General features: G+C 37.9%; 3 protein-coding genes across 9 annotated transcripts; all 3 read right to left on the reverse strand.

Moving 5' to 3' along the window:
- Nucleotides 1-2,508: 2,508 nt before the first annotated feature.
- On the reverse strand, nucleotides 2,509-6,743 carry en1a (engrailed homeobox 1a). The gene is made up of 2 exons (NM_131045.2): nucleotides 5,920-6,743; nucleotides 2,509-3,675 (listed from the first exon to the last, which is right to left on the reverse strand). The coding sequence occupies exons 1-2, from the start codon at nucleotides 6,293-6,295 to the stop codon at nucleotides 3,356-3,358; spliced, it is 696 nt and encodes a 231-aa protein (NP_571120.2). The 5' UTR covers nucleotides 6,296-6,743; the 3' UTR covers nucleotides 2,509-3,355.
- Nucleotides 6,744-17,128: 10,385 nt separating this feature from the next.
- marco (macrophage receptor with collagenous structure) lies at nucleotides 17,129-35,005 on the reverse strand. 7 transcript variants are annotated; one of them, XM_005169122.6, is made up of 21 exons: nucleotides 34,838-35,005; nucleotides 32,221-32,322; nucleotides 31,833-31,936; nucleotides 31,238-31,325; nucleotides 30,998-31,033; nucleotides 29,806-29,859; nucleotides 29,172-29,270; nucleotides 29,045-29,089; nucleotides 28,667-28,747; nucleotides 27,956-28,018; nucleotides 25,760-25,855; nucleotides 25,634-25,678; nucleotides 25,504-25,557; nucleotides 24,969-25,031; nucleotides 22,056-22,151; nucleotides 21,930-21,974; nucleotides 21,800-21,853; nucleotides 21,137-21,154; nucleotides 20,972-21,028; nucleotides 19,444-19,605; nucleotides 17,129-17,574 (listed from the first exon to the last, which is right to left on the reverse strand). In XM_005169122.6, the coding sequence occupies exons 1-21, from the start codon at nucleotides 34,953-34,955 to the stop codon at nucleotides 17,444-17,446; spliced, it is 1,611 nt and encodes a 536-aa protein (XP_005169179.1). In that variant the 5' UTR covers nucleotides 34,956-35,005; the 3' UTR covers nucleotides 17,129-17,443. The 7 variants fall into 7 exon arrangements, with proteins under 7 accessions (XP_005169179.1, XP_068079628.1, XP_009302679.1 ...); XM_068223527.2 differs by lacking the exon at nucleotides 21,137-21,154; XM_009304404.5 differs by lacking the exons at nucleotides 24,969-25,031; nucleotides 25,504-25,557; nucleotides 25,634-25,678; nucleotides 25,760-25,855.
- A 29,771-nt stretch (nucleotides 35,006-64,776) lies between these two features.
- On the reverse strand, nucleotides 64,777-70,690 carry c1ql2 (complement component 1, q subcomponent-like 2). The gene is made up of 2 exons (XM_001920670.8): nucleotides 69,838-70,690; nucleotides 64,777-65,735 (listed from the first exon to the last, which is right to left on the reverse strand). Exons 1-2 carry the CDS (start codon nucleotides 70,402-70,404, stop codon nucleotides 65,556-65,558), a joined length of 747 nt encoding a protein of 248 aa, XP_001920705.2. The 5' UTR covers nucleotides 70,405-70,690; the 3' UTR covers nucleotides 64,777-65,555.
- Nucleotides 70,691-72,089: the final 1,399 nt, after the last annotated feature.

Here is a 72,089-nt window from a genome sequence, read left to right on the forward strand (position 1 = left end):
ACCTTTGATAGCTTCAAAATGTTATGATTCAACATAATGTCTATAAAAACCTAATTTATTTCAACATTTTACATATATCAGTCACATAAAGCATGTAAAACATGAAAACCAATGACTGCTGAGAATCCAAATGTAAGTATTAGGCTATATATATATATATATATATATATATATATATATATATATATATATATATATATATATATATATATATACTTATAACAAGTTCATACATATTTTTCCAGAAACTGTTTATTTTTAAAAAAATATATACAAACTTTTATTGGTCGTTTGATTCAGATATTGTGAAAGCCTTTTCCCCCAGTAACTTCAATTGTTTCCACGTGTTCATTCTGTTTTACTAATAGAAATTTCTATGTGCTATACTTTCGTCCATTTACACTCTAAAAATGTTGGCGTGTTGGAACTCAAAGCTCGCTTAAATATGAACAAACGAGCCGGTTTAAAAGTGCAATTGTAATGCAATTGGGAAAAGAACTATCCAACCTCAGGTTTCTTCATATTTGGCCCAAAACTTGGTTGAAACAACCTGGTGTGATTTTAAAATACGGTTTTTGTGTTTGAATACAAACTTCTTTCCCCTCAATAACTCCTTATTTGACACTGATTTTATTTATCAGTATATCCGTATCCGTCAGTATATCTGAGATGCAGGTTTTGGATAGCCAAACCGAAAAGTTTGGTGGTTTCCTCAAATAAATGAGGCTATTTCAGGCATGCACTGGAATGGCACCCGCCGCATAAAACACATGCCAAAGTTATCGGCGGTTCGTTCCGCTGTGGCATCCTCTGAAAAATCAGGATAATGAATGAGAGAGTAAACATGCCAGGCACTAAAATATCCGTAAATTAGCAGTTTTCCGTATTGTGTTTTTATTCTTCACCGGATTATTTCTGCTTTTAAGTTGACACCTTGAAGTTTTACCCTTGAAAAGTTTGAAAAAAGTGACTTTAATTAGTATTTTTAATAGTTAGCAGTGCTATTCAAATAGGTTAGTGTTGTATATTACACTACAGAGACATTGTAATAAACTGGCAATACATTTTGTTAATTTACACACTTATTTTTATACTTTATTTCGTATATGTTATTTTTAACTACTAAAACGTCAATAAAAGTCACTTTGTTAAACTGTAGAGTTGTTATTCCAACATAAAAAGTGGACAGAGCAGAGATCAACATCCCCTAATGCAATTCACCACGGCAAATAACCACTTGTGCATTAACAGATGTGTTTTTACCGTGTGGAAATTTCCGCTGATAGCTACGGGAACCCGCTATTATACTTTTTCAATCACAATTTGAAGGCTCTATTTATGTGGTTTTAAGAAGTTGACAAAAACAGGCCAAGATCTCAATCAAGTGTAACTCGCTTTTGAACTTGACAGTCGCTAATTCCAGCAGTCAGTCAGCCGAGCCTGCCCGGACACATTCACAAGCGCGCGCGCGCACACACACACACACACACACACACACACACACACACACACACACACACACACACACACACACACACACACACACACACACACACACACACACACACACACACACGCCATACCGAGATGATAGTGAAGGTGTGAGAAAACCACGGATATATGCAGCCACACAATCATGCTGGATGTCCAATGCAGATCTGTTAAATGTTGCCCGGGGCAGAGAGCTTCAGAAAACAAACAGTGCCTGCCATCGGGATAATGTGTCCACGATTATCTGTCTTCTTTGGTTTGATTAATCGCTTACAAAAAGCTATGGCATGCTCACAACAGCCGACATTCACTAGACTACTGTTCTCAAACTCTCAGTGGAATGCTAAATATGATGTGGTTTTAAAAAAGCCGCATTCTCCCAAACAAATAACACAGTATTGTTAATTATTATTGCTATTAAAATTAAAAAAGTCTTGCAGATAATAAGGTATTTTCCATGCTTTAGCATTTCTACAACAACACGGTGTACATGCAGTTTAAATCATTCTGATTATTGATTGATCTGAAAGTCGTTTATGCGAATTAATCTACATTTAAAAGTGACGTTTGATGTTTGTTTAAACCGCTTATTTACAATGAGCCAAAACAACACACATATTGAGTTTTCGGGGGACAACTTAACTGTTTTATATTAATTATAATTAAATGTGTAAATAAGATAATTAAAAACAAATCGCTTGTTTCGAACCAAGCATTTTTACAGGTATTATGAGTCGCATTAAAGTTTTAAATGGGAAATTATCACACGGAGATGTTATATTTTGTTTTATCTTCATTACAAAGACAAAATAAGGCCGCAGTTTGTCGCGTAAAAAGCAAAAAATTATGTTAAAGTGGCTTTATTCTACGAAACATGAGTGAATATATTGGGGAAACATTTATTATTATCGTATTATTTTTTAACATTTTGGTTGGTTCACTTATTCCTGCCCCAGGATAAAATAAATAATAATCTACCTATACAGAAGACAACATAATAAGACAACACGCCTCGTATTTCATGTACAAAATGAGTTTATTTGAATAGAGTATTAAATATATTATGAAGAATACTATCTGAAATCACATCTTTATTTCCCATTATCCCAAGTATACCACCAGCAAAGGGAAAATATTATGGATATACAGTTTAAAACATTATAGCTGCTAATTTTATAAATTCAATCGAATAGCGTCTTTGGCATATACTGCAGTTAACAGCTTATATAAAACATCATAGTTGAAGTAAATTATAACTGAATAACAAACCATATTAAACTTTATTCGCATCTTTAAAATAAAGAGGCTGTCAGTTTAATTTCAGTTTTGTATACACTTTAAAATAATATTTTAATTAACAGCTCATTTTGTGATTTACAAGAGTTTTCCGTTTATTTGCGCTGGTGAATTGCATTAGGTGATGTTGATATCTGCTCTCTCTGTCGACTTTAAAAGTCACCTTATTTACATTTTACTAGTTTGAAATAATAGAATGTGTAAGGAATAATATAAAGAGAAACAAGTCTGTAAAATAACAGAATATGTGCTGCAGTTTATTACAACGTTTTTGTATCGTAATATAGGCTACAACACCAACTTAGACAATATAAAATATTAAAACTGTTAATAAAAGTCACTTTGCGAGCTTTTCAAGATTAAAAGTTGTTGGAAGAAAGATCAAGCTGCCATAATGCAATTCAAAAGCATTAATACAAGGGAAGAATACAAAATGAATCACAAAATGCAGAAAGCTGCTAATGTACAGATTTTGTTTACACTACAATACATCTCCCGCTCAGTAAACATAGGCTATAATATCTGTTTTAAAGTCTTGTGATTAATTTCACTCCAGGATTTGTCTCTGCTAGTTGTCCTCCTCTTCTTGGATGGTGGTGGTGGAATGGTTGTACAATCCCTGCGCCATTAGCTGCATTGCGAGCGCGTTTTTGAAGCCGCTGGACTTCTTGATTTTGGCGCGCTTATTCTGGAACCATATTTTGATCTGCGACTCGTTGAGGCCGAGTTCCCGCGCTAAAGCCTGCCGCCTCTGCTCCGTGATGTAGCGGCTAGTCTGAAACTCTGCCTTCAGTCTCTGGAGCTGCTCGGCTGTGAACGCCGTTCTGGGTCGCTTATCGTCGCTTTCGGTATTGTTATTCTTCTTTTTCAATTTCCGGGTCCTTGGGCCTTGTGTGGAGACAACAATGAAACGAATCCATGAATATCAAACCATTTCATGAAGTGTCCAAACCATTTTAGAATATACAAAGGGGTGCTAGTGTATTGATCTTTCTCGTCAGTGTTATGATAAATAAACAAATTCTTTGAACATCAATCAGTTAACAAATTAACGATTGATTTCAGCAATATATTCAATACTAATGGTTGCTTTAGAATACATTAGTAGCATTGATATTCATTCAACTATTAGTTGTTATGTTGCTATAGTATTGCTAATTAAAAAAAGAGGCATAACTGTTAAGCTACTTGTTGTTTAAATAATTTTGTTTATAACTGAATAGTTTTTAAGAAGCACATAAAATGGTGCTAATAATAAATTATTATATCCGCTTTGACGGTCGCTCTTGAACTTGCGGCAAAAGGCAAAAATCTTTATTAAAATTATTTTTTTATATAGGCTAAATCGTTAAAAATTTGTTTAGATTATTAAAATAATATATTTTAGATTTAAGGACTGATCATACGTTTTTTAGGGAGGTGGTTTTTATAACGGTTCTTTTATTGGATTGTCTGATTAGAACCTTTATTAACTGTAGGCTTATTTCGCCTTTTCAGCCATGAAAATAAATTTCCATTATCATTGAAACTTATAGGCCTAATTAAGGAAACAAAAAAAATCTGTTGGCCTATTTAAAAAAAAATCAATAAACAGTCGATCAAACTCAGCTAGAAATGCGGTTTTATCAAATGCAAAACTTTAAGCAAGAATTGAACACAAGTCAGACGTATGTAAAACATTATTATGTTCCTAAATTTATTTAGCAATTCTTTAATTTAGTTTTGTAAATTTTAATCAAAGTTTACATGTCGTTCAATATGAACTAGCCTTTAATTAACGTGTATTAGGCTACTGTTTTCTGGATTACTATTATTATTGTTAGCCTACTACTACTACTACTACTATTATTATTATCATTATTATTATTATTATTATTATCATTATCATTATCATTATTATTATTATTATTATTATTATTATTGTTCTCGTTATTATTAAGGTTTCCAAAGCTGTAGTCAATTGAAAATGTTTTAATCAAAATCACCAGAGAAATGCATAGGCTACATAAAAAATGCGTAATATAAAATAACGTTAAAAATATATTCCCTGCACATTAGGTCTAAATCATGCATGTATTAGAAAATTAAATATACGAAAAGAAACACACTATTATTGTTTTATTTCAATTGTATTTTTAGGGGGGGAAATCGGTAAGATTTTAGTAAGAGAAGTAATGCGTTATAATAATGTTTGGGTGCTTGTGTTCTCCTCGGTTCATGGCTGAGATCATTTTTCAAAATTAATGTAAATTTCCATCGATAGAAATGTACCGAAGTCTAAAGAAATGTAAAACAAACACTATAATTGTGTGTTTTTTGTTTTGTTTCAGCAAATTGCTAAATTATTTCCTAAATGAGATATTCCCCTCAACAAACACTGAAATAGTTTCTCCAGATTAATGTAAAATTGCATCGAAAGACTGAAATTTAATCTAAACTGAATTTAAACTAATTTAAACAAAACTTAAAATTAACTGATCGATTTAAAACAGACAACAAATATGTGCAAAAGCAGAAGTGATGTTATTTGTTGCCACACTATAAAAAACATCCAAAAAAAATTATTTTTCCGTATTCTTTGATTCTTGTTGTTATTTCCACAGTTTATTTATGCTTTTGAATTGCATTATGGAACCTTAATCTTTCTTCCAACAACTTTAAATCTAGTAAAGCCCTCAAATGTGACTTCTCTGCACATGTGTAAAAGTGTGCAGTGCTATATTGTCTGTGTTGGTGTTGTTTATTATACTACATAAACCTGGTAATAAACTGCAGCACATTTACTGTTATTTTACAGACTTATTTCTCTAGATATCATTCTTATATTATTTCAGACTACTATAATGTCAATAAAAGCTGTCAATGTTAAACTGTAGGGTTGCATTTTCAACATCAGAATTCTACAGAGCAGAGATCAACAATCCCATAATGCAACTCGCATCCGTAAATAAAATGAAAACTCTTCTGAATCACAAACTGTTCATTAACAGATTTTTTTTACAGTGTAAACAAACATAATCAGCTAGCAGAAAATGAACTATCCTCCCTTTAACGATCAAATGAACGCGTGTCCTGCGCAGAAATAAACAAGTAGGTTACAATATTCGGAGTGTTTGTTAGCAGCTGCCTTACCAGATGAAGGCCGATCAGAGTATCTCGTGCAATAAACCCAAGCGGGCCACAAAATCTGCTTCTGGCTGTCTTTACTGGGCGAGGAGGATTTACTGGATCCCTGCTCCACCTTATTAGACTGACTGCTGGAAACCGGAGATGAAACGGTGGACGAGGCCGAAGAAGAAACACCGTCGCTCCGGGAGTCCAGGACAGCAGTCGGTCGGACACCCGAATCCCGCGTTACTCTCTCTCGCTCTCTTTTACAACCGAAGTCCGGTCTGAGGATGTTATCGATGAAGAAATCAGTGTTTCTGTGCGCAGGGAGCAAAGGTGGAGAGGGCAGAGATCCGCTGTCATCCTCCTCCTCACCCTGACCCCGCCGCTGATCCTCCATAACAGCTCCCCTCCTGGATTTATCCCGTTGTTCTGTTCCAAATATAACTATTAAGACGTGAGAATGTTATCTAGGTTTCCATGACAACGCGCTAATTACTCGCGAGCTCATTATTTTGGTAAGTCAACTTGTTGGCATGCTGTGGAGATTCTGTTAATATAACTACGCGCGCGTCTTTGGAGAGAGCGCGATACAGAGCTCTCATGCGTAAAGCTTGACACCTCTTTCTTTTCTCTTTTTTTTCCCCCTTTCTTTCTGGAAGTCTACTCGTGCACAACCACTCTTAGTGGCCTCCAGCCGGAAACACATCAGATCACTCGGATGAGTTGGGAGCCTATCCATGACAAAGGAGCTCCGTGCCACGTGTGTCCGCGTCCAATTCCGTTCCGCGCCCGCAGTGCGCACTGACAGGCTATACATCAACCTGCACAGAGATCAGTCCAGCCCTGTCTAGAGCCGAGAGTTAATAAAATCACACCGAACACAGGCCTGCAGGTGTCTAAAGCGACGCTTTTGGGGAAAACAAACAGACAGACAAACAAACAAAAAAATGAGCATTCTGAGCATTTTCTGTAACAGCAGCATGACGTTGGTTAATAAAAGCTATTGGAAGTACTAAAGACTTAGACTTAGAAAACTTTATTGATCCCGCAGGAAATTGCTTACGTAATGACTGCCATAACACACAAACACAGAAACACAAAAACACAAGACAGAATAAATAAATTTAATAAGTGAAATAAGTCACATAAATCCAACCAATCTATAGAAGCAAACAGCCACAATACATAAATACACAAACTATTATATAAGATATTAAACTTAAAAGAATCAGTGGTAACTAATACTATTAAGTCATATATCAAGTAATGAAAATAATATTAACCAAAACCAATAACATTACACATAAAACAATTGCATATAAAATATTTCAAGTAATAAAGTGATACAACACTCATTTAAAAAAGCCACTCATTTAAAGGCATCTTTATAAGGGAATAAAATGTTCTGAACTGCAACAGTAAGCTGTCCTTTAGTTTCTACAATACATAGTTGTTGGCTGCGCTTCGGTGTGACTTCAGCTAATCAGTTTCGGCCAATGCTAACAAATATTTTCCATTAGTCCAACATCCAGCTGTGCAAGAAAACACTCAATCTGACGGAAGAGCGATCTTCTTTCGCTACTGTATATTGTTTTGAAACAGAGAAAACATTCATTCATTATCTTTTCGGCTTAGTCCCTTTATTAATCAGGGGTCGCCACAGCGGAATGAACCGCCAACTTATCCAGCATATGTTTTACGCAGCGGATACCCTTCCAGCTGCAACCCATACACACTCACTAAAGCATTTTTAAAGTGTTTACATCAGTTTATATGAAGGCCTTCTAAAAGAATATTGAAGTGTATACTCTTTTACTCAATTAATAATAAAAAGAATTAACCCAGCAAACTGGTCTGAAATAACCCAGCACTTTAGATTTTAGCCTAATTTATGTTTGGTGTGAATAGTAAACAATAATATAGTAATATAACGAATAGGCTAGAACAATAAGTACTACGTCACTGTATAAAATAAGGCCTTTCATTTAATTTAGATCTCATTCAGCACAACAGAAAATCGCAATATCGGGTGTGTGAAATCCTTATCCGCTTTCACTTAATTAATTTTTAATTACTGCAGGCTCATTAATTTTAAAGAGGCGTCGCTTAAGCAGTTATGTCTGAATAGTCCGCTATCTCTTTCGCTTTAAGAGTCCATATAAAGCATAATTAATAGGTTTTAATTATCGTGCATTCAGCGCGTTCATCATGAACAAAACCTGCCACAGCACACGCGAAAAGCGTTCAATCAAACTGCGTGAATAAATTAGAGACTCTGTATAAATGACTGAACGCCTGTGAATAATCCACCGCTCAGTGTTTCTGAAAATATGATAAATGTATTATGTTTTGTTATTAAACAACATGTAACGCCCGAGTTTAGTCACGTGATTAGACATGCGCTCAGTGTTTGATGTCAGTTTAATTATTTTAATATAGTCAATATTTTAACAGAGTATTTTTTATCTTAATATATCCTATTTGATAATATAATTGTAATATTTTTATTTTAATACATACAGTAGAAACGTCGACTTAATCCAAAGCCCACACGGAAATATGACCAAATATGAATATATAATAAAGCATATACAGTGTGTGTGTGTGTGTGTGTGTGTGTGTGTGTGTGTGTGTGTGTATACAGTTGAAGTCAGAATTATTAGCCCCCTTTGATTTTTTTCCTTTTTTTTAAATATTTACCAATCTATGTTGAACAGAGCAAAGAAATTTTCACAGTGTGTCTGATATTGTTTCTTCTTTTATTCTAGCTCAAATAAAACAAATAAGACTTTCTCCAGATTTTTTTCTAATTATTATTAGAATTAATATAATAATAATTCTGCCATCAACTGTATATATATATATATATATATATATATATATATATATATATATATATATATATATATATATTCAAATGTTACTCTGAATTGCACTAAAAATCAAAATGCCCAGGCCCAGATGAGTAAGCCTGTATCTTGAAGCGCAGACCTGTTGTAACCTGTAAAAGTGATGAGACAGTGACGAGGCACGACACTCATTCAATCTTTGCCACATGAGATTTTGCCTTCAAAGAGTTTTGCCAAGCACATTTGGGTCGAGCATGTAAAGGTGTGTAAATGTAGACAGCGAGTAACAGCTCTGAGGTCCCAGTGGATCCACAGGAGCACAGAGTTTAGTTTAGTCATGCGGGAAAAATGAAAACCATGTGGACCAGACAGAGCTGCCACAGACAACAGGGAACATCTCAAAACGTTCCTTAAAAGTTGTGTGAATGTTATTACAGAACATTATCAAAGTACTGCTTTTTGAGTGTCGTTATGGTCTCGTGACGTTGTTAGAAAACATTCTGATTTCGCAACATCTTTAGGACGTTATTTGTGCTTGATGAACGTTCTTATAATGTTGATAGAAAACGTTCTTAGAACTCATTTGATCTGTTGTGGTGATTCTACAGTTGCTATGGTAACACAACAACTACAGTAATTCATCTGTTGTGGCAATTCTACAGTTGCTACGGTAACACAACTACAGTAATTAATCTGTTGTGGTGATTCTACAGTTGCTATGGTAACAACAACTACAGTAATTAATCTGTTGTGGTGATTCTACAGTTGCTATGGTAACACAACAACTACAGTAATTAATCTGTTGTGGTGATTCTACAGTTACCATGGTAACACAACTACAGTGATTAATCTGTTGTGGCGATTCTACAGTTGCTATGGTAACAACAACTACAGTAATTAATCTGTTGTGGTGATTCTACAGTTACCATGGTAACAGAACTACAGTAATTAATCTGTTGTAGTGATTCTACAGTTACTATGGTAACACAACAACTACCGTAATTAATCTGTTGTGGTGATTCTACAGTTGCTATGGTAACACAACAACTACAGTAATTAATCTGTTGTGATGATTCTACAGTTGCTATAGTAACACAACATCTATCATACCTAATATATGTTGTGGTGATTTTACAGTTGTTATAGAAACACAACAACTACAGTAATATAAACAAATGACCCAATACTGTAGTTTGTGTATATTATACTACAACACTCCACAGTGAACTGTAATAAAAACTAAAGTATACTGCAGTGTATTACAGTTTATCAGTTCACTGTAGTGTTCATTAAGTGTTGTAAATACTATACAGTATAGCGCACTTGACTATAGGCTAGGGTTCAAAAACACTAGTATTCACTATAGATGTATACATTTGACATTATACCTATTTTAAAAGGTTTATTGAAAAATAAGTATTAGAGTATTGTGACTTCTGCCAGAAATACTACACTCATCTAAAAATCTGATCCATGCAAGTATATATAAATGACATATATGACACAATTTAATATTCGGATTGTACATTATCACATATATAACACATGTCATATACATGTGTGCAACATAACCTGTATGCAGTTTAAATATAGTTATTTAATTTATCTATGTCATACTTGTAGATATATTTACTTACAATATTCTGTGGCTAAACTATGTGGAGAAACATTACCTGCATAAACATCATTTTAACAGAACGTAGCTCATAAAATAAAATAAAAAATTAGTTAACAATATCACAAAAACAGTTGTTTTGCTACTGGATCTAAAGTGTTTAGCTGAATGAAACGCTTTCATATAATATATCTGAGTACATAGATAGTTAGATTGCAGCGCCCTCTCGTGGCCGATCACATGAGTGCAATCGGTTTCTTTGTACGTTCAGGCAATTCATTTACTTGTCTTGGATTTCACTGAAATAAAAAGATTCAAAGATGATTCTTTGGATTTACTATTTTGTATGTTATGTGTAAACAATTTATTTGGGCTGGATTTAAACAAACAACTGAAATTGAACACAACTACATTTATTTATTTAAATTCAACACAGCATTCGCAACAGTTTTGCAGACATCATATTTTCAGTGTTGTTCCAAACCTGCTTGAGTTTCCGTCTTCTGTTGAACACAAATATACTGCATGGGGAATGATTTAGAGTTTGTTTTTGCAATATGTCAGTGGTTGTTTTTATCCAACATTGTTCTGCATATCTTGTTTTTTCAACATAAGACAGTAACTCCACTTTACAGCCAAATTTACAACCACTCGCACTGTAAACAGTGATTAGTTACTTAAAGCAAGTAAAACAGTTGCCTTAAAAGCAACAGGTTGACTTTACAAAAATAATATAAGTAAACCCATTGTAACTTGGAAGTGTCAGGTTGACAGAATATTTATAATTATGCAAATTGTACTCACTTTTAAAAAGAATAAAAAATAAAGGAAGCACTTTTTTTTGCTTCCTTTCAGTTACAAGCTGACTTCACAGTGTCAAGTTACAGTGAGTTTACTTGCATTATTTTTGTGAAGTCAACTTGTTGCTTTTAAGGCAATTGGTTTACTCACTTTAAGTAACTAATCACTTTGTACAGTGTGAGTAAATAATGAGGAAATGTTCATTTTTGTGTGTGAACTGTCCCTTTTATCAGGTGTGATGATCGCCTATGAATCTGAAGCACCAGAAGAGGGCAGTGAAAGCCCTGACCATATTCATCTGACTGTCCCTTATTCAGACAGACAACACGCTGTCAACTAAACACGGGAGATATAACACAACAATAAGTGCTTTGTATTTTTGACCTATATTTAGTACATAGTATATATATATATATACACACACACTAAAATCACTAAAATGTACTCACTATTCTGGCCCGTAGGCAGTCCGGTGATGGGTGGGTCTTTGTTCTTAAAGAGTGGACCTTTTTTTAGTTATTCGCCTCATTTTCTATTTAATAATGAACGTAAATACTGCATTTTAGTGACATTTTAAGCACTAGCTTGTTGGATGGTCACAATAACCACACTTTTTGATGTACCAAAAATGTTTTATATAAAGAAATATAAACACAATACATCATTCATTCATTTTCTTGTTGAATTAGTCCCTTTAATAATCTGGGTTTGCCACAGCGGAATGAACCGCCAACTTATCCAGCACATTTATACACAGCGGATGCCCTTCCAGCTGCAACCCATCTCTGGGAAACATCCACAAACACTCATTTACACACACACACACTACGGATAATTTAGCCTACCCATTTCACCTGTACCACATGTGTTTGGACTGTGGGGGAAACCGGAGCACCCGGAGGAAACCCACGCGAATGCTGGGAGAACATGCAAACTCCACACAGAAACACCAACTGAGCCGAGGTTCGAACCAGCGCCCTTCTTGCTGTGAGGCAACAGCACTACCTTACTGCGCCACTGCCTCGCCAGCTGCTGCTGATGTGACAATAAAAGTGATTTGATTTGATATCGATATTTACGTCAGATTGTAAGATGAAAATATTTGTTAGCACTGGCCAGAATTAATTCTGCTTGCTCTTAAAGCCTTTTTCGATTAATTCGTTTTTTTTTTTTACTATTTATGATGGCATAGCTGTCAAAATACCACAAATGAGCTCATGTATGGGACAAATTCTGGACCTTTGTCAGTGAGGGGTTGATCCGACCCAACCAACCACCCCCCTCTCCCTAAACATTTCTGAGTTTCTTCTATTGAACACTGTTTCCTGAATGGGGAAAAGAGCATCCGTAGTTGTATTTGTTCTTACTATAGAGGTCAATGATTGTTTTTATCCAGCATTGTTATATCTTGTCTTATGTTCAACATAAGAAACTCCACACTCTAAAACGTTGAGTTATTTATATAACCCAATGGATGAGTTAAACAGATTTGGTGCTTTGTTGGGTTATTTTTAACCTTTATTGGGTTATTTATTAATAGCTAGTTGGGTTAAAAATTTTGAATTTCAACAATCAACTGATTAAACTGACACAGAACAGCTGTATTAATGTGTATGCGTTGTTTTTGCATTATAAAGTTTATTTCAGCTGACGCAGTGTGCATTAACACAAATCAGTGTGTTGCTCATAACATCCTCTATTCAGTTTCACAAGACTGAAAATCCCACAAATGACTCCAAACAAGAGCATTTAGGAGAAAAGACCATCCAGAGTAGTCAAAAGTGTGTGTGTAAGTGTGTGAGGTTTCACAAGACATGCAGTTTTTGACAGAAATTCCCTCAAATGACTCCAACGTTGCTAAATGAGAGAGCATTTAGCATTTTTACATTTTGAAAATACTTCATGCGAGTGATTTATGAGCCTTTTTAATTCATAGAGAGTGAGACCAATAACTGTCTGCACAAGGTTACAATTACTGGAATTGCTAGCTATACTTGTGGGGACATTTGCATCCCATATTGTACAGTTGAAGTCAGAATTATTAGCCTTGATTTGAATTTCTTTTCTTTTTTAAATATTTCCTAAATGGTGTTGAGCAGAGCAAGGACATTTTCACAGTGTGTCTGATAATATTTGTTCTTCTGGAGAAAGTCTTATTTGTTTTATTTCGGCTAGAATAAAAGCAGTTTTTAATTTTTTATGAACCATTTTAATTATTAGCCCCTTTAAGCTATATTTTTTTCCGACTGTCTCCAGAACAAACCATCGTTATACAATGACTTGCCTAATTACCCTAACCTGCCTAGTTACCCTAATTACCCTAGTGAAGCCTTTAAATGTCACTTTAAGCTGTATAGAAGTGTCTTGAAGAATATCTAGTCTAATATTATTTACTGTCATCATGACAAAGAGAAAATAAATCAGTTATTAGAGATGAGTTATTAACACTATTATAGAAATGAGTTAAAGAAATCTCTCCGTTAAACAGAAATTGAAGGAAAAATAATTCAGGAGGCTAATAATTCTGACTTTAACTGTGAGTTATACAATGTAGACACAGACATAAACACATCTAACTCCCCTTTTGGGCTTGAAGGCAAGTCCTGAAGCACAGGAGTCTAACTCAGTTCCTGGAGAGCCGCAGCTCTGCACAGTTTAGCTCCAACACCTGATCAAACTAATTGAGTGCTTCAGGCTTGTTTGAAACAGGTAAGTGTGTTGAAGCAGGGCTGGAACTAAACTGCAGAGCTGCGGCCCTCCAGGAACTGGCTTTGTGTCTTAAAGGGGACAATTCATCCAAAACTGAAGATTTTGTCATTATTTTCTCATCCATCACTGCTTTCAGACATTTCTGAGATTCTTTCTCATGCTAAACATTGAATAAAGAATGTTGAAAACCGGTAACCATTGACTTCCCTTGTAGGAGAAAGGAATACAATGGAAATGAAGGGTTACAGGTTTTCAGCATTCTTCAAAATATCTTCTTTAGTGTTCGACAGAGGAACGAAACACATAAACAAGTATAGCAATGAGTAAACCATGACAGGATTGTGATTTTTGTGTGAACTACCCCTTCAAAACCTCTTGGAAGAGTTGAAAACGAAATGAATTTCCAGGACGCGAAACTCTGATGTGTTTTGAAACTTTGGACACACGGGTCAGCGTGTTCTCCGCTTCCCTGTAAAACACACACATACGTATCATATGCCACATATATAAACACACATCTGCAACTTTTACAGAAACCTCAGCACTTGTGCTTCCTCATTTACTCCGCAGAAACCACACTATTCGGAAATAAATAAATCGCTTTCTGTTTCCTCTTGCACAAGTCTGAAAGTTCAATGAATGACGCTTCATAGAGTGTTTGCTTAACGCTTGAGTTAAGACCCTGCTGACTTCTCTCTTATACTGTTCAATTCATTTCTCTAGCACTGGGGTGTCAAACTCAATTCCTGGAGGGCCGCAGCTCTGCACAGTTTAGTTCCAACCCTGCTCCAACACACTTACCTGTAGGTTTCAAACAAGCCTGAAGGACTCAATTAGTTTGATCAGGTGTGTTTAATTAGGGTGGGACTAAACTCTGCAGAGCTGCGGCCCTCCAGGAACTGAGTTTGACACCTGTGGTCTAGCGCTTTTACAATGTAGATTGTGTCAGAGCAGCTGTACACAGAAGTTCTAGTAAACTGAAGCCGTGTCAGTCCAGTGTTCAGAGCTGAAGTTCAGTTCAGTGTGCTTTAATCTTCACTGCTGAGAGTCCAAACACTGAAGAGCAAATCCATCCATGCGCAGCTCCACAAGTCTCAAACCAAGCAACAGTGGCGACAGTGGCCATACTACAGATCAGCGGAATGCTTGATTCTGATTGGCTGATGCAGGCAGGGGTTTTGAGAAGGGTATAATCGGAGGTCGGAGCCAGCTCCAAGTGGGTGGGCTTTGGAGCTCCAAGTGGGCTGTGCAAACCTCATTTAGCCGTATTTAGAGTTCAGTATTGTGCTTTATGAATGTGTACACCTAACCCCAACCTCACAGTAACCTGTTGTGTTTTATGAACGCCTACTTTCATTTTCATTTCAACGTGACTTTCATTCACCGTCATTCATTTTGAAAAGCACCCGCTCCTTCTTATCTGTATATGTTTTACTGGAACGCATGAACTCTACAGGTGCCTGATAGTTAGATGTGGAGCTGACGTTAATCAGATTCACTCTAGTGAACACTTAACAATCTTCATCAGAACTGACGCCTCAGTGTCTCGCGCCACACAGTTTGAAAACCCCTGCACTAAGGTTGGTTATTGTCAGATAAAGGCACAGCTAAAGTAGTTCCGGCAGGTTTTCAGTGCATAACAAATCCATATTCCTCTGCTGAGTGAGTAGAGTTACAACAGTCAGAAATCACAACAGGAGGAGGAGGAGGAGGAGATGTGGAGGACAGTAGTGCTACACACAGGAGACGCTTGAGGAGGACACACACCTGACACACACTCTCACATACAGCATGTGACTTGTTGCGGATTAAACAACACACTTTAGTGCTAAAGCTCCCATGAAGTACTTTGAGCTGTACTTTTTTGATTTGATGTATTGGTTGAATGGTGTTTCTGTGTGGAGTTTGCATGTTCTCCCCATGTTTGCGTGGGTTTCCTCCGGGTGCTCTGGTGTCCCCCACAGTCCAAACACATGCGCTATAGGGGAACTGATAAGCTAAATATGAGTGTGTGTATGGGTGTTTCCCAGTTCTAGGTTGTGGCTGAAAGGGCATCTACTGTGTAAAACATATGCTGAAATAGTTGGCGGTTCATTCCGCTGTGGCAACCCCTAATAAGTAAGGGACTAAGCCGAAGGAAAGCGAATGAAGGAATGATTTGATGTTTGAAGGCGGGGCATATATTAGCTCCTCCTCTTTAAAACCAGCCAATAGCTTGCTGTTTTTCTCACAGCTCTGCCAGAGAGAGTGGTTGAGCTCAAAACATCAAAAGAAAAGCCAATGAGAAGAAGAGGGCGGGGCATGTCAGACACTAGAGAGCATTTGATTGGTCAGAAGATTTGATGAGAAACTAATGAGGAGACGACAATAAATAAAAAAACATTGATTCATTTTGGTGACTTTAAACGCTTATATCAGGTTTATATCTTCTAAATGTGAATTTTGGAGCACACTAGATTATAGATATCCCTAAAACTACTGATACTAACATGTTCACAGGACCTTTAATCAGTCCTGAGATGTGTCTTCAGCTTTAAAGAGCACAAAGCAAGAGACGGCCAGTTAAACGAATAAGACCCCTGTTCCCAGCGGACTGGATCTGCTTATGAATGCTGTGGTATCTCTTCCTCTCTCATTATTATTAGCGCCACTAACTGCATCATTTATTTATCGTGTGGCCTCTTACCCCTTCAGAAGACCTGAGTCCCAAACCCGTCCTGCTTTAACCCAGTGTCCCGCAGCTAATGAGGGCCAGACAGACACACGGCAGATCCCTGGAGAAGAGAAACGAAACCAGCGACAGCCTCTGAATGACGATGGCGGATCAGAGTCTGGCACATCCACCATTCAAGACTGCGCTAAAGAGGCTTAAAGTTCCTGTGAAATTAAATTAAGTTGTAAAGGTGTTCGCTTCAGTAGTTTAAAGGATGTCTGTAATCTAGTGCGCTCCAAAACAGTGGCACAATTCACATTTAGAAGATATAAAGCTGATATAGGGCGACGATCAAATGCCCAGCCCAGTGTGTGTGTATAAAAACACTAAACCAGTCTTTTAAGTCTTGTCATGGCATCTATATTTTGTTGCTTTCTGATGATTTGAAGTGGCTCTTATGTTCTCACTTGTAAGTCACTTTGCATGTTAATGTAAATGTAAGTGATTAATACTTTAAGTTCATATATGTCGCCCTTTTAAAAAAGGACAATGGGAGAAATGTGACAGAATGTTGGGTGTACAGAAATCAACAAAAGACCTAAAAATATTTGCCTGTTTATTTTGCTGTGTGTACACATTTAAGCATTAGTCAGAACAGTGTTATAGTTTAATATTAGAGTAATTTGTTGTGGTGCTCATACATTCATAATGTCCACAGGCCCAAAAATGTAATTTTAATACATTTAAAATTGCATATTTTCCACATCACAAGCATAGCATCTGACAAAAGATGTTTTGCTCCAACACATCTGAACACTGGAGACATATGGTCATCCCATGATCTACATCTGTGCATGGAGAACTGACAAACATCAGTGAAATATTGGTTGACTGAAATCCATCAATAGTTCATTATTTTCATGCACAGCTAACTCCCACATCCTCGCCGTGGCCACAGTTGTTGATTCCCATTCCTGCATGTGGACAGTTAAAAATACTGCTCTCGGTTCCAGTGCATCTCAACTCATCCAGCCAGATGCGTCCAGATCCTGCAGAATACACAGCAGATCATCCTTAATGGTCAGTTTACCCCAAAATGTTATATTTTTCACCATTTACTTCTACTTAAAGCAACACTCTATTTGAAGAAGGCTCAATTTACAGCTCTCCTAGAGTTAAACAGTAGAGTTATACTGTTTTTAAATCCATTCAGTGGATCTTTTAGCTTAGCTTAGCATAGATCATTGAATCGGATTAGACCATTAGCATATAGCTCAAAAATGACCAAAGAGTTTTGATTTTTCTATTTAATGCTTGACTCTTCTGGAGTTACATCGTGTACTAAGACTGATGGAAAATGATTAGGCTAGAAACTATACTCTCATTCTGGAGTAATAATCAAGGATCTTTGCAGCACCTGAAAAAACGCCCCAAATAGCTAACAGCGCTGTGCATTATCTTCTTATTTTGAGCGAGATGTTACCCGGATAGCATACGAATGTGGGCCACTTTAGGCAGTTATGCGGCACTGGTGGTCTTTCTTCGGCCCAGACAAAATGAATGTGAGCCTGAAGTGGCCCATCTGTACAATGGCAAAGAGGGGGCAAAGGTTTAAATTCATTTATGGGACATTTAAGGCAAAGATTTGGCACCTATGGCAAAATGTCATCTGAAAGTAAGCCTAATGTGGCCCATTTGGAAAATAATAAATTTGGCCCAAATGACAGAGAAAAAATTTGGGCCACAAATGGCAAAATATTGTAATTTATGGGTAATATGGATGTAAACCTAAAGTGGCTCACATATGTAGGTGCAAATGTGGCCCAGTTATCTTAAGACATATGTGGGCCACTTTTAGTGAATATTCGGCACTGTGAGCTCTGGTTAACGCAGCTGTTAGCCTATAGTGGCCCAGAGAAGATATGGAAAATATGGCCCAGCTATCCTAAAACATATGTGGGCAACATAGACTAAAGTCACCATCATGGAGAAAAGTGTTTGCTTTAGTTGGCCTCATAGCCCTGAACCTCTTTATATACATTTTCTTTTGGGCCGCTGTAACTTTTAAGAATTTTGCTTGAAAAGTTTATTCAATACAGCAAACAAAATGAAGTAAGGCACAATCTGTGATTAAATAATATAGTTCACTGATGTTTACCAATGTTTAATTCATTATTAGACATAATAGGCCAGATCTGGGCCAGAATAAAAGCAAACTGTGGCCCAGAGAAGGGTCAGTTGTGGTTCATTTGGCTGATATGTGGTATTGCAATGGCTTATTTGTGGCCCAGATTTGACAAATAGGAGCAGACCGCCTTAGAGCCATCATTCCATGTGGTATGTGGTCCAGATGTAAGTGTCTGGTGTGGGCCAGATCTGGGCCAGAATAAAAGCAAACTGTGGCCCAGAATAGGGTCAGTTCTGGCAAACAGGAACGGACCGCCCAAGTGCCATCATTCCATGCGGTATGTGGGCCGGATGTAAGTGTCTGGTGTGGGCCGAGTTTGAGCCACATGAATTTTGCTAGCTGGGTAATGTCACAGCACATCATTCCGACTAATTACCTGTAATGTTACAACCCCTCTTTCCGGAAAATAGACAGAACGAATTTACCGTTTTTTTTTTTTTCAATAAGGACCTGTTCACACATACAGACCTCCGGAAAAGTGCCGGAAAGGGGCTAATGGCTGCTTTTTTCACCAGAATTCTTTAAAATATATTCTTTTGTTCAACAGAAGAAAGAAAATCATACAGTGGAGATGAGGAAATGATGACAGAACTAACATTTCCCTCTTCACATCATCCGATGTGAATTAACATTAACATTTTTGGATGAACTGTCCCTTCATAGCGTGCTAAAAACCATAGCCTTTACTAACCCCCATACCATGAACTTAATCCATAGACAAAGACGTCACCTGAACCGTCAGTGTAGACCTGTGTGGATCTCTGGAAGCCCAGCATTCTACACACCACCAGCGCATCCAAATTATCGAAGCTGTCGTCACACACCGTCCCCCAGACGTTCTGATAAAACACCTCCACTCTTCCACGGGTGGAGCTTCCCACGAGACGGACCACTGATGAAGAAAAACAAACGCACATGAGGGTAAACTGATGCTAAAGTGCAGGTCAGCAGCTGTGTTTCAGTACAAAGGTGCGAATTAGACTGATGTGCAAAACTGGAACATGCAGCCTGATCTCACGAGGAAACGTATTTTACGTTTTGTCAGTTTTGTGGCTAATTCGTACAAGTTCAGTTGTATGAAAATGTACGATTTTAAAAAAGGAGGCGTGGCACCCAACCCCACCCCTAACCCCAACCGTCATTGGGGAATAAGCAAATCGTACTAAATTGTACGAATTAGATTGTACGAATTCATACAAATTAGCCACTAAATCAAAAAGTTTCCAATTGCCGTGAGATTGTGTTGGAATATGGCATAAAACACTTGAAAAAAGCAGCGTTTCTGTCTAATGAGAAAAATAAGAGAACAGAATCATCGCTTCCTGCTAAACAAATTCCTGCACAAATATTGCTGAGAGAATTGGTTGGGATTAGTGTCTGTGCTGTTTGTTATCCTCTAATAAATGTGTGTCAGAAGACGAAGATGATATGCAGTGAATGTGGTGGCTTTTGGAGGCAAGAGACAGGAACACAGACAGATGCTCAAGACAGTTCTGGAGAGAATACTAATAGAAGAAAAATACTACTGAAGCACTGTGATGGCGGGCTGACGGAGGACTGAGGCCTTTACAATCAGCACAACATTTCAGATCTACAACAATGGAAAGCTGGAAACATGGAGAGCTGCAGAGCAACATTAATGACGCAAACAGCCTCACACACACATTTACATCTGTGAAAGCATCTGTCTAAAACTCAATCATATTGATGCACATGTGCAGAGTTTATTCACTAAATGTCTTTACATCTTAGTTTATGCACATTTTTTCTTATTTAATAAAAAGTTGACCTTGTCTGTTGACCGAATAGACGCTCAATCCAAAATTTTCATCAGTAATTTTAGCACATTCAATAGTAAATTTGATGTTGTGTTAATCGTATTGACTCTCTGCCTCTGAAACTTTAATTTTTCATTAAAAAAAAAATCTAAATCGGTTTGATTTATTTATTTATTTTCTTTTTTGTCGCATCCGAAAAGATGTTTTGAGAGCTGTTTTGACATTTCAGGACCACCATACAAGTGGTAGGCAAAATGGTGTCGGAGAAACTAATCCACTTGGTCTCGTAATGATGAGCAAAATATGAAATATAAAGACACGGCATACAAAGACCGATTGCAGAACAACTATTTAACAATTAATTATTTAATACGCATCAGTCTCAGTGTGCAAGGTTTATGTGCATGAAACATTTTTTCCGATTTGAATTTGATTCATATGAACATTTCAGACTTGGTATTTAGTATTTATGCAAATTACCTTGCGATCCCCCACTCGCACCCTTGGCTCCTGCATCACCTTTCTCCCCCTTTGGACCTGTTTAAATCATACATTTATACACAATCACTTCACTCACAAATTGGGTTAATAAACAAATACTCTACATAGATATTGTTGATATGCTAAAGATGTGCTGAGACATACCTTGATCTCCCTTTTGCCCTAAGAGATTTCAAATAAAATGAAAGAAAGAAAGTTAAGGAACAGACAGAGATGGTCAACTCTTTCTTAGTAGGGTTTCACTAGCAGTCCACAATACATGCATTGTCACTTCCAGGTGGTTTATAACAGTATTGTGTATATCTTTTCAATTGTTTTTCAGGCAGAATGTGGTGATTACACTGTAAATCGCTTTACTTAGAGTGTTTTTTTTTCTTTATAGACTAAATATCTAGAATAAAATTCTTAAATTGAGAAGCATTTCCTAGACAAGTAAAAGCTGTCTTGTTTTCTGAAGTTCTGAGCTTTTCCGTAAGACAAGAAAGGGTAGTGCGGTAAGTAAAATAACCTTGTTTTAGGTTTGACATATGATTATTGTACTAGCCCATTGGCAGATTATTTTTTCTGAAATCAAAAATGCTTCTTGATCTAGGATTTCGACATATCTGGAATATAAGCCAAACAAGAAAGAGGGAAGAATAGCAATGATCCAATAGCCGTCTCCAGTATGGGGTAGAATGATATAAATGAGAGCTATTTTAAAGGACATATTAATAACGGTTTTAAAAATTAATAATTTTTTTATTAAAATCAAGATAGTGTCATTTGTAGTCTCTTGTCATTAATAAACGTTATGAATAAACTCACCTGATAGACCTCGATCACCCTTTTCTCCATTCGCACCTCGAGCTCCTGGGACACCTGCATACAGCATTGAATTATGGTTGTGTTGTGTACAAACCCAGTGTTTACCATCTGCCTACTGCTTTCTCTTTACCTGGCAAGCCTTGACTTCCCTTTTGCCCCTGTTGTCCTGTGAGTCCTGAAAACAATTATATGTCCAAGGTTATTAACAACACAGGTCACTTTTGTGGTCATGTATTTTTCAACACTCATCCTTTACCTCGAAGGCCAACTCCAGTGTCTCCCTTTGGTCCAGGTGAGCCTTTTCCTCCAGGTATTCCTTGCAATCCGCGAGCCCCCGATGAACCTTGAGGTCCTAAAAGAACAACAACCAAAGTTAAAGGGATAGTTTACCCAAAATTAATAATGACTAACCATTAATTCTCCCTCAAGTGGCCCCAAGTTACATTTTTCTGTTGGACACTAAAGTTATTTATGTTAGAAGCATGGAAGTCACCGCGTTACATGATGTGACAATGCAAAATGTCATACCAAGAAGATTTATATAGCCTGGGCAGGTCATACAGCTTCAACTTCAACTTTGTCGAAACAAGTATCCAGGCATGCAGGGAGTATGACAACAAGGTGCACCGTCTTGTTCCCCTTTTGGAACCATGGTTACAGTCGTAACCTGAGATGATCACGCTGCGTCAGATATCGACATTATGGAAACGCAATCTCAACAACGCAATACTGACAAGTGCCAGGTGCTTCAAGACACTAAAGTGTTAGACCCTGGAAAAGTATGTATAAGCAGAAGGTGTGAGGGGTAGATTTTCCCACTGAGTGGCATACATCGGCAAGGATGTTTCAGATACTAAGGCTTTGCAAGCCGCCATAATCGTGTTGATTGGGTCCAGACAGCCAAGGGCAGGGATGAAACTGGGCTTTTTATGCAAGTGAGATAGCATCTACTATCTACCTGCTTAAAGCTTGCTTGAACACAGAGGAAGCACAAAGAGGGTTTTTGCATAAAGCGAGCTGAACAACTGTTCTGATCTACGCCACAGGGCAGCTCCAAAGCCAGAGCCTGCTCGGGTTTCATTATGGTATAAAACATGCAATTGAATTGAGGTGGTCAAAATTTAAACTGAATTCTGAAAACTGTAAACTGAAGAAGGTGAACTGAAATCCCATTGTGGGACGTTCTGCATATCCCATTGTGGGACGTTCTGCAGATCCCATTGTGGGACATTCTGCATATCCCATTGTAGGACGTTCTGCAGATCCCATTGTGGGACATTCTGCATATCCCATTGTAGGACATTCTGCATATCCCATTGTAGGACGTTCTGCAGATCCCATTGTGGGAAGGTCTGCAGATCTCATTGTGGGACGTTTTCTTCCAAGCTATCAGAAAATTCTCAAAAGGAACCAATCACTCAAGACTGGCTTCTTGTAGCTCATTCGAGAATCTGAAACAGGTGATCAGTAGGAGACCACCGAATTAACTGCTCTTGGACCCTCCATAGAGGGGGTAAGCCCTCTTATGCCACAGCCCTTGGGGTGAGGGGGTTGAATTGCCAGGGGCGCTAAGGTGCTAAGGCACCAGAGGTGGCAGGGTTGGAAGTATGAGGGCACTGGAAAGGGGCAGGTGCTACACATGCTAGTTGGTGCTGCTCTTCATCAGGGAGGTGGCCGAAACTTCTTTAGGGGACCCAGTCACTTGAAACTGACCTCTGGATTTTACTGAGTAGCTAATTTATGTACCTAAAGCAGATGATTGGCTGGAAACCACCAAATGAACTGCTCTTGAACCCCCTGTAGAGGGGCGAGCCCTCCAGTGCCACAGGGTTGGCAGTACAGCCCTCTGAGGGCACTAGGGAGGGGTAGGTGCTACACACACTTATTGACGCTGCCCTTCACCAGAGGGGACTGCCCTCCTGATCTCTTCTAGTCCCTTCTTTATAAACACAATGGTCATCGGACCACTGTAGGTCATCGGCTCAGAGCGCTGTTTCTCTGGAACCCATATTTTTAGGGGGAAGGCGGGTGGCAATGCACTTTTCCTGCACCGCTTGGTGCTTATGTGAGGAGCTGCTTGTTGGCTGGGGCTGCTCACCCTAACAGCCCCAGATGACTTAGACAGAGGTAGAAAGAAGTGGCTGCTTTAATAAATCAGCGAAATGAACACTGAGTTGCAAAAAAGCCTGGCTGCCGAAATCAGAGCATCTAGAAAGGTTTTCTCATCTTAGATTTTGGCACAACTGTATTTCCACAATCATGCTAGCTGCATACAGTTTTTCAAATTGGAGATAATGCATAATTCGACATAACGTCTGGGCTGAATAGGGCTTATTCATGCCCTACCAATTTCCCATTTGATGTGTTTACTTGCAGCAACTAGAGCAAAAACCCTCATCAGCTCCCAATATCTGGGAGATTAAGGTGGCAGATCCCCATCTCCAAACAGATGCTCATTTTATTCTCTCTCTTCAGAGGAGGATTGGTGAAGATTCTGCCTTCTCTCACAGACCGTAGTCGCAGATATGGCAGATAAGGGAAGAGGAAGAGCTCTCAGACCCAGCTCTGACCACTCTGCTAAATCCATTCACAATCCTCACAACATGTGGTGATGCTCCTCCTCAGAGTGAGCGCGACTTGAGCTGCGAGTGATGAGAGCCGCAGGGTTTTTCTTGGAAAATGGAGAAAAAGAGTGTCACCCAAATGTTTGTAAAGACTAAATAAGTTAAAGCTGAATGGCATGTCCAGGCTATATAAGTCTTCCTGGTATGACATTACTCGTCGCCACTCCATGTCACGTACTTCAGGACAACACCAATTGTTCCTAAAGGGTTAACTGACGCAGTCGTGATCAATTCAGCTAACATGGTGGAAGACATTGTAAAGCAGATGTTTTGGATGCTGTCCGTTTTCAATTGATTTAGTGTGGATGATTAAAAGAATCGAAAATAGTGTGGATATGAAGGGTTTTTAGATGAAAACCCAATTCTATCTGGATTACAGTAGACGTTGGCTTGGATAAACCAAAGCAAACCAGATTCCGATAGTTATACGTTTGGTTATGCTCATAGTCCTATGATGGTTGTGTCACATGTGCAGATGAAATATGATCAGGTTCATGTTGGCAAGTGTCTGGTGTTGTATTGTTTCTGTGTTTTGGCTTTCTTACCTGTAGGACCTGGTTGTCCCTGGTCTCCACGCTCACCTTTGAGACCCGGGTCTCCTTTTACCCCTGATGAAGACACATTTAAATTAAATTGTGTGTAAGGGATGTGTGCAGGAAAGAAAATCAATTCACGACATCAAATTTAAAATGACATCTGCAACAGTATTCGTGTATATTCCTTAAATATTCCTTAAAAACAAACTTCACAGGTCCTCTGCACTAGCAACATGACTGAAAATGATAAACGTGTGCATCTGCACATTTACTGAATAAACAGTGCACTGTTACACAAACAGATGAGACTAATCTGTAGTCAAGTGCTAAACATTCTTCCTAAGCATTCCTAGAGTAGTGTTTTCTTTCGCTGTGCATGTAGGACTGGAGAGATTGTTCCACCAGCGAGGAACAGTGAAGGAAAAGGTTCTGGAAAATGATTTTGAGCCTCTTGTGATGGTATTAATTAATTATCTTTCCATCAAAACTAAGATAGTGTCATTTGTAGTCTCTTGTCATTAATAAACGTTATGAATAAACTCACCTGATAGACCTCGATCACCCTTTTCTCCATTCGCACCTCGAGCTCCTGGGACACCTGCATACATCATTGAATTATGGTTGTGTTGTGTACAAACCCAGTGTTTACCATCTGCCTACTGCTTTCATTTTACCTGGCACTCCTTGACTTCCCTTTTGCCCCTGTTGTCCTGTGGGTCCTGAAAACAATTATATGTCCAAGGTTATCAACAGCACAGGTCACTTTTGTGCTCATGTATTTTTCAACACTCATCCATTACCTTGAAGGCCAACTCCAGTGTCTCCCTTAGGTCCAGGTGAGCCTTTTTCTCCAGGTATTCCTTGCAATCCGCGAGCCCCCGATGAACCTTGAGGCCCTAAAAGACCAACAACCATTATTTAAAGGGATAATTCCTTCAAAATTACTAACTATTTACTCTTCCTCAAGTGCTACCTTTTTTTTCTGCTGAATGCTATTTATGTTAGAAGCATGTAACCAGGATAAACTAATATTATGGAAGTCTGGTTACAGGTTTTCAGCCATTATGAAAAATATCTACGTTTGTGTTCAGAAGAGATGAAGGAAACTCAAATAGGGTTTGAACAAGTGAGAGTAAATAATGACTGAATTTTTCAGCTTGAGGAATTGTGAAACTTCATGGATCCTGAAAGGGTCTGCTTGAAAACAAAGTCATATTTACAAGGTGCCGACATGTCCTGACATTTTATCCTAGACATGAGAATATGTTACGAACACTGTATTTGATTGGTTTGGGGTTAGACTTTGGGATTGGATCCATAATAAAATTTATACTGTCTGCACAATCAGATAGGTGGCATATTTCGTCATCATAATGTGCTGCCTATGTTTGAATGTGAGGTAGGAAAATCTGACGGTGTCCGACAAATCAACCGAGAGCAGTAAACTTTTTAAAATTCGACTACACTCTGTTGTGCAGACATTTCTGGATAACAGATTATCACATGGGTAAATGAATGAGCTTTATTGCGATATCAATTGGTTTAGACGAAAACACCATTTTCAATTTTATCCAGATTACTGTAGACTTAATGCTGGTTTAAACTTCTGCGCTGAGTGATTGGCGTGACCCATGGCGCATACCTTGCATGTAATCATGCATTTATTCTTCAGCTCGCATTTTGTGTTGCTCTGCAATATCACTTCCAAAATGCTAGCCAGTGATGTCTTTATGTTCCTCTGTGTTGAGTTTTTTGCGGATATTTTGTCTTTTCTGAATGCTACACTAATATACAAGTATAGCTCAAACTCTCAAGTTCAAAGGCGGGAAATAGCAGACATGCAACAACTGTAATCATGAGGTAAACACAAAACAAAAGCTTCCATCTGGAGCTTTGTATACATCTGGAGCCCAACAAGTTTGCGCATTTCTTGGTCCCACCCACACTCGTCACAGCTACCAAGCCGACCAATCACAGAGCTTGCGCTACATGTCGTTACATTTGTAGTTGCATTTTTTGAAAGGTGCACGTCAGCCAAGGGATATATCATGTTACCATAACGATATAATGTGGTAAACACCCAAAAACAACATTAACGTAATTGACCTTATTCTTCAATGCGGAAGTGCGCTCGTTTTTGCGATTGTTTTAGAACTTCCGATTCAGTTGTAGGAGAAATGACTAGGAATAATGAACAGCAAAAAAACGGTCAAACTACTCGCTCTACAAACAAGTGTTTGCATGACTGTACAGACCAAGTAGAATAATATAATGAGCAAATATCAGTTTGCAACATCCAGCAGCAGAACAGGCAGTTTTTAATGTCTAAAGAAGTGAATGAAACTGGAAGTCTCGAGCCAACAATGTTCAAATGGTTGCGCCCGCTCATTCATGAAGACTAAGGTAAATAGCAGACACTGTATAAAGCTCATTCCCACTCACTAGACTTTACTGACAGGGTATTCGAGTATCAGAGAGTGTCTGATGTGAAAGTATGTTGTGGGGCTGCTATACAGGAGTTATTATGAAGGATTATATAGATACCGAAATTTTGCGGTTTTTATCTTAGCGATTTTTTTTTAAAGCGTGACGGTAAAACATGAATGCAGTTATGAATATATTAAAACGTGCTTTGTTGTGCAGCTCCTGACTTTAGTGTGCAGCCATGCTTCAGTTCCTTCAGTTTCTTACCCCTTGGTTTCAAGTGTGGTTCTAAAAAATCATGGGGTTTCCAGCGCTTCCCCTTAGCCCTATGCCTTCAAACTAAGGAGAATTGGGACACCCCCACTCCTTCACGTGAATGCACAAAATAAAGGGATTGGACATAAATCAGTCTTTAGATAGACCAAAGCAAATTAGATTTGATGTCAATGGTTGTACGTTTGGTTATGCTCATAGTCTTATGATGGTTGTGTCACATGTGCAGATGAAATATGATCAGGTTCATGTTGGCAAGTGTCTGGTGTTGTATTGTTTCGGTGTTTTGGCTTTCTTACCTGTAGGACCTGGTGGTCCCTGGTCTCCACGCTCACCTTTGAGACCCGGGTCTCCTTTTACCCCTGATAAAGACACATTTACATTTTTAATTTTAAAAACGTTCATTAATATATACAAACTTTACAGATCCTCTGCACTGACAACATGACTGAAAATGATAATCGTGTGCACTCTGATCTGCTCATTTAGTTTTAATGAAAAAACAGTGCACTGTTTTACAAACAAATACCAAAAATAGACGAGACCAAACTGTAGTCAAATAATAAAACATTTTTCTAAGCATTCTCAGAGAGGTTTTGCTGTTCATGTGGGACTGGAGAGATTGGTCCACCAGTAAGGAACAGTGAATGAAAAGGTTCTGGAAAGTGGTTGTGGTCCTCTCGGGATGGTATCAATGGTACTGAAGGCTTCTAGGGGAATGTAGACTAGAAGATGCAGTAATTATTAAAACTACCTTTTTGATTTGTGTTGTTTACAGGTAATTGAAAGTTACGTTTTTACTGATAAGGAATCTTATAACGTCATAAACATTTGGGTTAAATAGCTACCATGCATTTACTTGTAATACCCTAACAACAACCTACCAATGCCCTCGAAATCATCCAATTGGCTATCAATTCTTATTTCTTGCTATTTTTATTAGTATCAAGTATTATCTCCTCTTGAGAAGCAAATGAAGCAGTTGGTTCAGATTTTTTAACTAAAAGTACCTTGGCTTCCACTGGGCCCTGGCATCCCCTGAGGACCAGTCCTGCCATCTTGACCTGGACTACCATCATTGCCTGGTAAACCTGTGTGCACAGAGAAAACACCACAACATCTTAAAACTCTTACAGCATGGAGAAAAATGTACAACACATATTTTTGCTTATTTTATTTAGAAGTAAATTATTAAGATGGCATTTAACACGGTGATTTAATAAGAGTACCACAACTTTCGGGTTGATGTCACTCGAGTGTCTGGAAGAGTCATATTGATCATCTATCTGATTACCCATCATGTTCCATCATGTCTCTTTGATTAAATACAGATTTTCAAAAGTTGTGGTATTCTTTTTGAATCACCCTGTACAATAATACATCAGTACCTTGTAATCCTCTCTCTCCTGAATCTCCCTTCCTCCCAGGAGCACCTGGAGACCAAAGTCAGTCAGGATGAGTTATAGATGATGTTCAGATGGGTTAACGGTTGTGTAAAAGTGGAAATGTGATTACCAGGTATACCCGGGAAGCCAACCATCCCTCTTTCCCCTTTTATACCAGGATCTCCTGTCTGTCCTTTTTGACCCGGAGCTCCAGGTTCTCCCACCCTACCTGATAGCAGGAGACAAGTGATTTTATTTAAAGGCACAGTATGTAGTTTTCTCCACTAGAGGGCGTGCATTCACAACAAACAAAGGCGTATTTTGTTGACCGTGAGTGTGGAATCATGGGAGTTGTGGTCTTTATCGTCCTCCTGCAGAACCCATGTTGATGATGAGTAAAGTCTTTAACGCTTATTATCATGGTAGTATGAACAAAGTAAAGCTTAGAAGTGAGAGAAACTAAAATAAAGCAGCAGAGCTTTTATTATGCCACAGTCCAGCGCTTCCGGTTCTTCAGCTCGTGATCAGAGGAAGCAGTGCTGTTTCATCAGACTGAACACAGTTTAGGCTTCTGTTGTAATTCTGCTTTGTGCTGTCCAATAAAATACACAACATAGTAAAACCTCACTGCTGTTTCACTGGTACTAGAAAACCACACTGAAAATACAGGCTCTGTGGCGACATTAGCATGAACACACACTCTCACTAGTCTCACTAGTTAAAACTGACTCTTACAAACATTTGATCTTCAAATACACACTCACCTGGTGAGCCTGGAATTCCTTTCTGTCCCGGGAACCCTGGAATTCCATTAGAACCTGATACACAACACAACAGGCGTATAAACACACTGACATTTACAACACTTCATTAATGAACACACCAGCGTGCTGTAGGGTTTACCATAGTGAACTGATAAACTGATATAAACACTGTAGTGTAATTTACTTTTACTACAGTAAACTGGTGTATAGTAGTAAAGTATTGTAGTTTACCCTAGAGTTGTAGAAAACTACAATATTTGGTCATTTGTTTATATTACTGTAGGTGTTGTGTTACCATAGCAACTATAGAATCCATACAACAGATCAATTACAATAGTTGTTACCATAGCAACTGTAAACACCACAACCGATTAGTTATAATAGTTGTTGTTACCATAGCAACTGTAGAATCACAACAACAGACTAATTACTGTAGTTGTTGTGTTACCATAGCAACTGTAGAATCACAACAACAGATAATTTACTGTAGTTGTTGTGTTGCCATAGCAACTGTAGAATCACAACAACAGACTAATTACTGTAGTTGTTGTGTTACCATAGCAACTGTAGAATCACCACAACAGATTAATTACTGTAGTTGTTGTGTTACCATAGCAACTGTAGAATCACCACAACAGATTAATTACTGTAGTTGTTGTGTTGCCATAGCAACTATAGAATCACAACAACACATAATTTACTGTAGTTGTTGTGTTTCCATAGCAACTGTAAACACCATAACATTAATTACAATAGTTGTTTCCATAGCAACTATAAAATCACCACAACAGATTAATTACTGTAGCTGTTGTGTTACTATAGCAACTGTAGAATTACATCAAACAGATTAATTAGCTGTCCAAATTTTAATTGAAGATCTTAAAGGTATATCTTTGTAGATAACTTGATTGAAAGTCAACCAACCAGCTTTGCTCATTTAAAATCTGTCTGACATTGTGAGTATTAATAACCAAACTGCATATTTTTACTATCTGCCATGTTATTTTTGTATACTAAATGTTTACAAAATAGGGATCTTCTGGACAAACAATTTTGGGAATCACTGGATTAGATGATAATTGTTTGCATCCATCCCATTCATGGAGGTTTTAGAAAGACCATCGGAAACAAGGTTTGCACAATATTTTCAAGGCTTAAATCTTCATATAGTGTAGATTGAAAGCACAGTTACCTGGTGGTCCAGGTGGTCCAGGCGGGCAAACGATGGCTATAAAATGAAATGAAAGTTGTTGAAAGTCAACACTGGTGAATGAAGATGAAATGCTTTTAAGAGATCAAGTTATTTGCTTTACAGTTAGCAAGTAACACTTTACAATGAGCTTCCATTAGTTAATGCATGTCTTTTTCAAATTATTCTCAACATGATGTTAATAAATGACCGTCTGACAAGCAATGTAGGAATAATAACAACCTTTTTCTGCAGTAGCATTGAGTTGGTTAATTTGAGTCCTAAGGTGTTCTAATGTTCCATCAGTTCCACATAGATCAGTAAAGCATTCCTGCAAAACAAACACACACACACACACACGCACGCACACACACCACATTCAAAACATGCCTTTTTCTAAAGGGTTAAATTTGTGGCTATTTTGTGTGCAAATGATCATGTTTTGAGCATGCTAAATGGCTTGTTGCATGCATGTTAACAATTCTGCATTCAAAGATTATGTTTCGAGTGCACTAAATGACTTGTTGCATGTGTGTTATCAATTCTGTGCACAAAATGTCTTGTTTTGAGCATGAAAAACAGCTTATTGCGTTCGCATGAACAATTCTGTGTAAAGGATCATGTTTTGAGTGTACAAAATGCCTTGTTGCATACTTATATGTGAGTATCAGATAACATTAGTGTGTGTGTGTGTGTGTGTGTGTGTGTGTGTGTGTGTGTGTGTGTGTGTTTGTGTGTGTGTGTGTGTGTGTGTGTGTGTGTGTGTGTGTGTGTGTGTGTGTGTGTGTGTGTGTGTGTGCGTGTGCGCGTGTGCGTGTGCGTGTGCGTGCGCATGTACCACTTCGTTTTTGGAGCTGCCCAACTGGAAGCTGGAAGCAGACGTGAGTTCATGGTTTTGAGCTGATGTACAGTGTGTGTGAACCCAAGCCTCCAGTGTAAAGACTACAGACAGAACACACACACACACACACACAGACAGAGAAAGGGAACAAGTTTAATTGTATACAACAGAAAATCTGTTAGATTGCCGGTGTGGTCACATTATTACACTAATTTTTTCCTGAAAGCAAGAGTAAATGTTTTGCTTGTCTCAAAAATGCTTTTTGGTTAAGGAAATTTAAGATTTTTGGACTAGAAACAAGAAAACTGTTAGTATATGAAGCTTTTTGTTTGCAGTTTTGGTCTGATTTTGTTCTTAATGTTGGTTTATTTGTGTTGTGTTTCACCTTTATAAGCCAGAAATGAATTGAGTCCAATCAGCAGCAGGAAAAGCAGAATGAGGACAGGAACACAGTGACGTTTGCTCGCTGATTTCATAGTTTTGGGCTCTGTAAAACACACACACACACACACACACACACACACACACACACACACACACACACACACACACACACACACACACACACACACAACATAAATGAGTTCTCAGCACAGATCTCTCTTTTAAATCCATATGTTCTGTAGGATGCTTTGCAATAGTTTATACAATATATTATACCGTACTGTATTTACAATATGACATGCAGTCATTTATTTGGTCCACTATTGGCTTGTTTCCTCTGAGTGATACAGTATTGAAACTGAGGCTCAGTGGTCATTTACGCACCTGTCTCAGACTGGACTCCTGGAGGGCCGCAGCTCTGCAGTTTTGCTCCAATTCTAATCAAACACAGCTGATGTCACGAATCAAGCTGTTCAAGACTCTATTGAACAACTCCACTATTAAAGCCTGGTTTAATAGTATTATTATAGTATTATTAATAGTCTATCGACACGTCCACTAGAATGAGTGCGCATGGCGAATGTGACGTCATCGTGGAGTTTGCGGAGGTTCGCTTTGGGTGCGTGCGACATGATTATTTTTTTTGAGAGCCGAGCGAACAGTGCGCTGCGTTCCATTTGAGTTGAATGTGAATCACTTTGAAGAGATTTTGTCTGAATCAGGTACGACTGTACACACATCTTTATAATCCATGATCACAGAGATAACCAGATGATCAATAATTCCTGGCTAGAAATTGCAACAGCTGTGAGAAAGGAGGAAAGTTTTTGTTAAAGTGTCTGGAAAAACCTGAGGGATGAGTTTATTAAAGATAAAAGAGGCCATGGCAAGAGTGGAGACACAGGTACACCATTACAGAATATGTTTTTCCACCAGTCAGGTTTAACGCTGATGTAAACAATTTAATAGTTACAAAACTATAATTAAGGAACTAAATAATTTCTTTGATAACTGGAAAGGTATTTGACCCTATTGATTTACAATATACTGATGGCCTTTTTCTAGGCTTTATTGGTGATAATGTTCAGGAGTGTGAACCATCATTGCCTTTTTAGCTTATAATTAGAGACAGAAACTAGCCTGCCAGTGCTGTGTGAAGTTGTGTTGTGGAGTGGGCTAAATCTATAAAAACGTCAGTATATAAGTGCACTTTTTTTGCTTTTATTCTTGCCATAATAAAGAATATATTTGTAGAGCAACTCATGTTCTGTAGTCATTCATATTTAAATAAATTGAATAGGTAAAACTGTCTGAGACATGTACAAAAGCAAGTGATGCATCAAAGTTTGATAAAAAAAATATCTTGAATGGTTATAAAATCTTTATAATTGTTAAAATAACTAGTTTAAAAATATTGAATGATATTAATGATATGATAAATCCTGCTTAACTGAGCAGAGGAATTCAGTTTGAGATCTATGCATTAAAGGGAACCTATTATACCCATTTTTACAAGATTACAACATTTTATAACTAAAAAAAATAACTTTGAAACCAGGTTATGTTCATAAAATAAGTTAAAGTAAAATAAAAACATGTTGTCATGACTTTTTATTCTATAATAGTTTTACAATGTTTGTTTTACATACATAAGAATATCTGTACATTAGCAGTTTTCCATGTTTTTATTTACCCCTATTTCATTTTGCTTTTGAATGTCATTATGGGATCTTGATCTTTCTTCCTATAAATTTAAACCTTAAAAATTTCTAAAAAGTGACTTTTATTGACATTACTAATAGTGTGCAGTGCTGTATTGTCTGTGTTGGTGTTGTATATTACGCTACAGAAATCTTGTTATCAACTGCAGCACAGTTTCTGTTATTTTACACACTTATTCCTCTAGATATTATTCCTTATACATTATATTATTGCAAATGGCTGAAATGGCAATAAGAGTCACCTTGTTCAACTGTAGAGTTGAATATTATACATCAGAAGTGGACAGAGGAGAGATCAACATCCCATAATGCAGTTCACCACCACAAATAAACACAAAAGACTTATGATCAGATGTTTTGAACTGTATATTATTCGCCCTCCTGAATATTTGTTCCCCAATTTCTGTTTAACGGAGAGATTTTTTCTGCACATAATAACTCATCTCTTATAACTGATTTCTTTTCTCTTTGTCAGGATGACAGCACATAATATTAGATATTCTTCAAGACAATAGTGTTCAGCTTACAGTGACATGTAAAGGCTTCACTAGGGTAATTAGGGTAAAGTTAGGGTAATTAGGCAAGTCATTGTATAACAGTGGTTTATTCTGGAGACAATCCAACACTAATATTGCTGAAGGGGCCAATAATATTGAGCTTAACATGACTTTAAAACAATTCAAAACTGCTTTTATTCTAGCCCAAATAAAACAAATAAGACTTTCTCCAGAAGAACAAATATTAGAGGAAACACTGTGAGAAATTCCTGAATCTGTTCAACATCATCTAGGAAAAATGTAATGAATAACATCCTCAGGAGGGCGAGTAATTCTGACTTCATCTGAAGATGTAACACTGGTAAATGATATATGACGTGTGTGTGTTTCCTGCACTCACCGCTGTGCTGGAAGTCGTATCGCTCGGCCTCACAGAGCTTCATGTTGTTGCTATACAGAGGGTTGACCTGGCTGAATATCGAAGCCTTCCCTGGGAAATCGTCCACTTCTGTCTCCATCGGTCAGTCCAGCATGCACACTGACCAGTACACAACCAGGAGCGGCTCTTAAAAACACAACCGCAGAAAACGGGAAAAGTATACGCTGGCTCATCAAAACATCGGTCATCTGACAAGAGGAAGGCCTTCCCAAGAATAAGGAACAAATCTGCAGGTGGAGGAATCAAACGCTTTTGACAGTCAGTTTCATTTCTCAGAGTGCAGAAATAAAGCCTTTCTTATTTACATTTTGCTGTTAACAAAATACTCAGTTTTATTGATGCACAGCAGTCGGAGAGTTACAGTGTCACAAATAAAGAATCACAAGACTCTTCCAATCTACCAGAAGAAAACTACATGAGCTCATGCTTTCTTCCTCTCGGAATTAGACACTACAATCATATATTCTTGCATGAAAACTAATATTTAGGACAAAACACGAATAAAAATACAATAATAATAATAATAATAAATAAAATAACATTATTAATAAAATAAGCATATATTGGGCCATACAGCAATACAGAACAATATATAATTGTCTTGTTTCTAGTCCAAATATCTACAAAATCTTCCATCAAGAAGCAATTTATAGACAAGCAAAAATATAGTGTTGTTTTCAGTAATAATAAGACATGATTAAATTAGTTTCTCCTTAAAACAAGCAAAATAATCTGCCAATCAGGTAAGCTAAATAATCTTGTCAAAGCAAAGCAATATGATTACTTTGCTTACCCCATTGGCAGATTATTTTATACAACAAATTTTTTATTATACGTTAAAAAAAGAGTGCAGATTAAGGACATTATAGTCCAATTAAAGTAAAGGAACCTGGCAGCACAAAACTACAGTATTGAGATCAATTAGTACAGTTGTTGTGTTACCATAGCAACTGTAGAATTACCACAACAGATTAATTGCTATAAGTGTTGTGTTACCATAGCAACCGTAGAATCAGCACAACAGATTAATTGCTATAGTTGTTGTGTTACCATAGCAACTGTAGAATCACCACAATAGGTTAATTAGTATAGTTGTGTTACCATAGCAACTGCAGAATCACTATAACAGAATTACTGTAGTTGTTGTTGTTACCTTAGCGACTGTAGAATCACCACAACAGATTAACTACTGTAGTTGTTGCGTTACCATAGCAACTTTAAATTCACCACAACAGATTAATTACTGTAGTTGTTGTGTTGCCATAGCAACTGTAGAATCACCACAACAGATTAATTACTGTAGTTGTTGTGTTACCATAGCAACTGTAGAATCACCACGACAGATTAATTACTGTAGTTGTTGTGTTACCATAGCAACTGTAGAATCACCACGACAGATCTATTCAGCTGTTATACTGTAGTATCGTTAAAGAAATCTGTAATGTTTGCAATAAATGACTACATTTTCATGTGGGAATCTTCTTCTTTACGATGTGTCCAGAAAGACTGATCATTCTCAAACTGTATTAGTTTGTTTCCTGATGGGAAATGTTGTACATTTGTCATCACACTGGGGCAACACTGAACTCATAGTGTGTGTAAAGTCAGTGTGCGGGATGTTGTTGGTTTGCAATCCTAGAAACTCTGTTTTCACTGTCAAATTTCCCACAAAGAACTTTATTAGAGACCATAATCTGAGAACTACATTAGTATTTTACATTACATTAGTACTAGTATTTATGTCTGTTATGTGTGGGTATGTGGGTAGATGTGTGTGTGTGTGTGTGTGTGTGTGTGCGTGTGTGTGTGTGTGTATTAGTGTGATTGTGTAAGTGAGTGATGTATAAATGAGTGTGTGTTCGTGTGTGTGTGTGTGTGTTTGTGTTGAAGCAGTCAGTGATCAGGCCATCTGCTGGCCTAAAGCCTCTGACCTCAGATCAGCCTAAACCTTCGCTGCCAGAGTGACCTTGTTTACTGTACTCTCTGTTTGTTTGTTTATTTGTTTGTTTGTTGGTTTGATGACCGAACACACAGTTGCTGATGTGTGTGTTTTCACTGATTGATGACCTTGTTTGACCCTGTCAGCATCTGTCAGACAGCAGCGTGTGTGAATATAACACTCTCTCCACACACACACACACACACACACACACACACACTGTAACATACTGTAGGATTTATCAGTTTGCAGTGTGTTTAAAGGAGCATCACTCATTCATTCATCAAGGGTCACCACAGCAGAATGAACCACCAACTATTCCAGCATATGTTTTACGCAGCCCTTCCAGCCGCAAACAAGTACTGGGAGACACCCATACACACTCATTCACACACACACACTGATACACTACGGCCAATTAAGTTCATCAGTTCCCCTATAGCGCATGTGTTTGGACTGTGGGGGAAACTGGAGCACCCGGAGGAAACCCACACCAATACGGGGAGAACATGCAAACTCCACACAGACACGCCAACTGACCCAGCCAGGACTCGAACCAGCGACCTTCTTGCTTTGAGGCCACACTGAGCCATCGTGCTGCCACTAAAAGAGCACCATGTCTATAAATTCTAGTTACATTTTATTCAAGCCATCGTGTCTATAAATTCTGTCAAATACTAAACGATTTTCACTTCAAAACACCATCAAAACACCTTATTAATTTTTCATATCTCGGACAGTTGAGCAATTGTTTATAATAAATATTGAATATAATAAACTGGCTATTTCAGAAACAGTTTTGTTTGTTTCAGTGGTTTATTTGCACATCAGTAAAACATTTTAGATTAATTCAACAACATTCATGAGGCCAATGACATCCTAAAAAACTAAGCATCATGCAATATCTAAATATGAGCTATCCAGGCCTTATTTGTTCATTATTTGCTTTGGATTAGTCAGTAAATATGCCTTTATTAGGTAAATAAGCAGCAGACACCTGGAGGAAATAGTGATTGCGCAGAAGATTAAAAGCTCAGTGGTGTTTAGAGACACGCTCGGCTTTTGTTTCTCCAACAGAAGCCCTTCAGCACTGTCCTTCAGTCCGAGTGTACTCATTTATTAAAACAAAGTGTGCAAAGAACAGTACGGTCAGATCCTCAATGTCATGCAAAAATACTATAGTCATGTATAGTAAGTACTATTGCGTTTTTAACTTTACTAAAGTGTATTATACTGTAAAGTATTTACAGCACATTGTTAATGAATGCTCCAACGTACTGTAGTATTAACTACAGTGAACTTATATAAATACTGTAGCATACTTCAGTTTTTACTACAATAAACTGTGGTGTGACGGAGTATAATATACCCTATAGTTGTAGGGTCATTTGTTTATATTACTATAGTTGTTAAGTTACCATAGCAACTATACAATCGCCATAACATAATCAGATCAATTACTGTAGTTGTCGTGTTACCATAACAACTGTAAAATCGCCACAACAGAATCTGATCAATTGGTGTACTGTCATCATTGTGTTACCATAGCAACTATAGAATGACCACAGCTGAATCTTGTCAGTTATTATACTGTAGTTGTTGTGTTACCATAGTAACAATGGAATCACTACAACAGAATCTGATCGATTACGATACTGTCGTTGTTGTGTTACCATAGCAACTGTAGAATCACCACAACAGAAACTGATCAATTAGTGTACTGTTGTCATTGAGTTACCATAGCAACAATAGAATCACCACAACAGAATCTGATCAGTGTACTGTTGTCATTGTGTTACCATAACAACTGTAAACTCAGTACAACTGATTAATTACTATAGTTGTTGTGTTACTATAGCAACTGTTGAATCACCACAACAAAATCTGGTCAATTAGTGTACTGTCGTTGTCGTGTTGCCATAGCAACTGTAAACTCACTACAACTGATTAAGTATTATAGGTGTGTTACCATAGCAACTGTAGAATCACCACAACAGATTGAGGTACTTTACAGGTATGGTCTAAAAACACTGCAGTGTTTACTATGATTTACTATAGTATTTTTGCATGTTGCTGTGAGTAAAATAGACAGAAGTCAAGTGATTTGACAGAACCCCTCAGGACTTTGTGTGTGAAACTGGTTGTGTTTAATGTGGTGAAACAGTGAATTTCTCTTCCTCGTTGAGCACAGAGGAGGTAAAGTGAGGATGTGTTCAGTAATGACCTTTATTGGTCCATCCATCTGTAATTCTGCTTTCTCAGCACGAACACACTCGGTACAGTGTACTAAAACACACAAGCATGCATATTCATTTGCTGACATGTTTAGGGTTACTGTAAGTGATATTTTAGTTCTCACACTGTGAAATAGACTGATCAGCACATTAACGTTAAAAACACTGAGTAGTAAAGTAACGGATTTAACTACTACAGTTGTACCTGTGCAATAACTGGCCACTTTATTAGGTACAGGTTCTGGACCAAAAAAAACAGCCATAAGTGATTGTTTTTAGATGTACACATGACATAAAAACTGAATGAATATGTTTTCGATAATGTCTGGTTTGTGATGACAGGATGAGATTTGGCTGAGATACTAAAATCAGCCTTAAAGTTACAAATTAATTCTTAACAATGCATATTGCCAATCAAAAATAGCTTTTTTTAACCATATTTTTATAATGTGAGATAATTCCACCAGTCAGGAACAGTGAAGGAAAAGGTTCTGGAAAGAGATTTTGTGCCTTTCTGTAATGGTTATACCATGCAACTTTGTTATAGTTTAGCATTTTTAAATGAGTGTTTATTCCAATACTTCTGTTCAATTTGCTGTAGATTTCAGTTTAGTTTAGTCAGGTTTATTAATGCTTTAGTAGTTTTAGTTTAGTTTCAAATAGAAACACATTTCTATTTAGCTTTTATATATTTCATTTTAGTTTCAGAGTTAACCAAACATGTTCAGTGTTGATTAGAGTTTAGTGCTTGCACAGCTTGCATTAATTTGCATGTTCTCCCTGTGTTGGCGTGGGTTTCCTCTGCGTGCTCAGGTTTCCCCCACAGTCCAAACACATGCGCTATAGGGGGATTGATGAATTGAACTGGCCGTAGTGTGTGTGTGTGTGTGTGAGAGAGAGAGAATGAGTGTGTATGGGTGTTTCCCAGTACTGGGTTGCAGCTGGAAGGGCATCCGCTGTGTAAAACATAAGCTGGAACCGTTGGCAGTTCATTCCACAGTGGCGACCGCTGATGAGTAAAGAGACTAAGCCGAAGGAAAATGAATGAAAGAAAATAACCTTGATACCGCAAGGTGACACTCTTTCACTCTTTCGCAGGCTTCTGGATTGTGTGTGTGTGTGTGTGTGTGTGTATGTGTGTGTGTTCTGTAGTCAAGTGTCAGTGTGTTGGAGTTAGTCTGAGCTGTGGCTGATAGCTGGAGCAGAGAGATAAAGTTCAGTGTTCAGTCCGGCTGTTCTCAGTCATCTGTGGAGCTCTGCCTGCAGATGATGGAGGTCCGGCCAGAAGAGCTCTACTTCAGAACAGAAAGTAAGAGGAAGAGAGAGAGATAAACCTTGCTAAAAAAAAGAGCTCTTGTATACTGGAGACTCATTCTGAACATTCATTCATTTTCTTTTCGGCTTAGTCGTTTTATTAAACTGGGGTTGCCACAGCGGAATGAACCGCCAACTTATCCAGCATGTGTTTTATGCAGCGCATTCCCTTCCAGCTGCAACCCATCTCTGGGAAACATCCATACACACTTATTCACACTCATACACTATGGACAATTTAGCCTACCCAATTCCCCTATAGCGCATGTGTTTGGACTGTGGGGGAAACCGGAGCACCCGGAGGAAACCCACGCGAACACGGGGAGAACATGCAAACTCCACACAGAAACAACTGACCCAGCCGGGACTCGAACCAGCGACCTTCTTGCTGTGAGGCCACAGTGCTAACCACTGAACCACTGTGACGCCCTTAAAAATATAAATTTAGAGCATTTGTGTGATACAGTAGTGAAATAAACCAACGCAAACCGCTGACTTTGGGAGAACCTTGGCTGAAAGTTTCCTCTGTTTGTCAGGATAATGAGAGTGACCCGCGTCCCAGCTGGACCGCAAATCAAACACCATCAGGGGAGAGGGACTGGAAATCTGAAAAGCAGAAGCAGGAGAAAAGCAGGAGCGTGTTTCTCTCTCCTTTTGTGTCTGGCCGTTTAAGTGAGCAGACGAGGCGTCTAGCGGAGCGTTTTGCCGTGTCTCTTCAGATCAGGTTGTTCAGGTGTCAGGCCGCCAGTTTCCGTGGCATTGTTTTATTGGCCGTGACAGCAGCCGAATGTAGTGTCGCTTCCAGACAGCAGCCAGACCTCAATCAAAGCTATAAAACACACCTCGCTCTGTCACACACACACACACACATGCGCACACCTCTCAGTATTTATTGCATGTGATTTAATGGTTAAGGAGGGATGTGGAGAACAGACCAAACGCAGGACAAAGAGAAGAGAGGAGTGTGTTATCATACGGTTCATCTCCTTCTGTCTTAAAGCCACAATTTTTATATAAATTTCCTAAAACTATTAGAACATGTTGCTGAATTATGCACTCACATTATCAGAATTGTTTTGAAGTACAGTTGAAGCCTCGTCACTTTTACCATTGGTATTACTTTAACTGTTGTTATCACTATTATTATTATGACTGTTTTGACCAGCCCTCCTGTTATCTCCTCATTATCGTTATTAAAAGTGTTTATACCATTAGCATTATTAAGGTTGCTGTAGTAGTAGAAGTAGTAGTCATTGTAGTAGTATTGATTGTAGTTGTGATTACTGAAGTAGTAGTTGTAGTAGTAGATGTCGTTGATATAGTGGTATCATAAGTAGTACACTGTAAAAAATGGCCGTGTTTTCAACGGTAAAAAAATGTAAAAATGCTAGAATACAAATCCGTAACCTGGTTAATGGTATGTTTCCTTAATATTTACGGCGAATAACCGTTAAATTGACTTTCCCAGAATTCCCTGCATGGCACATAACTTTTTATGCATTTGGTTGACATTAATATGGATCTTTTTAGTTGTTTCCCCATCAGTTATGTACATTAGAGATTTATGTTACATCTAATGTTGATAAACAATGTTTATTTAATGACTTTAATTTTATGCGTGTTACCATGCTGGTGTTTAGTAGCTGTGTGAATGACACTGAGCACCTTCTATATGCTGATTCTCTATTCTGCTTATGGGGAAAGTTGATTGTGATGAGCATTGGCTCATTATGTAACTTCCTCATCACCACCTGCATGTGGGTGTGCTAACGTGCCTAACTGTGTAATAAAAGATGTGTAGATGTTGATCATTCAAAATACAGACATATTACCTCTATAAATTAATAAAATATGGTAATTTACCGTAAAAATTAAGAATTACTTTTATGGTTTATACCGTGTTTTTAACAGTAAAGTACTGGCAACCACAGCTGCCGGCTTTTTACCGTAAATTTTATGAATTTATTTTTTTACAGTGTAGAGGTGTTACTGTTCTTGTAGTAGTGGTAGTTCTTGTTGGTGTAGTAGAATCAGTTGTCAATGTAGATGTAGATGTAGCTGTAGTAGTATCAGTTGTAGTAGTAGTAGTAGTAGGCGTTGTTGTAGTAGTATTAGTTGTTGAAGACGCTGTAGTAATATGAGTAGTGTCAGTATTAGTAGACATTGTAGTAGTAGCAGTCGTGGTTGTGGCGGTAGTAGCAGCAGTAGTAGTTGTAATATTAGTAACTTTCTGTAGTAGTAGTTGGTGTAGCACTTGTGATTTATTATTATTGTTGTTGTCAGTTATTATTACTGTTGTTCTTTCTTTTTACTGTCATTATTACTATCATACATTACAAGCATTGTTGTTATTCCTTACCTCTGACTGGTTTCTTTCAATCTGTTTTGTTTATATCTGTGATACTTGCTTCATTTATTGACTGTTATTGTTCCTTATGTATGTACTCTGACCTGTCCACCAAGTTACCTTTACGTGCATGCACACACACGCACGCACACACACATACATGCACATACCAACACCTGACTATATTGTTGTTGTTTTTGTTTTGTTTTTTTGTTGTTTTTGTTGATGTTTGTATTTGTATGGTTTCAATTTATGTGCCTTTTTGCATATTCTAATAAAAAAAAGTACAGTTGAAGTCAAAATTATTCGTCCTTCATTTATTCTTTGTTAAATATTTCCCAAATGATGTTGAACAGATTCAGGAGTTTCTCACAGTATTTCCTCTAATATTTGTTCTTCTGGAGAAACTCTTATTTGTTTTATTTGGGCTAGTATAAAAGCAGTTCTTAATTGTTTTAAAGCCTTGTTAAGCTCAATATTATTCGCCCCCTTCAGCAATATTAGTGTTGGCTTTTCTCCAAAACAAACCACTGTTATACAATGACTTGCCTAATTACCCTAACTTTACCCTAATTACCCTAGTGAAGCCTTTACATGTCACTTTAAGCTGAACACTAGTGTCTTGAAGACTATCTAGTCTAATATTATTTACTGTCATCATGGCAAAGAGAAAAGACATCAGTTATTACTCTCTTACCTCCACCTGCTCCAGGAGCCTCCGGTCAGGGTGTGAGCACCGTCTAGTGGTTCCATTGCAGAGAGACTTCAAAACACCAAAACCCATTTTTTGAGATGTTGACAGACGTGTGTATGTCCCACATTGCTAAAAACACTCTTAGGACACATGTATTTCACTGATATAGAAAATTGGTTGAGCTAATTCGCTCTACCAGTTTTTAAAAATAAATTTTGAAGCAATGTTGTACGGCGATGAGATCATTGCGTAAATTCCAGCGCACCAGCCAGTACAAAGTGACATCATTGAGTTTCTAGCACATCTATGCATTATTCATGTGGAAGAGTTGGTTTCAACCATTCACCATTCCAACCATTCACCATTCCTCCTCAGTGGAACATTCTTCTCATTCCCACACATACTATGGAGTCATTGCTATCCTTCAAATTACATCTGAGCCCCTTTGAATGAAACTCGGACCAACTCTTCTTTCACCCCCGCCCTCCATGCACCACTGACAACCTCAGAACATTACGCAGTTTTAAGCATGCCTCACACAGGTGAGTGGACTTGACAAACCACCTGAATTCTTTCAGACACTTTAACCAACACTTGTGTACCCTGCTGTTCCTACGCCACCCAACCCTTTCCGAGCTGGTTTCGAACCGACGACCTTCCGCATGGGAGTCGGTTGCTCTAACAAGGAGACTAAAGACCATGGCCTCTAGCGTCTGTCGCTAGAGCACCTTTAGAGGTCAGAGGAGTGAGGTTTACCTGCACAGCACACACTAGCTGGCCTCCGTTACACTCACTCCCCTAAACCTCACTCGCATTCGGGTCACGGCACCAATGTAATCCCGCCGGTGCTACGCCACCCAACATTTAATAAAAACACCCCCCCCCCCTCTTTACTCTAGCTCTTAAATCTCTGACAGTTCCTCTGTATATTCAGCCCTTGTGTGTGTATTGCCTCTTCTTGTTGAATCGCTGAATGCCTCCTCCATTGTAAGTCGCTTTGGAAGAAATGGCTGAATGTAAATGTGTGTATTCATGAAGTGTGATTGCGTGGCGTCTCTTTACATTCTGCTGAGCTGTGAATGGTTTCTCTCTTTCTGACCTTGTCTTCTGTCAGGATCTGCTCCTGCTGGTCATCTTAAACACAGAGACACACCAGCCGTGATTAATAATGAAGACACAGAGAGAAAAGTCCCACAGGAGCACTCAGGGAGGACACTTGGAAATAGTTTCCAATGCTAAAATGATAAGAGCAGAAACTCTCAGGTTGTGCTGTGTTTGTGCATGGAGGATTCAAGACTAGAAACACAGGTGTCTTCAGGAGAAAATGCAGCTTCTCTTCAGTCAGTTCTAGAAGTCAATGCTCTAAAATACATATATTTTTTCTTCTTCAAAGATTTACATGACCTTACATATTTTGTCTATTTGTCTTTAATGCAGAATACTTTATATCGTAATTGAATACTTTAGTTTAATTTAATGTGACATTTTATTACACTGTTTAAATGTTATTTTCTAAATGTATTCACCATTTACTCATCTGCAAGTGTTTGCAAATATTTTAATTAAAATTATATGTCACATACACAGTATGACATGCACCGAAATGCTTATACAACCACCCGTGACCGTAAAATAATCTATAGGAACCTAAGGGAACTAATTTCGAGAGGATCACATGCTTAGGAAAATATCTACGGCCCAGCTCTGGCCCACACATTTAACTTTTGCTTGGCATACATGCCGCAGTGAATTACGGCACATGACTGGACCAAGTCTGGCTTTCAGACAAGGGCCAAACATGGACCACATCTGGGCCAAGCCTCAGCCAAGTTAATAACCCATATCTGGGCCTGAAATAGGCCAGATATGTTGGCGTGTCACAACTGAAATGAAACTAACCCACCTAGCAAAATTACTCCGGCCCATATTTGACCCACACTATCAGCTTTTGCTTGGCCCACATGCCGCAGTGAATTACGGTCCATGACTGGACCAAGTGTGGCTTCCATACAAGGGCCAAACTTGGACCACATCTGGGCCAAGTCTTAGCCAAGTTAACAACCCATAACTGGGCCAGAAATGTTGGTGTGTCATGACTACGATGAATTTAAGAAATCTATGAAGGACTTTGCTTTATGTGTGCGCTTTTATCTCAAAGCGACACGATTGGTTGAATTTTTTTCTTTACTCAAAAGTTATTGAAATGTATTTTAAAAGTGGGTCAAGATGGGCCAAACTTACATGGCCCACAAATACATTTTATACATCTTGGCCAAATACTGCATTTGATATGTGCCCTAAGTCTTATGTGCCGCCTTAAAGATGGTGCCACCTCTGCCAAACCTGGGCCATGTTTGGCCCACATGCTGTATGCCAGTGCCGAATGAATGTCAATTTATGCCAAATCTGGCCCAGCAGGCATTCATCCGGCACTGGCATACAGCATGTGGGCTGAACATGGACCACCGTCTTTAAGGCAGCACGGAATACTTGGGCCAGATGTCAAATGTAGAATTTGGCCCAGATGTTAATAGTTGATATGTGGGCCATGTAAGTTTGGCCCATCTTGACCCACATTTAAAATACATTTTTATTTTTTCATTTTTATCTATCAATCCGGTCGCTTCGAGGAAAATTCACGCCCAAAGCATGCTTAAAGCGCAATAATTCATTGGTTTATTAATTTCATTGCAGTAGTGATACACCATTATTTCTGGCCCAGTTCAGGCTCAGTTAACTTGGCTTCCAGACTTGGCCCAGACATGGTCCATGTATGGCCCTTGTCTGGAAGCCAGACTTAGTCCAGTCATGTTCACTGCAGCATGTGGGCCAAGCAAACGCTAAATGTGTGGGCCAGAGCTAAGTCAGAGTCATTTTGCTAAGTGGGTATGATTGATCACAGCTGGTCCTGCTTTAGCTAACACATGATTCACCAATCAGAGGATTCCTAACTCACCATAAATAGCCTTACCTCAGTCACCTTCATCTTAAAGAATCCCCCCTTCCATCCCTACTCATCCTCCTTTTTCCTAGAGAGGGCGGCATGGCGACCAAGGGGTTAGCACTGTCACTTCACAGCAAGAAGGTCGCTGGTTTGAGTCCCAGCTGGGTCAGTTGGCGTTTCTGTGTGGAGTTTGCATGTTCTCCCCGTGTTGCCGTGGGTTTCCTCAGGGTGCTCCGGTTTTTAAATTGGCCAAGGTGTGTGTATGTGTGTGTGTGTTAGAGTGAATGAGTGTATACGGGTGTTTCCCAGTACTGGGTTGCAGCTGGAAGGGCATCCACTGAGTTAAACACATGCTGGAATAGTTAGTGGTTCATTCCGCTTTGGGAACCCCTGATAAATAAGGGACTAATCCGAATGAATGAATCAATAAATAAATCAATTAACCAACTATTTGTTTGTTTTTTAGATAATGAAACACTTGCACAGGATCTGTCTTGTGCATTAGTTTCTGAGGTCAGAGCAGGATCTCTCAGTAAAATTGGACTGATTTCGCTGATGCGTGGAAGCCAGTATGCTTCAGTAAAATGAATAAAGCAATAGCTGTGGATGCCGCTAATACACAGGTGATTTGTTATCTCCGACTGACATAATAATCTGTGAACATAATTTGCCAGACATTGAAGCAGAGCAGCTGCATAGTTACTACTTTTAATGTCCACAAGGTGCCACACACACAGCCAGAGTCACGCGCAGGTCTTGTGTGTATAATTACCATAATGAAACTCTTATCGAGCTTAAGAGAGGTCAGCTGTAAGTGGCCTTTAGCTAATGAGAGAGACAGAGGCATTGTGGGACAGACAGATCAGTGACACACACACACACACACACACACACATATAGAATCAAATATATACGTGTGTGTGAGAGAGAGAGTGTTTTAGAGAGAATGGTCCGTCAGGTTCAACACTAAGTGCATGTATAATTCATCTAGCTCTTCTTCATCATGATTAACAGCATGAACCCAAAACCCCTTTTCCACAAACTCACACACTCAAATCCTTATCTTTAACACACACACACACACACACACATATAGAAGCAAATATATACGTGTGTGAGAGAGAGAGTGTTTTAGAGAGAAGGGTCCGTCAGGTTCAACTCTAAGTGCATGTATAATTCATCTAGCTCTTCTTCATCATGATTAACAGCATGAACCCAAAACCCCTTTTCCACAAACTCACACACTCAAATCCTTATCTTTAACACACACACACACACACACACATATAGAAGCAAATATATACGTGTGTGAGAGAGAGAGTGTTTTAGAGAGAAGGGTCCGTCAGGTTCAACTCTAAGTGCATGTATAATTCATCTAGCTCTTCTTCATCATGATTGACACACACACACACACACACACACACACACATAAATGAGTTCTCAGCACAGATCTCTCTTTTAAATCCATATGTTCTGTAGGATGCTTTGCAATAGTTTATACAATATATTATACCGTAGTGTATTTACAATATGACATGCAGTCATATATTTGGTCCACTATTGGCTTGTTTCCTCTGAGTGATACAGTATCGAATGGTACGGATTTATCCAACACAATCTCAAGGCAATTCGTAACTTTTTGATTTAGTGGCTAATTCATATGAATTTGTACGATCTAATTCATACATTTTACGATTTGCTCATCCCTCAATGACAGTTGGGTTTAGGGGTGGGGTTAGGTGCCACGCCTCCTTTTTTAAATCGTACAATTTTGAACGACTGAACTCGTATGAATTCGTACAAATTAGCCACTAAACTGCCAAAACGTAAAATAATAAAATTTTCTCGTGAGAGGGCGAGGCACACAGCAAGAAGGTCGCTGTGTCGCTTGTTCGAACCTCGGCTCAGTTGGCGTGTCTGTGTGGAGTTTGCATGTTCTCCCTGCTTTCCCGTGGGTTTCTTCCGGGTGCTCCGGTTTCCCCCACAGTCCAAAGACATGCGGTGCAGGTGAATTGGGTAGGCTAAATTGTCTGTAGTGTATGAGTGTGTGTGTGGATGTTTCCCAGAGATGGGTTGCGGCTGGAAGGGCATCCGCTGCGCAAAAACTTTCTGGATAAGTTGGCAGTTCATTCCGCTGTGGTGACCCCGGATTAATAAAGGGACTAAGCCGACAAGAAAATGAATGCATGAATTTCTCGTGAGATCAGGCTGGATTTATCAGGCTTGCGTTTCCACTGCCTTAAGGCTACCAATGGTACTCTTTTGGTAAGCGTGCGGTATGACAGAAAGTTTCAGTCGACGTCGTTCTCGTTGTGTTTATCTAACCAACCTCCTGTCTTGTTGCAATCCAACTCGCTCTTTAAGATCTCAAATCTCAGGGCTTCTAGTACCTAGAATAGCAAAGTCCACTAAAGGAGGTCGAGCCTTCTCATTCATGGCTCCTAAACCCTGGAATAGCCTTCCTGATAATGCGGAGGCTCAGACACACTCTCGCAGGTCAAAACTAGATTAAAGATCTATCTTGTTAGTAAAGCGCACACTCAGTGCATCATTTAGCGGTGTGATACATGAATGTGCTCCACACAGGTCTCTGCATCTCGTTTATATACACTATGAACAGCAGCTACGCTAATTATTCTCTTTATTCTCCATTTCCACTTGGGGATACTCATCCCGAGGCCCTCAGAGACTATGCGGCGCCACTGATTCCATCCAAGACCAGTGACGAGATGATCCCAAGGTTTTCATAATCCTGGACCAGGCCGTATCCTGAGCAGCTGCTGTGGTGGTCTTGGAGGAGTGGAGAGCATGAGACTGATTCCTGTGATGCTCCAGGGACAGACAAATCTTCGCTGAGGTCCAGCATTCTCCAGCGCCTCCCACTTTGGCCAGTGGAGAAATGGTCGTGCCCAACTGAGCCTGGTTTCTCTCCAGGTTTTTTAATTCTTTACTTTCGCCAATTGGTGAAGTTTTTTCCTCGCCGGTGTCGCCACTGGCTTGCATGGTTTAGGATCTGTAGAGCTGCGCATGGATGGATCTGCTCTTCAGTGTTTGGACTCTCAGTAGTGATTATTAAACCACACTGAACTGAGCTGAACCGAACTGAACTTAAACTCTGAAAACTGAACCACACTGTTTACATTTACTGTGATCTTCTATGTGAAGCTGCTTTGCCACAATCTACATTGTAAAAGCGCTAGAGAAATAAAGGCGAATTGAATTAAATTTAATTTTTTAAAGCAATCCCGTCCACATGCTTTCACCGTGACCTCACACTGCTTTTTAAGGGTTTCATTTTTCCCGGTTTCTACATCTGTCCTTCATCAGACTTGAAGCTGCTCTGCTCCACCTCCCAAGTCTAGCAACTTTTGCGATTAGCAGACAAATGCACCTGTGAGCACACATTTCTCAGTTCTCAAAGATTTACACCAGGGAAATTTGTCTCCAGTTGAGTCTGTGTTGGCATTTTCAATGGGCTGCGTCTGAAGTCAGCAACGTCGCTGTCATAAAATGCAGAACATGCCTCTCCTCCTCCTCCTCATGCATGCATAATGTAGTGCTCACAGGTTCAACAGAGGCGAGGAGCCTGCAATAACCTGGACCTGCAGTTCCAAACACACATGGGGTCATTAAATAGCACGTGTGTATTCCTGTGTGTATTCCTCCTCATGCAAGTCATGTTGATTCAAGTACTCGAGTGTTGTAGATATTTAGGGCCGGTTGTTTTTGGACAAGGAGAAAACGGGTTTATTTCTGCTGTCTTTGACGTCATGTACACTCAGGGTTTGAGTTTATTCTTCAAGTGCCATCAGCCAATCAGCACATCATGATGTCATTGTGCTGTTACTGCAGGGTTTGTTAGTCAAACGGCCTTTACGGCTCGAGTGATCGGCTCTAATTCAGAGTAATCATGGGGAAAAAACACAATGCAGATTGCTTATTGCACATTTTTCCACTGTATTTAATCATGTTCTTTGTTCTGTTGTCTAACATAAGAAGGACAAGTGGTTTAAGAAATGTTCATTTTAAGTACAAATTCTACTTATTAACTAGTTTATTATTAAGATATTGTCTGTTTATTAATGCGTATAAAGCATATATCCTGCATGATCTTACTCTGCACCTCTACACACCCAACTACTAGCTTAATAACTACTAATAAGCAGATAATTATGAGTTTACTGAGCTAAAAGGCACAGCTAATGACTTGTTCATAGCAAGAATTATACCTTAAAATAAAGAGTGACACAAATAATTATTCCTTCATTAAATAAAAGCCACAAATGTCTATCAGTGATGACAGAATTTGTAAGTTGGTATGGATGAATCCTTCAACGTGTTCACTTCATCACTGCTAATTTCACTTACAGCATTATGATCATGTGCACATAAATATACTGTATGTATTTGCTCATGTGTGCTGATCTATATCGGTGCTGCAATAAAAAAGACAAGAGTATATTTAGATAAACTGACTGTTTACGTGTCTGAAGTTTGTAAGTCACAGTGAGAGGACAGTGTGTGTGTGTGTGTGTGTGTGTGTGTGTGTGTGTGTGTGTGTGTGTGTGTGTGTGTGTGTGTGTGTGTGTGTGTGTGTGTGTGTGTGTGTGTGTGTCAGACAGACGTGCTCAGGGAAATGCAGCTGGTACCAGAGTCAGTGTCTGCGGGTCTGCAGGCAACATTTATTTTTAACTATCATTCTCTCATAGACTCACACACACACACACACACACACACACACACACACACACACACACACACACACACACACACACACACACACACACACTTATAATGCTAGCCACAATTCACTTACAATATATCTCATTACTACATGTGCTTTTACTAGTGCATTTAATACATAATTTTGACATAATGTATATGTTTATGCTGTAAAAATTTATTATGCGTATATATATATATATAAATTGATAAATTATTTATTTTCTCTTTGTCATGATGACAGTAAATAATAGACTAGACAAATAATATTCTTCAAGACGCTTCTATACAGCTTAAAGTGACATTTAAAGGCTTCACTAGGTTAATTCGGTTAACTAGGCAGGTTAGGGTAATTAGGCAAGTTATTGTATAATGATGGTTTGTTTTGTAGACTATCAAAAAAACAAAAATGCTTTTATTCTAGTCTAAATAAAACAAATCAGGCTTTCTCCAGAAGAAAAAATATTATCAGACATACTGTGAAAATTTCTTTGCTCTGTTAAACATCATTTGGGAAATATTTACAAAAGATATATATATGTACACACACATGCATGCATATATTTGAAAAAACGTTTTTTTTTATTTAGATGAAAAGTATGATGCAAATTATATATACATTTAAATTTATATGCAACAAGAAATGTTTGTGTAGTTAGTTTTTATAAGTCGCTAATATATAAATATATATAATTATGGATGGGTATTGAAACTCAGTACTTTATTGGTATCGGTGCTACATTTAAAAGACCGAAGTATCAATAAGCTCTGACGTTAACGGTTCTGCTAGAATTATTGCTGAATAAACATTAATCACAGTGGAATAATTAACAACTGTTTATAAAGTTAAAGGTTTGATACTGATTAGAACTTTAAGTAGCGATGATGAGGTCTTAAAATATTCCGAGAAGGTCTTTAAAAAGTCTTAAAAAGGGTAGAATTATTGAATAATAAAGTGCATGAGATATATATATATATATATATATATATATATATATATATATATATATATATATATATATATATATATATATATACATACATCTTAATTCATTCATTCATTTTCTTTTCGGCTTAGTCCCTTAATTAATCAGGGGTCGCCACAGCGGAATGAACCTTCAACTTATCCAGCACATGTTTTACACAGCCGATGCCCTTCCAGCTGCAACCCATCACTGGGAAACACCCATACACTCTCATTCACACTCATACACTACGGACAATTTAGCTTACACAGTTCCCCTATAGCGCATGTGTTTGGACTGTGGGGGAAACCGGAGCACCCAGAGGAAACCCACGCCAACACGGGGAGAACATGCAAACTCCACACAGAAACACCAACTGACCCAGTCGGGACTCGAACCAGAGATCTTCTTGCAGTGAGGCGATTGGGATGTCCAAACTCAGTCCTGGAGGGCCGGTGTCCTGCAGATTTTAGCTCCAACTTGCCTCAACACACCTGTTTCTAGAAAGTAAGAGCTTGATTAGCTAGCCCAGGTGTGTCTGATTGGGGTTGGAACTAAACTTTGCAGGACACCGGCCTTCCTGGACCGAGTTTGGGCACCCCGATGTACAGTTAACAGACACACACAAACACAGACATAGAGAGAAACACATGCATGCATACACAAAGACACACACACACTCTCTCTCTCTCTCTCTCTCATGCACAAAAACACATAGACACACACACACACACACACACACACTAAATAAGCTAATTATGTGTGTGTGTGATGCGTGCAACCGTTCAGAGGCCTTTTTTCTGCAGTGAATGGCAGCTGTCAATCAACATGATCTCATCTGCAGAGCTGTCAACAAGCAAAACACACACACAAAAGACCAGAGTCCGGGAGAGACTCGCTGCCATTTAAGCTTATCTAAAACTCACTGTGTGTGTGTGTGTGTGTGTGTGTGTGTGTGTGTGTGTGTGTGTGTGTGTGTGTGTGAGAGAGAGTTTTCTGAGTGTTTCTTTAGTTCCTGCTGACATTTACCTTCTTAACTGGCCTCATGTAATTTTTATGAGCCGTGTCTGCGCGGTGTTTGAGCTCTCAATGAGTGCGTGTGTGAATGAAGGTGTGTGTTGGCATGCTTTACTGAAGATGTACAGTTGTGTCAGGGTGTTTTAATAGTGTGAGAACTTTATGACGGAGATTTAATCTGCACAACACTGTAAAGAATGGCCGTGAATTCAATGGTAATAAACGGTAATAATCTGCATCCTGCTCAACAGTGTTTCCTTATATATACGGTAATAATAATAATAATAATAATAACTCTGCACAACACTTGAGTTTATGCTTCTTGTTGACATTACTAGTACGGTACTGTTTAGTGTTTTTCTCATCAGTGATGTACTTTAGAGTTTTCTCTTACGTCTAATGTTGATCTTTATTGCATTGTTTTAATCTAGTGTGTGTTACTGTGGTGGTGTGAGTGACTTTGAGCTCCTTCTGTACATTAATGTGTTTCTCTGCTTGTTTATAAGATGTTTATTAGGAGCGTTGGTTTATTATATGACTTTCTCATCATCACCATATGCCTGTGGTTGTGTTTAGTTTATGACAAATTTATGTTCATGCTTCAAAACACTGGCGTATTGACATTATAATTAATGAAAGACAGTAGTTTACCGTGAAAATGCGACATTTTGTTTTACGGTTTGTTAAAAATATATCATCATCATATAATTATAAGGTTCTAGCTGACATTTTTGTCAAACTTTTGACATAGTTTTTGACATATTCTTATTAAATGGCAACTTATTTACATTATGGGATGTTTTTTTATAAGTTGTTTACATTTTAAGTCTTTTTATTTAAAAAACAAATGTTACACACGGACTGTTTGCTATATGGAATGCAAAAACTTTAAAGCTCAATATCTCAAAATCATTCAGAATGCAGAGAGAACCTTACAACTCCAAAGTGACGATGTGTTTTACTGTATTTTTTATGTAGATTACCATAAAATTATGAAATTTATTTTACAGTTTGTTAAAAATTATTCTTTGTGTCGTTTGTAGCATATTTTTAATGTAATGTTTACTGTTAAATGTTTTAATGTTTTAATGTTTACTGTAAAAATGTGACCTTTTTATTTCAAAATATGTGTTTAAATCATATTTTTATGTAGTTTACTGTAAAAATGTAAAAAAAATTAACAGTTTGTTAAAAATTCACCTTTGTATCGTTTGTAAGACATTTTTTTAATGTAATTTACCTTAAAATATTTTACATTTGTATCACAAAATATGTGTTTGTAGAATATTTTAACATAGTTTACTGTAAAAATGTGAAATGTATTTAACATTTTGTTAAAAATTAATCTTTGTATCGTTTATAGCATATTTTTTTATGTAGTTTACCATAAAAATGTGAATTTTTTGTTACAAATATGTTTGTAGCATATTTGTATGTAGTTTACCGTAAAAATATGACGTTTGTGTTACAAAATATGTGTTTGTAGCATATGTTGAACACAGTTTACTGTAAAAATGTGACATTTCTTTTATGTTTTGTTAAAATCATGGGTCTGTACAATTATGTCAGCTGGTTAATATGGTGTTTTTTTAAACAGTTTCTAAGCTAATTTAGAATTTAAATGAATTAAACATGATCTAAATATCAAATATTCAATCAAAACTGTAAAAATATATATTTTATAGCAAAACAAATCAATACATTCATTAACAATTTAACCACAAAAAAATTACTTGTACTAAAACTAGGAAAAAAACTAAGACTGAACAATAAAAAGCTTGTTGAAATTAAATATTTTTAAGGTACAGTTCAGTAAAAATGTTTAAGAAGCAGTGAAAGAACTGATAAAGTTAGTGAAACATATTAATTTAGAATATTTGCGTTCAAAAAATGCCTGAATTAATAAACAAAATTCAATTAAATATTAATAAAAAATTAAATGATCAGATCCAGGTGTAATATTTTATATAATTATTCATTCATTCATTTTCTTTTCGGCTTAGTCCCTTTATTAATCAGGGGTCACCACAGCGGAATGAACCGCCAACTTATCCATCACGTTTTTACGCAGCGGATGCCCTTCCAGCTGCAACCCATCACTGGGAAATTTATATAATTATATTTTATATAGGCACAAATTAAAGGACTATAGGGTTAAAAAAGGCATGTTAATAACCAATCTATTAGCAGAAAATAGATGAGAGTAAACATGGCACAAATATAAACATCCGTACCGGACAAAAGAATGAAGAAAGATAAAGAACACAAATAACTGAGGGCATAAATCACTGGAGGAGCATCATTAGGGAGAAACAGCACAGATGTGCACTAATTAAAGTAAAGTAAAGTAAATCTATCTGTCTGTCTGTCTGTCTGTCTATCTTTCAGTCTGTCTGTCTGTATATATATATATAAATATGTATCTAAATACCGGCCACTTTATTAGGTACACCTGTCTAACTACTCGTTACTGCAAATTTCTAATCAGCCAACTATAAGCATTAATATCCAGCTTTCTCCACTTCTGTCACTCTCTCTGCTTATTGAATTCCCAGAATCCTCTGCTTTGTCGTCTTCTAATCATACATCATGTGATTTGTGTGCGCTTCTTCTGGATCTGCTGTCCAGCGCGAGGTGTGCAGCCCGAGGCGGCTCATCACGGCCACTGAATTACGGCAGATGAAGCTGAAATAATGCTGGAATAAATCTGAAATAAAGTCTTCTGGCGGGATCTTCTGCCCGTCACATCTCTATTCATGAGGCTTTACATAATGAGCTGCTCTGGAGATCTGGGCGATCCGTCATCACGAGCTGGGAGCCCGCAGCAGATAACGTGTCTGTGTGTGTGTGTGTGTGTGTGTGTGTGTGTGTGTATATGACCTCAGGAACATCCCATCATCTTGAAACACTCCTTACTTCACACTTACTGTGTATGTGTGTGTGTGTGTGAGAGAGAGAGTGTGTGTGTGACCTCAAGAACATCCCATCATCTTTAAAGACTCCTTACTTCATGCTTCATGTAGGCCAGGGGTCACCAATCTCGGTTCTGGAGGGCCGGTGTCCCTTCAGGGTTCGGCTCCAACTTGCCTCAACACACCTGCCTGGATGTTTTAAGTATACCAAGTAAGAGCTTGATTAGCTGGTGTGTTTGATTAGGGTTGGAGCTAAAATCTGCAGGACACCGGCCCTTCAGGAACAAGTTTGGTGACCACTGATGTAGGCGGTGTGTGTGTGTGTGTGTGTGTGTGTGTGTGTGTGTGTCTTTAGCATGCGTGAGATACTAGTATCTGCCCTTTAACTTGTAATTGGTTGAGGTGTGCGGTGCATTGGAGAGGCAGCTGTAATGAATAATGGACAGTGTGTGTGTGTGTGTTTGTGTGTGTTTGTTGTGTGTGTGTGTTAGACTGCATCACGGTTGTTGGGGATTAACACTATTATAAACGTAGCTATAATCATTATAATACAGTATAAGGTTTTGTTCTGTCTTTATCAATACATTTATAGAATTATTATGATTAATTATGAATAATGGTGAGACTTTTGTTTAAGCAACAGTTCACAGCATTTACCGCCTATTATAATGATATTAACTGTTTATTAGCACTTATAAAGTATGATGTTATTCTACATGCCTAATACCTAACACCAACTACTACCTTAATAAGTACTAATAAGCAGTTAATTAATAGTTTATTGAGATAAAATTCATAGTTAATAGTTTGTTAATAATGTAATGTGTGCAATAAAAATGTCAACACAGGCTCATTGTGGATACATACCCCTGTCTACATTTCTGGAGATCATGAATTATATAGCGAGAGCTACGTCTGGCTGCATTTCATCTTTAAAACCAACCCAGGCTCATTCTGATTACGTAACTCTATAGACATTTCTGGAGAGCGCCAAATACATCCAAGGAGCTACATTTTTTGGCAGTCTTTGTTTTCACAAATCCATCAGAGGCAGCTGTGTACGCTTTTACAGATCTCACATTTCTCTCACGAGTGCCATTCACACCTGTTGTTCTCACGCAAATCCACCAGAGGCCGCTGTTGACTGAGTGACTGACTGACCCTCCCTCCTTCTTTTCTAAACCCAACTGACAGTGTTTTCAAAAGCACCAACTGACCCGCCCACCCCCTTCCCTAAGCCCAACCCACAGTGTTTTCAAAAGGACAGATTGACCCGCCCACCCCCTTCCCTAAGCCCAACCCACAGTGTTTTCAAAAGGACCGATTGACCCGCCCACCCCCTTACCTAAGCCCAACCCACAGTGTTTTCAAAAGCACCGATTGACCCGCCCACCCTTTTCCTAAACCCAACCAACAGTGTTTTCAAAAGCACCGACTGACCCGCCCACCCCCTTCCCTAAACCCAACCGACAGTGCTTTCAAAAGCACCAATTGACCCTCCCACCCCCTTCCCTAAACCCAACCCACAGTGTTTTCAAAAGCACCGATTGACCCGCCCACCCTTTTCCTAAACCCAACCAACAGTGTTTTCAAAAGCACCGACTGACCCGCCCACCCCCTTCCCTAAACCCAACCCACAGTGTTTTCAAAAGCACCGATTGACCCGCCCACCCTTTTCCTAAACCCAACCCACAGTGTTTTCAAAAGCACCGATTGACCCGCCCACCCTTTTCCTAAACCCAACCGACAGTGTTTTCAAAAGCACCGACTGACCCGCCCACCCCCTTCCCTAAACCCAACCGACAGTGTTTTCAAACTCACATCTACGTATTTGGCACTCTCTAGAAATGCATACAGGGGTACATTATCAGACTGAGTCTGGGTGGAAAAATGTGTGTTAAAAAGATAGTGTAAATAATTATAAGCAGAGTTGTAACTGATCGTGAGCGTGAGTATGATAGAAATGCCGGCGTATATGTTGATTTACCCTGAAAAACTGTGTATAATGTAAACAAAAGAGGACAACAGTGTTTGGCTTCTGGCGCAGTTTAACAGGAGATGTGTGAGGACGAGTGTCAGCAGTGTGTGTGTGTGTGTGTGTGTGTGTGTGTGTGTGTGTGTGTGTGTGTGTGACAGATCTAATGATGAAGTAAAGTTGCTGTGACGGAGATGCTGTGAATGATGTCATATAATTACTGGAGTGTGTGTGTGTGTGTGTGTGTGTGTGTTTGCAGTTCCTGTGGAGTCCTGAAAGCCTCGCAGTGGAGGAGTGTGTGACAGGTCTGTTAGCCAGCTGCTCCAGTGTGTGTATGTGTGTGTTTGTTTGTGTCTGTCTTTGTATATTTGTGTGTGTGTGTGTCTCTGTGTGTGTGTGTGTGTGTTTGATTGTGAGTGTGTCTGTATGTGTGTGTATGTGCGCGCGCACACTTGTTTGTATGCATGTATGTGTTTGCGTGTGTCTGTCTGTCTATGATTGTGTGTCTGTGTGTGTGTGTGTGTTTGTTTGTGTGTGTCTGTATATTTGTGTTTGTGTGTGTCTTACTCTGTGTGTTTATGTGTGTGTTTTGTGTGTATGTCCTTGTTTGTATATCTGAGTTTGTGTGTCTGTGCCTGTGTACCTTCTATTCCTGACATTATGGGGACCACATGTCCCCACAAGTATAACAATACCAGTAGTTTGACTTTGTGGGGACAGAACTGTAGAAATATCATTACAACTATGAGGAGTGCCCATAAAGTTAGCTGTACAAGTGTGTGTGTGAGTGTGTGTGTGTGTGTGTGTGTGTATGTGTTTTAGTTTTGGTGTTTTATGAGGACACACATTTATATAAATACATTATTCGCCACAGCGGAATGAACCACCAACTATTCCAGCACATGTTTCTTCCAGCTGCATCCCAGTACTAGGAAACACCCATACACACTCTTTCACACACACACACACTCGAACACATACGGCCAATTTAGTTAATCAATTCCCCTATAGCGCATGTGTTTGGACTGTGGGGGAAACCAGAACACCGACACCAACTGACTCAGGGACTCGAACCAGCCACGTTCTTACTGTGAGGCCACAGTGCTAACCAATGAGCCACCTCATATTTTACAATTGATTTTAGTAATTTTAGCATATATAATAAGTATTTTACAGTATAAAAACATTACGCCTATGAAGAGTCCTCATAGTTCACCCCAACAAACGTGTGTGTGTGTGTGTGTGTGTGTGTGTGTTTTGATATTTTAAAGAGTGTGTGGGAAATGAGCAAGGGCAGAGTGAGAAGGAGACAGAAAAGTGATGTGAGGCCTCTGGCTTTTTTATTTCTCTCTCTCTGTAACCACCAGCTGTGCCTCCTCACACCATCACGAGGATCAGACGACACACACACACACACACACGACACACACGACTAATAAAAGCTTATCAGGGCGCGTGTTCATACACACTTCTCCACTCAAACACTCCACATGCATAATCCAAGAGGAAGCCCACATAATTCAGGTGTTTCTCCCGTTCATCTGAATTCATGGATTGTGTGAACGATCATAAGATGTGGCTGTTTTGTCAAAGCCAGTAAATCTTGAGGGTTTAATGGGCTTGGCAGAGTGAGAATCAGAACCGGCAAACAAATCAGGGCAGATTAGCGGCAGGCTGAAAGACGAGCACCAGGGCGTTTCATTGCTGTAAGTCTGCGTGTGTGTGTGTGTGTGTGTGTGTGTGTGTGTGTGTGTGTGTGTGTGTGTGTGTGTGTGTGTGTGTGTTTGTGTGTGTGTGTGTGTGTGTGCTCTGTAAACATGAAAGAATCATCTCCAAATCAAACCTGTGGCTGTGTACAAAGTAAAAGACATGCTTGCGGAGAGCAAACACACGTTTCATGGCTCATATTGAGTGTTTTTGAGGTGTATTATGTTGTACGTATTTACAGCACTTTATTAAAGAATGCTCAAACATACAATGCAAGCAAGGTTTTCTAGTTCTTCTAGTCCAAGTATTAAAATATTCTTAAATCAAGAAGCATTTTCTGTAGACAAGCAAAAGTAAAATAATGTGTCAAAATTAAGTGAATTTTTCTTTAAAACAAGCTAAATAATCTGCCAACAGGGTAAGCAAACAATAATGCCAGACAAAAACAAGATTATTATACTTGTTTTGAGGAAAAACTCACTTAATTTTAATTTGAATTTCCTCGTCGATAGAAAATAGCTTTTTGATTTAGGGAGTTTTAGATATTTTGACTAAAAACAAGACAAAAACTCTGTAAGAAAAGCATTTTTTGCAGTGTACAGTACAGTGAACTGATGAACTAATAAACTCTGTAGTTCACTTTAGTTTTTACTACAGTGAACGGTGGTGTATTGTAGTTTAATATTGTCTATAGTTGTAGAAAACTACACTATTGGGTCATTTGTTTATATTACTGTAGTTGTTGTGTTACCATAGCAACTGTAGAATCACCACAACAGATCAATTACTGTAGTTGTTGCGTTACCATAGCAACTGTAGAATCACCACAACAGATCAATTACTGTAGTTGTTGTGTTACCATAGCAACTGTAGAATCACCACAACAGATCAATTACTGTAGTTGTTGTGTTACCATAGCAACTGTAGAATCACCACAACAGATTAATTACTGTAGTTGTTGCGTTACCATAGCAACTGTAGAATCACCACAACAGATTTATTACTGTAGTTGTTGTGTTACCATAGCAACTGTAGAATCACCACGACAGATTAATTACTGTAGTTGTTGTGTTACCATAGCAACTGTAGAATCACCACAACAGATCAATTACTGTAGTTGTTGCGTTACCATAGCAACTGTAGAATCACCACAACAGATCAATTACTGTAGTTGTTGTGTTACCATAGCAACTGTAGAATCACCACAACAGATCAATTACTGTAGTTGTTGTGTTACCATAGCAACTGTAGAATCACCACAACAGATTAATTACTGTAGTTGTTGCGTTACCATAGCAACTGTAGAATCACCACAACAGATTTATTACTGTAGTTGTTGTGTTACCATAGCAACTGTAGAATCACCACGACAGATTAATTACTGTAGTTGTTGCGTTACCATAGCAACTGTAGAATCACCACAACAGATTAATTACTGTAGTTGTTGCGTTACCATAGCAACTGTAGAATCACCACAACAGATTAATTACTGTAGTTGTTGTGTTACCATAGCAACTGTAGAATCACCACAACAGATTAATTACAGTAGTTGTTGCGTTACCATAGCAACTGTAGAATCACCACAACAGATTAATTACTGTAGTTGTTGTGTTACCATAGCAACTGTAGAATCACCACAACAGATCAATTACTGTAGTTGTGGTGTTACCATAGCAACTGTAGAATCACCACAACAGATTAATTACTGTGGTTGTTGTGTTACCATAGCAACTGTAGAATCACCACAACAGATCAATTACTGTAGTTGTTGTGTTACCATAGCAACTGTAGAATCACCACAACAGATCAATTACTGTAGTTGTTGTGTTACCATAGCAACTGTAGAATCACCACAACGGATTAATTCAAGTGCTTCACTATAATATGGGACAAATAACTATGTGTAATATTTGACTATACAGAGCATTTTGGGGGGTGCAAACAATGACAATCCAAACGTATTTTCCGGTTTTACATTTCTAACTTCTGAGACTCCAAAAAGGTCAGTATATTAATTAAAACATTACGGCAGATGTGCTAACATCAGTTATGACTGAATCCCTCATTTCTCAAATAGTTTGATATAATGCTTTGAAGAATGCTGCAGTTGCAAACAACACAGAATCCCTTCAGGGTTATTTATTTAAGGAAAGACCTCTCCTTTTATACCTCAAATATCTGAGACAACAGAAGACTGAAAAAACGAAGATCAGTCGCATATGTTTGGGTCATATATCCCTTTATTGTCTCCAGGGAGCTTGTTCACACTTAAGATATCCAGTCAGAAATTGTCCATATATGAAAGCAAAGCTGGCGTCATCAGACTGGGGGCTCGTGAATGCACTTTTATAGGAAAATAATTTCATTTGAACACAAATCACCCAGAGAGAAATATACAGACGGGCTGCTAATCGTGTGGATGTCCTGATCACCATCCTGTGCGTGTTTTTATCTGCTGTTTAATTGGGTATAATAGCCAAACACAAGACATCATTAAACAGTTCAGATGATCCGCATTCTCCTTAGTTTTTACCACACTACAGACAGGAATAACAATGAAAGAGTGCCGAGAGAGAGAGAGTCAGAAACATTATTACAAACCATCCCAATGAATGTACAGCTGTATATTGTATTTCATTTAATAAATTAAATTTGCTTTATTGTTATGACTGGCACAGTATTGCCAAAGCAAGGTAAGGTTAGGTTACTTTATTTATACCCGAAGGTTGATTTGGTTTGCAGCCAGAAGTCCTCATTTCATAACACTGCCACACAAAATACTTGTACAGTGACAACAACATAAAGACATAAAACATACGAAACACTCTCTGCTAAAAAAAAATAAATAAAGAAATATTATCTTTAAGTGTTTGTATTGTTTATGTCTACAGCTTGATGCCAAAGCCTGCGATTAAAGCGAAGGAGCTGAAGCTCTGAGTGTAGGGGACAAGCGGTGTCATTTAAAATTCATTCGTTTGTTTTCTTTTTGGCTTAGTTTAAGACATAAAAAGAATTTAAAATAAATAAAATAAAATAAATAAATATATACAATCATTTATCATTATCTTTTTTACACTATCTTTTTAATAATTATATATATATATATATATATATATATATATATATATATATATATATATATATATATATATATATATATATATATATATATATATATATATATATATTGTTCTTATTTGTGTACATATCCAACTATTCTTTTATTGATTGCTTATATTATGTGCATTACTTTGGCAATACTTGACAAGTCATGCCAATTAAGCTCTTTTCAATTGAACTGAATGGGTTATCTGCACTTTTAGTTTCAGTCAGCCAGCCTCAGCACTTCCGGTGAGCTGTCTTTCCATTATAAAGTTGCCACGTTTGAGGTCTGATTACTTTAGGAATCAGTGAACTTCCCTGCCTGGCGGATATGCGATATAAAGTGGCTCTCAGACTGGACAAGAAGCACTGCATTAAATTACATTTGACATATCTTTAAAATATGGAAATTAATTTAACCCCAGTATTTTCAGTGGAGTTTCTGCGCTTGCCCGCTGATCCAGACAGCACTTGTTTTTAAACTGTCTTTCATCTCTTGTTATGCTTGAACAACTAAATGAATGCTTAAGTTTATTTAACTGAATGTATTGTAATTACAGCATCGATGCTGTAAAAGGAACCTTATGAAACTAAAGGCTTTCACTGGAAGTTCATCATTGGCTGAAAACACTGTGCATATGGCCCACTGAGTTGAGTAGAGAGAGAGAAAAAGAGAGAGAACACAACTGCATTAGTTGCACCATCAATGTTTCATATAAATATATAAATATGTATGTATTTTATTGTTTTATAACATGTATATATTTCTTTCCCTTTTAAAACGTATATTATTATTGTTGTCATTTACATCAGTGTTGTTATTATTATTATTATTATTATTATTACTTGCTTATATTGTGTTTTTTTCTGCTATGTGTACTTTGGAAATGTCATGTGTAAAAGTCAAAATTATTCGTCCTCCCGTTAAATTTTAATTCTTTAAAGTTTTTCCCCAATTTCAGATTTTCTTCAGCACATTTCTGCACGTAATAGTTTAATAACTCATCTGTAATAACTGATTTCTTTTCTCTTTGCCATGATGACAGCACATAACATATATAATGTAACACTAGATATTCTTCAAGACTAGGGATGCAACAATTAAGCGATTTCACTATTAACCGTGATTTAATTAGTCAAGGTTAATTAAACTTTAAGGCTTTTCAACAACACGGAACAAAACTGCTGCAACTAAACAAAGTTATGCCAACTGTGCGCTAGTTTAAGGTTCTGAGCTTGTGCACCGAGGTTAACACACACGCACACAAGGTTTAACTATGGCTGATGCTATTAACTAAGGGCCCTTCACATTTAGCATTTTTTGCTCGCACAAATTCGAGTAGGTGTGTCTATAAATGCGGGTAGAAATGTGTATATAAAGCACGAGTGTGTTGCAGCGTGCACAATATGCGAGCACAAGCAGTGCGCCTCCATTGGAAGCGACATGTGCGCGCTGCAACACACTCACGCTTTATATACACATTTCTACTCGCATCCAAACAGGAGGAAAATGCAAAATAATAACACCAAATATTTCTGTTGTATGGTTGATCTAAAGTGCCTTTAGACAGACATCCAGCAGTCTTTCACTACATTTGTTCTCTTAAAAATGGAAATACTTACATTTACATGAGAAAATACTTAGAAAATGGAAGAAAATAGATTTACATTAGACAAATACTGTTTGTTTATTTATTTGATCATTTATTATTTATTTGTTTATTTATTTATTTGCTTTTTCATTTATTTATTATTTGTTTATTTATTAATTTATTGTTTGATTATTTATTTGTTCATTTATTATTTATTTATTTATTTATTTGTTTTTATGTATTTATTTTTTTATTTGTTTATTAATAATTTATTCATTTATTGTTTGTTTTATTATTTCTTTATTCATTTATTATTTATTTATTTATTTATTTGTTTTTATGTATTAATTTTTTTATTTGTTTATTAATAATTTATTCATTTATTGTTTGTTTTATTATTTATTTATTCATTTATTCTTTTTTATTCATTTATTTTCAGTTTAAAATTATTACTTGTTTAAATGTCAGAAACTTTTTTCACTTATTTTTAAGTCCAAGGAGAAATGGACTATTGTTAGTTCATTGTTAATAATTTGTGTTGTACAGTATTATTTGGTTACCGAGCATCAATAAATAACACTTTAAAATATAAAGAGTTTCCATGTGATTTTAGAAACTAGTAGTTTTAAAATCAATGAATGCATAATAATCGTGAAACCGTGATCATTCCTCAAAATATAATCGTACAACCAAAAACTATAATCGTTGCATCCCTATTAAAGACACTAGTATTCAGCTTAAAGGCTTTACTAGGGTAATTAGGGTAAAGTTAGGGTAATTAGGCAAGTCATTGTATAACAGTGGTTTATTCTGGAGACAATCCAACACTAATATTGCTGAAGGGGTGAATAATATTGACCTTAACATGACTTTAAAACAATTAAAAACTGCTTATATTCTAGCCCAAATAAAACAAATAAGACTTCCTCCAGAAGAACAAATATTAGAAAAAACACTATGAAAAATTCCTAAATCGGTGCAACATCCTTTGGGAAATAATGGATAAAGAAAATTCACAGGAGTTTAAATAATTCTGACTTCAACTGGTAATCGTGCTAATAAAGTGAATTGAACTGAGAGTGTGTGTGTGTGTGTGTGTCTGTCCTGCGCACAGTGAGCAGGTTGTCAAGCAGCAGTCCGTTTTATGTGCAGAAAGTGTGTGTGTGTGTGTGTGTGTGTGTGTGTGTGTGTGTGTGTGTGCGTGTGTGTGTCAGCTCAGTCTGGATACAGGATGAAGCCAGAAAATGTACTGTATTTGTTGTTGTTTCCGCCGTGTGCTTTTCCGCCGTCCAGTTTGACATAAATCTCGTCTCCAGAGTCCAGATGCAGAACCACACTGTTGCTGGCGTAATCGTAGTTCTGATCGGCGTCCTGCGCGATGGCGCTCGCACGAACCTGCTCAGAGAAACACACAGAGAGACGCTTACAGTCTGCAGTCCAGCAGATTCAGCTTTAAAGTGCTCATGAGATCAAAACTAACCATGTTGATGTTGTTAGCTCACATTGCTAGTTTAGTGCTGAACAGTTAATCTGAGCATGTCATTAAGAGAAATAAATTGGTTTGCTCTTGTGATCTTTAATTGAAATCTGAAAAAGCACTTTGGGTTTGTTTCCAGTTAAATTCTCAGATTAGATCTGTCTGAGGTATTGGGCGGGGCTTACATACTTAACCACGCCCCTCCATCTGTCATCACTATGACAGCAGACAGAAATGGTGAGCAGGAGGAGTCTGTTAGGCTGTGATAACTCTTTCCAAACCCTTTCCCCATCTTTCTGAACGACACACCGGCACTACCTGACAAAAGGCTTGTCATGGATCCCAGTTGTAAGAGCAGCAAATAATAACCTGACTTACAGTGGATCACGTGTAAAAGTGTCAGAAGGTGGATTTCTCTGCTGAATCATCTGTAGATCTGCATCAATCATCACCAATACTGCAGAAGACCAACTGGAACCAGCATGGACCAAGATTCTCATAGAAATCAGTCAAGTTTGGTGAAGGAGAAATCATGGTTTGGGGTATATTCAGTATGGAGAGATCTGCAGAGTGGATGATCAACATCAACAGCCTGAGGCATCAAGACGTCTGTGCTGCCCATTACATTACAAACCACAGGAGAGGGACAATTCTCCAGCAGGATAGCGCTCCTGCTCATACTCCAGCCTCCACATCAAAGCTCCTGAAAGCAGAGAGTGCTCCAGGATTGGCCAGCCCTGTCACCAGACATGACCATTATTGAGCTGATGAAGGAGGAGGTGTTGAAGATGAACACAAAGACTCTTGATGAACGTCCTGCTGAAGGCTTTCTTCTTCATTCCAGATGACTTTATTAATCAGTGATGTGAGTCATGTCAGAGATGTATGGATGCAGTCCTCCAAGCTCATGATGGAGTCAGACACAATATTCATTCTGTCTCCACTGCAGCAGGACTTTATATTCTATACTGGACATTATTTCTGTTCAGTGATGAGACTTTAGTCTGAGCAGAGTCAGACCGCACTGTCCTCATCAAATCAGTCAACATGAAGACATGATCAGATTTATTGAGCTCAAATCAGCAAAATCTAGAGGCCTTCGCCTTTCATAGAGACAATTCTGATGGCAAATCATCAGCTAGAAGTCAACTTGTTATTTGCTGTTCCTAACACTCGGATAGATGACAAGACTTTTCTCAGGTAGTGTAGTTTACTACATCCAATCAGCTCGCAGTGGAAAAAAAACAAGCCACACCCACTGTTTTCTCCTTTAATATTCCGTTTTCTCTAGGAACTGCGTCACAATATGGAGAAAAGTTCATTTTCATTTGTTTTCTTTTCGGCTTAGTCCCTTTATTAATCTAGTGTCGCCACAGGGGAATGAACCGCCAACTTCATTCATTTTCTTTTTGGCTTAATCCCTTTACTTATCATAGGTCGCCACAGCGGAATGAACCGCCTACTTATCCAGCATATGTTTTACGCAGCGGATGCCCGTCCAGCTGCAACCCATCACTGGGAAACACACACTCTCATTCAGATTTATAGGTGATTTAGATTTATATTCAGATTTAGAATTATAGGTGTGCATTTTACCTTCTTATGCATCAAACGTGAGCTCCACACTTTTTCTTGATTGAGACATGTTGAATTCTTCATTCATCATTTGCGGTGTTTCTAAATTACATTGCAATTTCTCTCACCATTTTTTATATCTGTGTTATATTTTCTGTGGTGGTTCAGACCCCTGATAAATACGGGACTAAGCCAGAGTAAAGTGAATTAGTTTCTGTAAAGCTGCTTCTGGCCATGACGCGTTCACACCTGAAGAGATGCGTTTAAGGTATTATATGCAGCATTCTTGATTTATTCTCTTAGGTATGGCAAGATCCTTCACACTTAGAGGGAAAATGTGCTCAATTATAAAGCTTAAAGCATTAGAATAGGCACTCAGTATCAACCGATCACCATGACAAGGAATCAGTACTCTGTATTAGCTGCAAAACTCCTGATCGGAGCATCCCTAGCTTTCACCCAGCTTGGCTGTCAGAGCAGCAATACTCGCCCTACAAGACTGATCTTGGTAAGTCAGTAAATGCACCCTTGGAAAAAAGAAGTATACTTAAGTAAAGGTCAAGTATAAACGTATACTTTATTTGGTAAGCATACTACTATCAATGTAGTAGTGTACTTTAAATGTTCTTACAGAAGCCCCTTAAGATATACTGCAGTAACAAAAGCTGCACACTTTGAGGATCAAGAAGATATTAAAATAAATGTTCATTTTTAGCTTGTACGGTGGTACAGTTCAAATAATTGTTCAGTTTTTTACTGCTGTCATTAAAAGAAACAAATGAACACCATGACTCCTTGTGTCGGTGTCAGTCTGAACAGCCGCGCCGCTTCACAACACACTGTATAATGCAAATCACTGAAGTATGGTTGAAAACACACACATTTACTCTAGTGTTTTTCTTCATGTGGGCTCTTTCGAGGTCTTAGAGCAGGTAGCTTATTATCCGACTAGTTAAAAGCAAAATAGTAGCGTGATGACAGGATTTTATTGATCTATTTTATTGATGAAACCTGCAAGTTAAAAGTTGCTGTTTTATTTATTTTTTCATTTTTATGTATTTATTTATTCATTTATTATTTATTTGTTTATTTATTTATTCGTTTATGTATTTATAATTTATTTATTTACTTAATATTTGTTTATTTATTCATTTATTGTTTATTTATTTATTATTTGTTTATTTGTTTTATGTATTCATTCATTTATTTATTTATTTGTTTGTTTATTTTTTATTTGTTTTATGTATTTATTCATTTATTTGTTTATTAATATTTTATTTATTTATTTATTTATTTATTTATTTATTTATTTATTTATTGTTTATTTATTTATTCATCTAGTTTTGTGAGCTAATCTAAAGTGAGGACTATTCATGCTTTATAAATCCCTTATAAATGACAATTAAAGGCTCAGTTAAATTCTAAACAGGAAAAATTACATTATTCATTCCTATTCATTTAAAGATGCACAAATAAAACTGCACTTCAAATTAAAAATAAATCGTTGCAACCTGATCTAAAATAAAATCACTGTAGAGTTTAAACATTACATCTTAAAATATTGTTAAATTACAATATTCTTGTTGTTTTATCCGTTTTTTTGTCGTATTTTGATACTCCTGTTATTCAGCAATGTTTAAACTTTACAGTAATTTTACTTTTCAGATAAGATTGCAATGATTATTGTTCATTTGATTCTGAGCCTTTATTAGTCATTTATAAGAGATTTATAAAGCATGAATTATCTAAGCATAAATAGTCATATTAGTAAATGCCTGAATAATAAGATATATAAACGGTGATTTCAATAGATTATTAATCATTTACTCACTAATTTTGAATTATCCTAAAAACCCTCAACTACTCTCAAATACAACTGGTTTTTAAATAATGTGAGACTGAATTTAGTAATGAAATATAAATCATTAACTAAGTATGAAAATACAATTATTAAACACATTATAGGTGCTTATAAGTCAAGAACACAGCATCTGTATCTGCAGTTATAAACTGCTTACTAACGTTTATTCTGCATGTGGATTTGGGAAGCTTTTAAATTTGGGTATAGGCAAAATCCAGGAGGAAATCCCAAAATAACAGCAGAGTTTAACTGGTTAAATTCAGCCCAAATTAATTGTTTACAACCACTTCACTTAAAAGATGTAGTAAATGCAAGGACTCAGCTTTGAATATTTTTTTCAGTTCATTACTTGGGTAACACTTTATAATAACTACACACTATAAATCATTCATTAAGCATTAGCATTAAGTGAATTCGTTATTTGTTAAACAAACAAATTAAGTTGAACATAACTACATTTCATTTGTTTGTTTAAATTCAGCACATAGCCTATAAATTGTTTGCCACAAATTTGCAGGCATCTGTTTTTCCTTACAGGATTGTAAGTTTTTACTGAACCATTAATTCGCGCGATGCGTCTGTACCTGTCCGTTTTTGCAGAGGTCTGCCCACATGCTGGTTCCGTCCCCTCCGCGCATCAGCACATGGTACGTGAAGTAGTAAATCCCGGACACCTGACAGGTAAACTTGCCGGTAGTGGGATCATAGTGATTTCCAACATTTGTCACAACATCATCAAAGCGGAGCACCTCGTAGCCTTCATGAGGGTTTTTCAGACCCACGTAAAAGGCGATCTTCGCGTTTCCCAAAGCAGGACCGACGTCTCCGGTCTCAGTCCGCGCCGTTCCTGAAGCGACGCCGGTAAATCCCGGTCTGCCGGAGTCTCCAGGCGGACCCCTTGGACCGGGAGGACCGGGCTCTCCAGGAGGACCCCTGGGTCCGGGTTTGCCCGGACGGCCCGGTTCTCCTCTGGTGCCCTGAGCGAAAGCCGGCGGGATGGCGCTGAGGTCCTGCATCACCTCCAGAGCCGTGGCGCTCGGTTTGGGGTTGTAGGGGTCGCAGATCATCCGGCAGGTGCCCATCATCTCGTAGTGTGCGGCCGCGGGGGTGCGCAGCAGCAGCGGGAGCGCGATCACCAGCGCCGCGATCATGATGACGCCCGTGAGCGCGCAGACCGAGCGCCTGCTGAGGAGCGCCTGTGAAGCTCGCGCTGGAGAGTCCGGATGGGGTTTGGAGGAAATGGTGACGCGCGAGCTGGAAAAGCGCACCAAGAAAAAAGTTCGTTTAAATGTATAGAACAATACCCGCGCTCCCCACCGATGCTGAAATGTGTCGTGATTCCTCCTCCCTGTGACCCCTGGCAGAACAGCGCTGTGTGCGCCCGAGCCAAAGAGACACCGGTGGCACGCGACGCGCGCTGACGTAGCGCTTATTCTGCGCTCTGAGCATCTCCGTTAAACGGTCTTTATAGAATCTCTAGAAACATTTTACACTCTTTAGAACCTCGTGTAAATAGTCATTTCTGACTTAATCTGGCTTAAAGAATCTTTTTAGAATCTATTGAACTGTGTGTAAATAAAGAGATCAGAGATGATCTGAGTTTAACATGTGTTCTCGTTCAGCAGAACGGGTTTATATATATATAGTTGAAGTCAGAATTATATGTCTGATAATATTTTTTGTTCTGGAGAAAGTCTTATTTGTTTTATTTCAGCTAAAATAAAAGCCATATTTAATTTTTAAACACCACTTTGAGGACAAAATTATTAGCCTATTAGCCCCTTTAAGCTATATATATATATATATATATATATATATATATATATATATATATATATATATATATATATATATATATATATATATATATATTTAAATGTCACTTAGAGCTGTATAGAAGTGTCTTGAAGAATATCTAGTCTAATATTATTCACAAAAGAGAGAAAGAGAAAAGACATCAGTTCTTAGAGATGAGTTACTAACACTATTATGATTAGAAATATATATATATATATATATATATATATATATATATATATATATATATATATATATATATATATATATATATATATTTTTTTTTTTTTTCTTTTTTTTTTTTTTTTTTTTTTTCAGAAAATGGTACTTTACCAAGTACCAGAGAATGGCATTTCTTGGTTTGGATGTTTGAGGTGTAGAATGATGAGATGTTTCAGAAATCGTATAGCTAGAAAAGATTTTGTGTGTTAGCAGTTGGAAAAAACAGTATAGGCCAAATATTATTGGTGTATGTAGCATAAAAACAAACATACTGTCAGTAAAAATAAATATATATATATATATATATATATATATATATATATATATATATATATATATATATATATATATATATATATATATATATATATATATATATATATATATGTATATATTTAAATGCAAAGCAGAAGTATATTCTCCCGAATACAGTGAAGAACACAATTGTGTGTGGGGTCTTGAAGGAGATGCATCATGCAGGCATACTGACTCATCATACACTTTCCAGAGCCAGGCTGAGAAGAATTACTCTACTCTTTTCTATGCGGATTTAGGATTTAGTAAAGGTGAATATGCGGTTGGTACAAAACTACAAATTGTGGATGCCTGAAAACCAGTTTTTTTTTTTTTGGACTAGAATATTCTGGTTCCTCTCACCTTTGACCTATTTATAGGTCTGTTCTACAGTAAAGCAGTGATCGGTTACTGATCAGTTATGAAATGAGTGTTTCCACACGTGAGGAGTGTGTGTGTGTGTGTGTGTGTGTGTGTGTGATCAGGTGGATAAGTGTAGCATTTTGACTGGTTGTGTTTGGAA

This window comes from Danio rerio, chromosome 9, assembly GCF_049306965.1.
Source record: "Danio rerio strain Tuebingen ecotype United States chromosome 9, GRCz12tu, whole genome shotgun sequence".
Taxonomy (NCBI): Eukaryota; Metazoa; Chordata; class Actinopteri; order Cypriniformes; family Danionidae; genus Danio; species Danio rerio.

Bases quoted from the DNA above. Each gene is read 5' to 3' on its own strand.
- en1a (NM_131045.2), bottom strand. From the start codon at position 6,295: ATGGAGGATCAGCGGCGGGGTCAGGGTGAGGAGGAGGATGACAGCGGA. The intron at 3,676-5,919 runs GTAAGGCAGCTG...TCTCCACACAAG, and splicing joins CTCTGATCGGCCTTCATCTG to GCCCAAGGACCCGGAAATTG.
- marco (XM_005169122.6), bottom strand. From the start codon at position 34,955: ATGGAGACAGAAGTGGACGATTTCCCAGGGAAGGCTTCGATATTCAGC. The intron at 29,090-29,171 runs GTAATCACATTT...TTTGGTCTCCAG, and splicing joins TGGCTTCCCGGGTATACCTG to GTGCTCCTGGGAGGAAGGGA. The intron at 22,152-24,968 runs GTAAGAAAGCCA...TTGTTCTTTTAG, and splicing joins GGGACAACCAGGTCCTACAG to GACCTCAAGGTTCATCGGGG.
- c1ql2 (XM_001920670.8), bottom strand. From the start codon at position 70,404: ATGATCGCGGCGCTGGTGATCGCGCTCCCGCTGCTGCTGCGCACCCCC. The intron at 65,736-69,837 runs GTACAGACGCAT...TTCTCTGAGCAG, and splicing joins ACCTCTGCAAAAACGGACAG to GTTCGTGCGAGCGCCATCGC.